The sequence below is a fragment of the Muntiacus reevesi genome, chromosome 11 (assembly GCF_963930625.1).
Source record: "Muntiacus reevesi chromosome 11, mMunRee1.1, whole genome shotgun sequence".
NCBI lineage: Eukaryota > Metazoa > Chordata > Mammalia > Artiodactyla > Cervidae > Muntiacus > Muntiacus reevesi.
In genome coordinates, this window is record NC_089259.1 from 71690641 (window position 1) to 71762729 (window position 72089).

The following is a 72089-nucleotide window of genomic DNA, read 5'->3' on the forward strand; positions in this document are numbered from 1 at the left end:
AATATCTGTTTCAGCTAATGTGACAACAGCATTCCTAAGTTATCTGGACTCCCTAACCTGAGTTAACATTGACTCTACACTTTCCAGCGCCAATCAGCCAACATATCCTGTAGATTATTCCTTAGGTAAAACCTGTCTCATCCGTCTTTTCATGTCTCCCTTTGCTCCTCCAACTATTTCAGACGTCCTCGTGGTTTTACTGAAATTTTCTTCTCATTCTCATTCCTTAATCCACCCGCTAAACAATAAGACTCTAAAATATTGCATTATTCATGCCATTTTCCCTGTTCAAACACTTCAAATAGAACCCTACTACCTAGAATAGCCCCAAATTATTTACAGGGGCATTTTCAACAATCTGACTCTAATTCCTAGTGTCATGTGCAATCCTTCTTTCCTTCCTTCCTCCCTCCTTTTTTTTTTCACTTCTTTCCTTCAATAAATATTTATGGAGCATCTAGTACGTGCCCAGCACTGTGCTAGCCAGAAGAGATTCAATAGTAAAGAAAGAAGACACAGACTTTCCCTTCAGGAGGCTTAGGGTCTAGTGGAGAAAGAGACTGTAATCAAATACTGACACAGCCATACAAATGTGTGTGTCATTCAAATGTATAGCAAGGGTTTTAAGCTAATTCGGAGGTGACTTCACACCACTCCAGAATGGAGTGTACCCAGAACGGAGTTGTGCCACGTGGCAGCCAAGGTCTGGACAATCAGACAACGCTTGAGTAAGGGACATTTGAGTTGTGACTCAAAAGATAGATGGGGATTGACCCAGCTCAGTATCCATGATCTAAGGGGAAGATCCTTCCAGGCCCAGAGAATAGTATGCGCAAGGCCTTGAGGCAAAAGGAGCTTGACCTGATCATGGACAGGAAGCCATGTGAATGCAGTGCAAAGAGCACATCCAGTCTGAGTCCCACTGAGCCAGTCACCTCACTGTCCCCATGTCACACCCTGGAAGCATCAGCCTCTATCGCTTTGCTCCCACATATTTTATTATCTCCCTCCTTCCTCTTAGAATTTAGTTTATAACTCAAAATGGATCACAGCCCTTGATGCAAAACTTAAATCTATAAAACTTCTAAAAGAAAACATAGGGAAAAGAATTTGTCATCTTGGGTTAGCCAAAGATCTTTTAGCTATGATACCAAAAGCTTGATCAATAGACAAAAACTTCCTAAATCAGACTTCAACAAAATTTAAAACCTTTTGTTCTTCAAAAAATATTATTAAAAGAATAAAATGATAAGTCACAGACTGGGAGGAAAATATATGCACATTACATATCAGATAAAGGGCTTGAATCTAGAATGTATAAAAAAACTTTTTGGACCAATAATGAAACAAACAACCCAATAAAAAGTGGACAAAAGATCTGAATACATACTTGACCAAAAAAGATATCCAGATTGAAATAAACACAAGAAAAAGTGCTCAGCATTATTAGTCATTAGGCAAATGCAAATTAAAGCCATAATTAGATACAACTACATATCTATTAGAATGGCTAAATTTAAAAAGACTGGCCATATCCAGCGTGGGTGTGGATGTGGAGCAAGTGGAATTCTCAAACAGTGCTGGTGGAGGTGCAAAATATTACCACCATTTTAGAGAAGGAAGATTTTGGAAAACAGTTTAATAATTTCTTAAACAGACACTGGGGCTTCCCTGGTGTTTCAGTCTGTAAAGAATCTGCCTGCATTGCAGAAGACCCAGGTTTGATCCCTGGGTTGGGAAGGTCCCCTGGAGAAGAAAATGGCAACCTACTCCAGGATTCTTGCCTGGGAAATCCCCTGAACAGAGGAGCCCATCAGTCCATGGGGTCACCAGAGACAGACAAAACTTAGTGACGAAGCCACCACTGAACAGGCACGACCGCCACATGGTAGTTACAGACTTCCCTGGGGGCTCAGACGGTAAAGTGTCTGCCTACAATGTGGGAGACCCAGGTTCGATCCCTGGGTCGGGAAGATCCTCTGGAGAAGAAAATGGCAACCCAATCCAGTACTCTTGCCTGGAAAATCCCACGGATGAAGGAGCCTAGTAGGCTGCAGTCCATGGGGTCGCAAAGAGTCAGACACGACTGAGCAACTAAACTTTCTACGATGGTTACCTAAGATAAATAAAAATATACATCTCCTCAGAAAACACAGTCCTTAAGAGAAAGCAGAGCATATGTACCCCTCCATAGACTTGTACATGAATATTCATAGCTTCTTTATTTGTACCAACCAAAAATTAGAAATAATTCAAAGGTCCATCAATAGACAGATGAATAAACAAACTGTGTATTCAACAAAAAAGAATGAACTATTGATAAATACAACTGAGAGGAATTGCAAAATAATTGTACTGTTTAAAAGAAGATGTGTGCTGTCTGCTTAGTCACTCAGTAGTATCCAACTCTTTGCAACCCCACGGACTGTAGCCTATCAGGCTCCTCTGTCCATGGGATTCTCCAGGCAAGAATCCTGGAGTGGGTTGCCTTGCCCTCCTCCAAGGGATCTTCCCGACCCAGAGATCAAACCCAGGTCTCCCGCATTACAGGCAGATTCTTTACCACCTGAGCCACCAGGGAAGCCCTAGAAGAAGAAAAGGCACAAATTTTTAGCAACACAAACCCTAGTGACAGAAAGTGACTGCCTGGAGATAGGAAGGTGTAAGTGGGAGGAACTCCAAAAGAGCACAAGGAAACTCTTGGAGGAGATGAATACATTTATTATTGTGACTTTGATGATGATTTCATGGCTGTATACCTATGCCAAAATAAATGAAATTTTATACTTTAAATATATATAAATGTAGTTTATTGATGCCATTCTAACCTAATACAGCTTCTAAAAATAAAAGCAATTTTCATAACATAGTTCATAATTCAAATCTTTTTAAAATTTTATTTATTTATATTTGTCTGCACTGGGTCTTCGTTGCTACACGTGCACTTTCTCTAGCTGTGCTAAGGAGGAGCTACTCTTTGTCGCATTGTACGGGCTCCTCATGGCGGCGGCTTCCCTTGCTTTGGAGCACGGGCTCTAGGGCCCTTGGGCTCAGTAGCTGTGACTCACAGGCTTAGCTGCTCCACAACATGTGGGATCTTCCCAGACCAGGGCTCGAACCCGTGTCCCCTGCACTAGCAGGGAGATTCTTAATCACTGGCTACACCAGGGAAGTCCCATAATTAAAATCTCTTAAAAGGTATCTCTGGCCCCTTTTTATTCACCTCCCTTGAGACACATGAGTATTTAATGCTTCTACTATTCATTTGACTCAACACCTGTTGTGTTACTGATTATCATTATGGGGGTATGTTTCTGAGTTACCACCTCATGAACAGAATTAAGGCGTCTTGTTTCTCCCTCACCCCCTGGACCAGTTCTTTGCCCACAGTAGGTCCTCAAAAAACGTTCCGTTGCAAGATTTCACCTTACACCTCTGGAGAAAAACATTTTGTGTTGCTTTTCAGAAGACAAATTATGGAACTTCCCCCGACATTTGATCAAGTTTATAGGAACAAATTCCTAATTTATACTTAAGCAGCGCATTGCCAAACACAGCAATTTCCAATGTGAAAGATATTTACTAATCTAAAAGCGCCATAAATCAAGTGTGACAAAAATCAGGGTGTTTTGGCCAAGGATCAGAGGATTCACATCATAAGCCACTCAATTAAGTGAGGCTGCCAAAGTAAATGTCTCAAAAGAAGCTAATTTGTAATTGTTCTTATTTGTTTCTTCATTTATTTATTTAGATCTCACATTATTCCAAAATGTGTGTGAGCAGAAAAAGGTGAAAAATGGTCCAAAAAATCATGCATTCCAGATCAATTTGGTATCTCAGCTTCAGAGCATCTAAGTTTTGTGTCAAGGCATTTATTTCATCCTATACGGTATCACTGAGTAATTGTTACACCAGACACCCCCATAGCAAAGGAGGTAGATTGCTGCAAATTCTGTATCTCTAGCTGAAACTTGAGTGTTGGCTGTGATAACCACCACTCCCTTTCCAAGATTCGGGGGAAACTACCATGAACCCTTGTTCCTGGTCAAAGTGTAATGCTCTTGCCAAGGTATTAGCAGATGTCAGAGGGGCTCAGAGTCTCCAGATTCACCTCTGGTCTGAGATCCCCTCACCTGTGAATTCATTCCACTTTGGAAATTCTTGACCCCTGTCCATGGTCTCTCTCTTCTGTACCATAAAGAACCAGCCATGGAATGCAGCACTTAGCTAGTTTTCAACAAAACCACCACCCCTAAGAAACAATTGTGTGCATGTGTTATGTTTAACAAAGCGTTAGGAAGACTCGCCATTACATCTCAACAATGCAACGAACTGCAAATAGAGCAAAAACACCAATTCTAAAAGATACGTGCACCTCAATGTTCAAAGCAGCATTTTCTACAATTGCCAAGGCATGGAAGCAAGCTGAGTGTCTATCAACAGATGAATGGATAAAGAAGGTGTGGTGTGCATATACAATGGAATACTACTCAGCCATAGAAAAGGGTGATATTTTGCCATCTGCACCAACATGGATGGACTTGTGCTGCATGAAATTAGTCAGACAAATACTGTTTGACAGCAAACTAATGAATAAAATGAAAAAAAAAAAAAAGCAGACTCACAAACAAAAGAGAGAACAAATAAGAGGTTACCAGTTGGGAGAAAGAAAGAGGGAGAGGCTACATAGGGATAAGGGATTTTAAAAAGGGGTTATTATGGGATGAAAGGAAATCATGTGTGTGAAGCTTTGGAAAACAGCAGTGCATTAGGTGGCACAGTGGTAAAGAATCCTCCTGCCAATGCAGGAGACACGGGTTCAATCCCTGGGTTGGAAAGATCCCCTGGAGTAGGAAATGGCAACCCACTCTAATAATTGCCTGGCAAATTCCACGGACAGAGGAGCCTTGCAGGCTACAGTCCACGGGGTCGCAAGAGTCAGACACAACTTAAGAACTGAACCAGCATCACCACCTTGTAGGATGTACACTAGTAGAGATAGACTGCTGTAACATGAAACTTACATAATGCTATAAATCAAAGTTAGCTCAGTAATACAAAGTGTTTAAAAATTGAAGGGAGTATTGAATAAAGAAATAAACAATACTCTAACAGGCCATATAACCATCTCAAAACAAAACAAAACAAAACATCACTGAGTGGCAAATCAGATACTTAGTCCCAGATAACCAATGTACAAATCCCTATGAAAGTGAAGTTGTAATGCCACAAGTTAGAAATGGTCTTTTGAACCCACATAAACAACAAAACCAAAGAGCTTTTCAGCCCAGAAAGGTATGCAGTGTACCTTTGATTGCTCAGCTGCTTCTGGAGCAGGCTTTCTGCAAGCCTTGGCTAGAAAGCCAAGCTCTCAGCAATTCTCTTCTAGCTGTGCGGCCTCTGGAATTCACAGAGCCCACATCACTTGGGATGACTCATGCTCACGATGTAACAAATTGGTTCCATTTTGATATCATTCGAGGGCCCTAGACAGAAAGACCATAACCCCGTTCTACCACAAAAGATGATTCCTCAGTAAAGAGTTTTCACCCGCCTCCTCTCTCAGCTAGTTTTGCCAAGAATAATTATAGAGCAAAAGTGTAAGCTCCCTGAAAATAAGAGCTGAGCCTAACCTTCCTGTATATGACATCATACATAAACCTGACCTTAGTAGGTATTCAGTACATGCTGAAACACACGGAAATAACTGTGAAGTAGATTCAGCACAATAGTGACTTTAACAAAATGTGTATGTGAATAGGTATGTATATATCTGTACATGCATGGTGCACATCCATACACATACACACACAGAGAGCCTGCATTGTAGACAGTAGTCAGTATTGGTGTTTGATCATTTATTGCTCTGTATATACCACACTATGCCATCTGTTTATGCATTCATTCCATCAATATTTACCAAGTTACGACATGCCAGAGAGAACTCTTAAGATGGGAGGAAACGATTTCTTGTCTCTTGACAGCTCTCTCTGATTTTTCTCTCTGTTGGAGCATAGTGGAGGAAGAGGAGATAGAAAGATAACACAGCCTCGCTTTTCAGCCCCATCACTGTTGGAGAATATAGATGAGGTTATTGAAGAGCAGAAGGCATAAACCCCAGGCAGGCCCCAGCACTGAGGAAGTGCCAAGTAAGGGCTGAGCAAACGTCAAATTCACGTGCTTCAAAAGAGGCGATCAGACACCTAATCTCAGTATGAGGAACATGTGACTAAGACAGGATCTGCAGAATCTGATTCAAAAAAAGAAAGGTAAGCACTGTATATGCATGGCAGGGGCTAACTGCACATTCAGGGGACAGTGATCAATATCTATTTCAGACGGAGGTGTTCATCAATCAAAACCTCGAGACCCATACTACTTCGGAGCCAAAAAGACCTTAAAATTCCTCTGGTCCAACACTTCCCAATCTTTTATGTGTCATGGCACACATAGAAAATGACGGTATTGGTAAAGCTTTCTGGAATAAGTGAAGGTGGATGCTCAGGGCAGGAGGATACTGGCTCAGTGACCCACCCAGCCTTCCCCAGGACTGCGGGAATCAGTGTCCTGAGACACCAGCTGGGAAATCGGCTTCAGGTCAGTTTCTTAACTTTCTGCTGTGTTAGTCGCTCAGTCGTGTCTGACTCTGTGCGACCCTAAGAACTGCAGCCCGCCAGGCTCCTCTGTCCCTGGGATTCTCCAGGTAAGAATACTGGAGTGGATTGTCAGGTCCTTCTTAACTTTACAGGTCAGGAAGTGACATCTTCACCCACGATCTTCCAGCAAGACAGTCACAGCAGAGCCAGGAAAGGAGCTCTCAGTGTCTATCTTTATTCAGATTTCTGTGACTCCAGTGGGCTTCCCAGGGGGCACTAGTGGTAAAGAACCCACTTGCCATCGCAGGAGACATAAGAGACATGGGTTCAAAGATCCCCTAGAGGAGGGCATGGCAACCCATTCCAGTATTCTTGCTGGAGAATCCCATGGACAGAGGAGCCTGGCGGGTTACCGTCTATGGGGTCGCAAAGAGTTGGACACTGAAGAGACCTAACACGCACACACACACACGACTCCTATAAGTACGGTCCCAGACCAGCAGCTTCAATGCCACCTGGGAACTCATTCAAATGCAGATCTTCAGGCCCAACCCTGGACCCACAGAATCAGACAATGGAGGGGTGACAGCAGGCACTCGGTGCTTTCAAAAGCCTTCCAGGTGATTCTCACACTCACTCAAGTTCGAGAATCACTGATGGGATCTATGCTAACTCTCAGCGCTTCTACAAGCTACGGGGTTAACATGCATGGTGTCTAACTCAGGGGCTGGCAAGGTTTTTCAGGAAAGGGCCTGATACTAAATATCTTGGGCTTTGTAGGCTGTCCAGTCTCTGTCACAGCTTCTTAACTCTGCCACTGTAGCATAAAAACAGTTATAGGTAATACTTACACGAATAGGCATGGCTGTGTTCTAATAAGACTTTGTTTATAAAAATAGGCACTGGGGTGGATGCAAGCCCAGGGGCCATGGTTTGCCAACCCCCTCGTATCAAATGACAGGAATAGATTCTTGAAACTCATAATTCAAATGCTTAGCCATACTGGTTAATATCAAAATCTGTTAGCAACTTATGGCATCTGTCAGTGTTGGTGTCAATATCTGTCTTTTCCCGTTCAATTAATATGTGTTAAATGCCTTATAAGTACCAGACTCTGGGCATACAGAGATGAAAAGATCCAATCCATGCCTCCAAGTATGAGAATTTCACGTAGCAGAGGAGCAAGACATCAAGTCAAATGACATTATCTTTGAACGTGGCCTGGTTGAGAGAAATGCCCATTTAAAAGTATGAATTTTGCTGCTAAATATGTTAAGATATTCCATTTATAAATGGACAAAAAGCATGATAATGCATACTCCAAATTCTATGCCAGTGGGAATGGCAATTGAACTGGCAACCTCTGTTTGATTATATTCACAGATTCTGTGGGTCAGGAATTTAGACAGGGCAAATTGGGGATGTACATCTGCTCCACGAAGTTTGGAGCCTTTATGGGGAAGGTTTGAGAGGCCAGACATGCCATATTGGAAACCTCTTCATTCACGTGTCCAGTATCTGGGCTGACATGTTAGTTGCTCAGTTGCATCCAACTCTGCAGTCCCATGGACTGTAGCCCGCCAGGCTCCTCTGTCCATGGGATTCTCCAGACAAGAATACTAGAGTGGATGCCCATTCCCTTCTCCAGGGGATCTGCCTGACTCAGGGATCAAACCCAGGACTCTTGCATTGCAGGCAGATTCTTGACAGCCTGAGCCACCAGGGAAGCCCCCCGGACGTGATTCAAAGACTGCACTAAACTGGGGTAGCTGGCCAGATGCTCTGTACATGGCCTTTCCACGTAACCTGGGCGCCCTGTCGGCATGGTGGCCTCTGAGTTGACAGACTTCTTACAGGGGAGCTCAGGGCTCCAAGACCATGTATTCTTGTGAGCAAGGGCAAAGCAGCATGGCCTTTCATGATGAAACTTCAGAAGCGCTCTCCATCATTTTGCCATGTCCTACTGATTAAAGCAACAATAGCTGGCCCAGATTCAAGAGAGGGAGGCATACTCTTCCTCTTAAGAAGAAGAGAGTCAAATAACTTTCATCCATGATTTAAAAGTGCAAAGAGTCAGAGAGGACTGAGCGACTGAAGAATGTTTTAAAACCACCAGTCACGGGAGCCAACAATGAGAAACACCCTATTCCAGAGTAACAGGGAATTTGTGGAATTTTCAAAACTACATATTATTTCAAAAATAATATGTTAAGTCAAAACCTACTCTGCTAAACATCCGAAATGGAAGTTAATTGGTTTGGTTGTACTCATTAAATAAATGATTCTCCAAAAGAGGAGTTTTGAAAATGTTTCTGTCTCTCCATAGAACAAAAGAAGACTACAGATGTTGCATAGATCTGAATGACCTATAGAATATTGCCCCATATATTAGACTGATATGACTGGCCACTTCCCTTGTGGCTCAGCTGGTAAAGAATCCGCCTGCAATGCGGGAGACCTGGGTTCAATCCCTGGACTGGGAAGATCCCCTGGAGAAGGGAAAGGATACCCACTCCAGTATTCTGGCCTGGAGAATTCCATGGACTGTATAGTCCATGGAGTCATGCGACTCCACGGTCGCGAAGAGTCGGACACGATTGAGTGACTTTCACTTTCACTTTTCACCTTCATACCAAGGCAGATGATTGCCTACCATCAAAGAATAGATGCTCACAGTCCTTTACCAAGCTGCCAGAACTTGAAAAAAAAAGAAGCAAGCTTGAATTTTCCTTCTCTTGTGTCGGTCCTTCATTTAAAATTGCTTACTTCTTGAGAATTCAGCACTAATTTAGAAATAACTTTCTAATCCTTTAATATAGGAAGTCAAATAAATGTTTTTCTTGGTGAAAAATGAGTTGTTTGTACATATGGTAGATCTTTTTCATCATCTGCATAAGAAGTAGTTGGGACAATAAATGATAACAATTTTCTTAAATTCTTCCAACTGAAGAATTTGTTTTGAAAGAAGTTTAGCTCAGAGAAATACTTTTTTCTAATTTGTCTGATTTTTGTGTCTAAAAATAAGGAGCTGTTTTTCTAGTAAAAGGAGTGAGACTATTCAATTTAGGACAATAAAGTGAGTGAGTGGAGATAATGCTAATCTACTTCCTTTAAAAGTAGAACTATGCTTCAAGGACAAGTTTGAATACTTAATCTGAAATCATGGCCATGTGGTTAGTCATAGCCTCTTAGATATTTACAGCTATAAAAGAGCCCTGAGGAATTGTCCAGTTTAATCCTATCATTTTGTAGACGAGGTGGCACAAAGGTGCCAAAAGTGGAAGAGACAGTTTCTGCTCACCGCGTATTTCAGAAGTTCTTTTCTATTTCCCAGTCTCTCCTGAAGCTAGGCTATGGCAAAGTCCTCAGTTCTGGCCCATGAACCACGAGCAGAAGTGACATGTCAGTTCAGTCACTCAATTGTGTCCGACTCTTTGTGACCCCATGGACTGCAGCATACCAGGCTTCCCTGCCCATCACCAATTCTTGGAGCTTACTCAAACACATGTCCATCGAGTCAGTGATGCCATCCATCTCATCTTCTGTCATACCCTTCTCCTCCTGCTTTCAATCTTTCCCAGTATCAGGGTCTTTTCCAATGAGTCAGTTCTTTGCATTGGTGGCCAAAGTATTGGAGCTTCAGCTTCAGTATCACTCCTTCCAATGAATATTCAGGACTGATTTCCTTTAGGATGAACTGGTTGGATCTCCTTGCAGTCCAAGAGACTCTCAAGAGTCTCTCCAACACCACAGTTCAAAAGCATCAATTCTTCCATGCTCAGCTTTCTTTATAGTCCAACTCTCACATCCATACATGACTATACTTCCTGGCTAAATTAGTGAAGAGCTAATATCCCCCCTGCATTTCTTTTTCCACTTGGTGGCCCTCATTTAATGATAGAACCTCCAAATAAAAAGCTGCCTGCATCTCTGAGTTATCCCTGAAAAAATACTGCCCTAGAGAGTTGCCCAATGCTCATCAGACTTTGTATAAGCAAGAAACCAGCTTTTGTGATGTAAAGCCACCAGGATTTCAGCATTTATTTGTTCCTGCAGCTTGGTTTACCTAGCTTAACTGAGGTACCAAGCAACTTGCTCAAGTTTGGTCAGCAAGTGAATAGCAGAGCTAAGATTAGAACCCAAGTCTCCTGAATTGCCAGGACCATACTTAACTATCACAGGAGAGTCAGTGTAGGCACCACCACACCAAGTCATTCAGAAAATGGACCAGTCAGTTGGAAACAGAGACAGATTATAGAATGGGCCAATAAAGATGTGGCACCCATGGACTGAAGTCCAGAACCAGAGAAGGTGCGGTCCAGAAAGACAGAAGTGTTCAGCTTTCACATGGGACCAGAGAAGATGTACTTGGAGGTACAGATAACCACAATTGTCCACAATGGTTCCTTTATGCCCAATTTGCACATATTTTCCAAGTTGATGACAACTGGCCCTAGACCCTGTAGCCCAGTAAATAACGTAAATACCCAAAAAGTGTTTCCACCCTTTTCTCTGTGTACATCAGCCATTAAATACAAACAGGAATCCTATGACTCAGACCCAGATTAATTCAATACGATGTAGAATTTTTAAAAACAACAAATTGGAGTGGTGGGGGGCGGGGGATGAAGTTTTGGTTGCTAGGCAACACCAGTACAAAGCTCTTCCCTTCAAGAGCATTCTCTCCATCTTCATGGACAAAAAGTCAAAGAGTCCTCAGCGACAGGCATATATTTGGTAGTGACATCAATACACAGCAAATTGAATTCTTCCTGAAAACAACACACTGCATTGCGTCAAGCACTTCAGGGTTCCAAATTACTCCCCTCAGTTCATAGGATAATGTTTCCTGTTCTGAAATACTCATTTTTCTCTGTACAAACAGGTCAGATGGCTACCTTTGGGCAGTATTCAAAACAGAAGCAGAGATTTTGCAAAGTCACGCTAGTCTCTTCTCTCCCAAGAACATAAGGGGCTTAGCTGGGAATCATTCTCTGTCTGCATGTCAGGCAGCATCTGTCAAAGGGAAGTCTCTCTCTCTTTCTCTCTCTCTCTCTCTCTCTCTCTCTCTCTCTCCCAGTTTCCTCCTGAGAAACGGATGCTTCACCCCTGCTCTGACCTCCTTAGATACATATACTCAAATGTGAACAGAAGGAAAGCTAGCCGTAAGCATGGTGACCACATCTCCGGGACAGTCTAGAACACTTCCCACCGACCCTCTGGGTTACACAGCTTCTTGCATTTCTTTGCTCCGTTCCTCCTTCCCCCACCCTTCCACTTTCAGCTTGGCTTCACCCTCTGGTCCTGACAGTTGCTTCAGCATCCTTTGCCCAACATCTATTTTAGACCCAGTTCCCAGGATGAAGCTTACCAACATCGTTGGAACTCATTTTTGCTAGGAGCCCTCAGCTCCAAACAGAAGGGGATGACATCCAAATGCAGTTGCCCTAGAGATGCCACCTGACCTGAAGAGAACCAGGGGTTAGGATGGTCCATAACAGTCCCCTCGCAGGCACAGAGAGTTTCTCCGAGGAACTCACTGGGTGTAAGGCACCGTGAGAAGTATAAAGAACGTAAAAGAAGAAGCGTCATGATTTTAGAGGAAGTAAGATCCAACCATCCATCCTAAAGGAGATCAGTCCTGGGTGTTCATTGGAAGGACTGATGTTGAAGCTGAAACTCCAATACTTTGGCCACTGATGAGAAGAGCTGACTCATTGGAAAAGACCCTGATGCTGGGAAAGATTGAGGGCAGGGGGAGAAGGGGACGACAGAGGATGAGATGGTTGGATGGCATCACCGACTCGATGGACATGGGTTTGGGTGGACTCCAGGACTTGGTGATGAACAGGGAGGCCTGGCGTGCTGTGGTTCATGGGGTTGCAAAGAGTCGGACACAACTGAGCGACTGAACTGAACTGAACTGAAGACCAACACAAAAGAATGCAGCCCTGACTACTCACATCACTCAATTGTGTTTTTACAAGAATTTTACAAGAGATAAGGAAGCCAGGGAAAAGGAGACAGATGATAATTTTAGAGATGGTGTTGGACTACTTGGGGTTATCAAATACTGCCTGGCTTGGCCTCTTTATTGATCCCTCCCACACCTGATCTCTGAATGGTCTGGGGAGATTGGGGTCTCACTCTCATTGCTCTACCTGTAGAATTTTCCCACTTCATTGCCAACACCCAATTCCCATCTTCTCTGATTTTCGCCTCTTCCACCCCATCAATCTGGACCAGCTGCCCACATTAGGTTCTTGAATTCAGCATATTCCCCCTCTGCCTGACTTCTGTCTTCCCTCTCCAAAGCCTACATTAGATACCACAGTGATAAGCACTGGGAACGCAAAATCAGGGGGGAAAATGTTGCCCTTATCTTTAATGGGCTTATCATCCACAATAGGTAACCCACACACACACAAAGTTACAAGTACCACGGAGGCTAACACCTGGACAATGTGGATGCTCTTGGTTGGAGCATCTACATGAATGGCAACAGTTAAGTTTTTCAGTTCATTTCAGCTGAATCTACTGCAAGCATAACCATCTATGCACGAAAAAAAAATTCCCATCAAGAAAGTTCAGTTCCTATCCTTCAGACAAGGATAATGCTTGAACTTCCCTGCCTAATCCAGTACTCTGAACACAGGGCATTTCTGGACACAGAAAACTTGCCCATTCGAGTTATAATATTGAAAGGTAATTCATTCAAAGGGACTTCTGGTCTTTTTCTGCTTCTGGTCTCCCTGCCCTCCCTTTTACACAGCCACCGACTGACCCCACAACATACACACACACACACACACACAAACACACACACACACACACAGACTGCTACAGCCATTTTTCATGCAATATGCTTTGCAAATTTCGAGGGTACTACACAAACACTAGATATTATCATTATATCCTATTTCTCTCCTATCCCTGTGGGAATAAGACACCCTGGGCATCACAGCCCAGCACATGTGTTTCAATCCATTTCCTTCACCTCCCCACACTGTCATGGAGGTGAAACCAGCATCAGGCAGAAATAAAGCCAGATGCCAGTGAAGGAGCTGTCTCTCCATCTTGGCTCTGCCCAACCTTGTGTGACCCTGAAGCAGCTTATTTTCCATTTCTTGATGAGTGTTCTAGTAAGCACAGACCTAAGATCTTTGTAAAGTCAAAGCAGATTACATCCTTGGCTTCCTCTCTATTGATTTGGCTTCCCACGATGTCCTTGAAAAAATGGAATTGGTCTGCCAGGATTTATACTTTATGAGGTCTCACATTATCACCCTGAAATCTGTTTTCCTCCAAGGGCTTTCAGACCCATACCAGTTTCTTCAACATTTTTTCAAGTAGAGAAGTGCATCTTTGAGGATCTTCTCATCCACAGTGAAATCTTGCAGAAATGAGAGCTCTGTGTGTGACAGATTTGATAGAATAAATTCATAGCATGAGAAAACTGCCTGCATTGCACAGAATGGTGATCAATGGAAGTCGTGACAAATAGCATCCTTCAGATATTGTAAAATGGCTTAACCAGTGCATCCAAACTCAGAATTCTAAAGTAGAAAATTAAAAAATAGAAAGTTTTTTGTATTATACTGTTGACTTGAAAAACAGTCACAGCCTAAAAATTGAGAGTTAAGTTTTATTTGATGGGAATTTTTATGACTTCAAGCCCGGGAGGCAGTATCTCAAGTGACACTGAGAGAACTGTTCCGAGGAGGTGGGGAGGGCGGGGGAGGAGTCGGGTTATATAGAAGTTTGCAAAAAGAAGCAGGTAGTCTGAACATAAAAATATTATTGTTAATTAAGGAAAACCAGATATCTCAAGTTAAGGAATTGAGTGCTTTTCTGTGTATGGGAGGATGAAAGGTCTGGGCTTACCGAAATCTTTCCTCTCGTATGCATCTCAATTATCCGGGGCCAGAATCCTGCATTCTTTCAGATTCCCCCACACCCCAGCTCGGTGCTCACTGTCGGGACTGGCTATGCTTGCCGGCTACCAGGTAGCAGGCACTGTTTTTCCTGGATGCCCCTCATTTCAGTTCAGTTCAGTCACTCAGTCGTGTACGACTCTTTGTGACCCCATGGACTGCAGCAGGCCAGGCTTCTCAGAAATTCTCATTTGGAGGGCCGGAATGGTTAGTGGCTGTGACATCCTTGTTTATTGATATGGCAAGGAATACTCCATTTCTCAAAACACAAGTTCAATTCCGAGGGCAAGAAGATCCTGAGGCAGTCCCAAGATGACTTTGATGATTCTAAGAGCCCTGTCGGTTGCACAACAAACTTCCGAAAGGCATGCCACTCAAGGAGCAACAAATATTATGCCCTTCTGTCTTTGGAATCCTAGAACCAAGTCCCTGTTTCCAACATGACCTAGCTCTGAGTGCTTGCATGCTAAGTCACTTCAGTCGTGTCCAACTCTGTGTGGCACTGTGGACTGCAGCCCGCCAGGCTCCTCTGTCCATGAGAGTCTCCAGGCAGGAATACTGGAGTGGGTTGCCATGCCCTCCCCCAGGGGATCATCTACCCCAGTTCTACTGGTGTTCTTTCCTAGAATGACTAAGCTCTAAATATTTTAGGAAGAGCACTTTCAGCAGGATAAAAACACTTAAAAAAAAAATTTTTTTTTTTTGCAATTATACTCAGCAAGGCAGTAGTGAGCAGTGATGTGAGCAGAGATCTTAATTCCCTACCCAGGAACTGAACCTGGGCAGCCTGGATAGTATCCAGGAATCTTAGCCACCAGACCAGCATGGGTTAAATGCTAGAAGCTACTTTTCTCTGGATCTTTGCACCCAATGAAAAATGTATCTGTCACAGAAGCAGAAACTGTAAATGCAGGCACAGAGTTTATTACTAGAGGCATAGCACAACAACAAGGGGAAGAACACATAAAGAAATGGTTTGTTTAATTAAGACAGAAGAAAGGCAGAGATACACACCTGGAGAGAAAGGCTGTGGGGGTCCCCTCTAGTGAGGAGGAGCTTAGTAAAGAGGCAGTTAAGTCATTCATATAGGTCAGTTCTTCTGGGTCTTTGTCTACCTGTAGCCAACTATCTGGTTCCTTTTTCCACACCTGACCTACCCTGGGACCCTCCCCTGGGTGTGCACGCTGCCCTTAGCCAAGATGGACCTAGAAGTGAAGGCTTCTGGGAGGTACAAGACTCATTATGGGCTGGCATTATCCCTGATTGTGACCCACAAAGAGCCTTTCTGCACATGTGTAGTGTCTCCCTTGTCCTAAGAGAGGGGGGAGTAGAGATCCCTTAATCCTTTACTCAAACAAGGTTTTGCCCCCTTTGTCTTTCCCATGACTATTACCTTACCGTGTTTACAAGAGATAAATACTGGCTATTTACTCTATCTCTGTTGGTACTTCCATTTTGGAGGGCAAACAGGAGGCTGGTTGTAAATGCCTTTACTGGAGCCCACCTATCTCATGTCTCAGAAAATGCTAACGGTTGTTAAGTATCCAGCCTGAAGCCCACTTCTTCGTGCCCCGTGAAATGTAAACAGGAGGCCAGTTGTAAATGTCTAACCTGGAGCCTATTTATCTCCTACATCACAATGACTGTCAGTATGAATAAATTCCTTTTTGAAGACCCTAAGCTAGTTTGGGGGTGGGGGGGAGTGTGATTAATCTCTAGACCTATCCACCAAAAATATAGGTATATGTTTACAGCTCAGGTATACCTATAGCTGTAAACATATACCTACATACATTCAAAATATTTTTGAAATGATTGGAATTCTAGCGTCCTAATATTTTCTGCAGGTACTGCTTTCCTACTGCCCTGCAACTTTTTCTATCTTAAAATATACTGTCTAAGCAGAAAAAAGCCCCTGTATTGATCAACCAGAATTTATAGAGAACTAGGCCTGCACTGTGAGATGAGGATGGGGAGGAAACTACAGAAGAATCATATGACGTGATATCTCTTCCTAACAAGATCACTGTCTACTCAGGAAAATCAACCCACGAACTTGCATAAGAATATTTAACATTTAAATTGTGTGGCACTATCCAGGCAGTATTAAGGGGTGAGGATGGACAACATGTTGAAAGGATCTGGGATGGACATGTGCTTATTTCAAGGATGTGCTCTGCATTTCGTTCAACCAGAGAGGACCCTGGTCCAACCTCAAAATCAAGGTCAATTCTCCCCTTTCAGTGAATCCTTCATCAGTCCCTTTGGGATTGCATTGTTTCCTTGGGACTGCATCAGTCCCCTTTGTCAGCATTAATTATTCCTTTTGCCAAACTCCTAAGTAGCACTTTGCTTGTACTTTTGTTAAAATCATTACTTAACTCTGTGTTAATTTATAATTAACTAGTAAATAACTATCTCTTCTAATAAGTGTCTTGAAGAAGTTTCCCAAGATTCTCTCCCAAATCAGCAACTTGCATTTTTTAAAAATTATATTGTCAATGTTCAATAAAGATTTGTTGATTTTATTTACTTTTGTCATGATACAGAGATTATACTTTCACAGAGTAATTCATGTGCCTTTTCATATTAGTGTCCTATTGACTATGGAGCCTCAGTTGAAATAAGATACGTAAAGTTCTAATGCGCTGGAGGAAGCACAAGTTGGAATCAAGATTGCCAGGAGAAATATCAATACCCTCAGATATGCAGATGACACCACCCTTATGGTGGAAAGTGAAGAACTAAAGAGCCTCTTGATGAAAGTGAAAGAAGAGAGTGAAAAAGTTAGTTTAAAGCTCAACTTTCAGAAAACTAAGATCATGGCATCCGGTCCCATCACTTCATGGCAGATAGATGGGGAAACAATGGAAACAATGGCTGACTTTATTTTTCTGGGCTTCAAAATCACTGCAGATGGTGACTGCAGCCATGAAATTAAAAGATGCTTATTCCTTGGAAGGAAAGTTATGACCAACCTAGATGCATATTAAAAAGCAGAGACATTACTTTGCCAACAAAGGTCCATCTAGTCAAGGCTATGGTTTTTCCAGTGGTCATGTATGGATGTGAGAGTTGGACTATAAAGAAAGCTGAGTGCCAAAGAATTGATGCTTTTGAACTGTGGTGTTGGAGAAGACTCTTGAGAGTCCCTTGAACTGCAAGGAGATCCAACCAGTCCATCCTAAAGGAGATCAGTCCTGGGTGTTCACTGGAAGGACTGATGTTGAAGCTGAAACTCCAATACTTTGGCCACCTGATGAGAAGAGCTGACTCATTGGAAAAGACCCTGATGCTGGGAAAGATTGAAGGCAGGAGGAGAAGGGGATGAGAGAGGATGAGATGGTTGGATGGCATCACCGACTAGATGGACATGAGTTTGGGTAAACTCCGGGAGTTGGTGATGGACAGGGAGGCCTGGCGTGCTGCAGTTCATAGGGTCTCAGAGTCAGACACGACTGAGCGACTGAACTGAACCAAACTGAATTCATGTTTTCAATAATGTATTACTTTCCTCTATACATTATACATCAGATATTTTCCCATAGAATAAAAATGAATTCAATCCAAAAAAGTATATAATATTATGCCAATAGCATGATAGTTATTTTTTCCTTCTTTAACATTCACATTTGGAAGTAAGAGCCTGGTTAAGTACAAGGAAGCTCTTAAATCACACACATTTAGAATATTCTGGGGGGAAAGTGTTTTTAAAAAAAGCAGTATTATGTCATATTAGTAATATCTAACATTTATGATACAGTTACTGGTTGCCAGGCAGTGTGCTAAGCCTTTTACATAAATTATCTCATTAATTTATCACAAAACTTCAGATTCTAACATTTTGTTGTTGTTATCACATGCTCTTCCACTGTCCTTGTGAGTTTGTCTTTTTAAAAATCTTTTCGTTTAGTTTTAGTGGAATTGCTGAAGGGAAAATATTTGATGTTTGTGTTTAATCTGCCTTCTTAGTCTGACGAGAATCCAGCATTTACTAAAATGAAGGCATTTTTAGGATAGTAATTAAGAGATCAGGCCTTGATGACAGACTGCTCGAGTTTGAATCCCTATTCTAAAAATTACTAACTATGAGACCCTTAGATATTATTCAGAGAGAAAAAAAGAACTTTAAAATATCTTTAAAACCCTCAGAGACAGAAGGTTTGCAGCCATGAAATACAGACAGAGTGCTTTTGTAAAACAAACAAGTAAATATTCAAGAAACCAAAAAAAATGGCTTCTTGAAATTAAAAAACACAATAGCACAAATTTAAAAATCTGTTGAAGTTGTGGAAGATAAAATTGAGGAAATCTCCTAGAAAGATAATAACATAGCAAATAAGAAAGAAAAGCAGGGAAAATCAGAAGACAAGTCTAAAAGTTGAACCTTAAATAAAGGAAATTTCAGAAAGAGAGAGTAAAGAAAATGGGTGGGGAGGAAATCATCAATGAAATAATGAGAAAATAACTAGAAAGAAAATAAGTAGAACTGAAGTGTGTGCATTTCTAGAATGCAGGGGCTCCCTTTAAAAACTTTTGCCTGAACACTATTTACAATAACTAGGACATGGAACCAACTTACATGTCCATTCACAGATGAATGTATAAAGAAGTTGTGTGAAGTAATTAGCCTCCAACTAATAAAATAAAATTTAAAAAAAAAAGAAGTTGTGCTACATACATACAATGAAATATTACTCAGCTATAAAAAGGAATACAACTGAGTCAGTTCTAATGAGGTGGATGAACCTACAACCTACTATACAGAGTGAAGTAAGTCAGAAAGAGAAGGACAAATATCGTACATTAATGCACAGATAAGGAATCTAGAAAGATAGCACTGACGATCCTACTTGCGGGGCAGCAAAGGAGACACAGACATTTCGGACACAGTGGGGGAAGGTGAGGTGGGATAATATGAGGGAATAGCATTGAAACACATGTATCACCATATCCGCCAGTGGGAGTTCGGAGCCTTCATCTGTCTGTGGTGCATCACTCCCTTCCTTACCCAGCCAGCTGTGCTCTCTGCTCAGGTTTTCAAACAATGTGTCACTAGGGATACACACTTGCATGATAAAACTCTGAAGAAAAGCAAGATCATTATTAACATGAAGCCCAGGGTTTGACTTACTTTCTGGGGGGAGGAGGGCAATGTACCCAGGGAGAAGCAAACAGGACAGTGGGGAGTGGGGGAGGGGAGTGTCTAAGGCCCAGGACTGCAAATGTTCCATATCTAAACCTGAGTGGTGGCTATAGAACATTCATTTCATCGTGATTCTTTAACTAGCACATGTTAAGTTCTATACATTCTTCTACATCTTGTTGGTGTTCAGTCACTCAGTTGTGTCCAGCTCTCTGGGATCCCATGGACTGCAGCACGCCAGGCTTCCCTGTCCTTAACCATCTCACACTCATGTCCATTGAGCTGAAGGTGCCATCCAACCATTCCATCCTCTGTCGTACCCTTCTCCTCCTGTCTTCAAGCTTTCCCAGTATCAGGGTCTTTTCTAATGAGTCGGCTCTTCTCATCAGGCAGCCAAAGTATTGGAGCTTCAGCTTCAGCATCAATCCTTCCAATGAATATTCAGGGTTGATTTCATTTAGGATTGCCTGGTTTGATCTCCTTGCTGTCCAAGGGACTCTCAAGAATCTTCCCCAACACCACAGTTCAGAAGCATTAATTTTTCCGCACTCAGCTTTTTTTATGGTCCAACACTCACATCCATACATGACTACTGGAAAAACCATAGCTTGACTATAGAGACTTTCAAAGGCAAAGTGATGTCTCTGCTTTTTAATATGCTGTCTAGGTTGGTCATAGCTTTTCTTTCAAGGAGCAAGCATCTTTTAATTTCAAGGCTGCAGTCACCGTCCACAGTGATTTTGGAGCCCAAGAAAATAAAGTCTCTCACTGTTTCCATTTTGTCCCCATTTATTTGCCATGAAGTGATGGAACCAGAGCCATGATCTTAGCATTTTTTTTTTCTTGGCTGTGCTGGGTCTTGTTGCTGCTCGCGGGCTGACTCTAGTTATGGCAAGTAGGGGCCACTCTGTAGTTATGGTGCTCAGGCTGCTCATCGCCATGGCTTCTCTTGTTTCGGAGCATGATCTCTAGGGCACATGGGCTTCAGCAGTTGCAGCTCATGGGCTACAGGGTGCAGACTCATTAGCTGTGGCACATGGACTCAGGTGCCCGGCAGCATGTGGGATCTTCCCAGACTAGGGATCGAACCGGTGTCCCTTGCATGGCAAAGTGGCTTCTTAACCACTGGACCACCAAGGAAGCCCTGATCTTAGTTTTTTGAACGCTGAGTTTTAAGCCAGCTTTTTCACAAAGGATACAACTCACAGTTCAAAAAAAATTAAAAATAAGATGACTGAACCTCAGGTCAGAATACATGAGGCTTGTCTCTACCTTTAATTGCTCAAATGACTTTAGACAATTTATGTGCCAGGTCTTAGCTGTGACATGTGGGATCTAGTTTCCTAACCAGAGATTGAACTCCAGGCCCCCTGCACTGGAAGCAAAGAGTATTAGCCACTGGACGATGAGGAAAGTTCTGACAATTCACTTCTTATGAGACCGTGTTTCCTCAACTGCCAAGAAAGATAATTCCTCTTCCACCCACTTCAACATGGATGCTGAAACAGGAAATATTATCATATATTTGAAAGTGCTCTCTAGTTTATACACTGCAAAATAATGTAAAAGTAGAGGTATTAATATTGTGATAAGACCCTTTGCCTGGGACAGCTGTAAATAAAGTAATGCCCACGTCAGGGCCAATGTATTCCATGCCTCCTGTGTATCCCAGAGATTGTTATCAGGCTCTTTGCTATTCTTGGATTCCCTTGGTTGTAGCACAAATATTTGTTCTCTCTTGGGAATAAATGGATGAAATAAAAGTTTTGCTGTTGACAGCTCTTTCTAGAGAGAAGGCACGAAATTTATACCCTTACGTGCACTACAGTTTAATAATAATCTTAGTTGTTGTGCTTGATCATTATGGAGAAAAATCTTCTAAGGACCTGAGAACAGGATGAGTCTTGTCCATAAAACAATGTACCTGGAAGAACTTGGAGCCATTTGGGTTATGTAACCATCACCAGCTGCTGCTTTCTTCCTGTGTGCACGAGGAGAAAAGCCCGAAGTGGAAATATTTTTTGTTAACAACTTGTACAGGCCCACACGCCGCAACTAGAAGCCTGTGCATCCTGGAGTCCACGCTCCACAAGAGAAGCCGCCACAAGGAGAAGCCCGAGACCCGCGTTGAGAGAGGAGCCCCCGATCTTCACAACTGAAGTCCACACAGTGACGAAGACCCAGCACAGCCAAAAACAAAGAAAGAAAAAGAACTTGTAATGGGTTGAATTTTGTACCCTCCCCAATTCATATGCCAACGTCCTAAACCCCAGCACCTCAAAATGTGCCCTTATGTGGAAATAGGGTCATTCAGGATGTAATTAGTTATGATGAGGCCATTAAAGTGAGTCCTAATCCAATATGACTGGTGTGTTTATTGTCAACTAAAAAAAAAAAAAAAGAAAAGAAAAATGCACAAGAGTTGTGAGTCAAGTTTAATCTGGGGCAAAATGAGGACTATAGCCCAGGAGGCAGCATTCAGATAGCTCCGAGGAACTGCTCCAAAGAGGTAGGAGGGAAAGTCAGTGTTATATATGATTGTGAAGTGAAGTCAAGGGGGGTATGTGCAATCAAGCACATTTTTTTGGCAGAGGCTTGCTGCTCGCATGAGGAGCAGATGTCACCAGTAATAATTTTAGTGCTTTTCTAGGTGTGGGGAGATGCAAGAATTGGGTTCATAAAATCTTCTCCTGAAAATACCTATCCGAAGACTTGCTCAGTGTTCCCCAGTGCACAAAGTACCTCATTCCTCCTCTCCACCCTGAACCCCCTTCAGGGGGTGATGAAGGTCTGCAGTGGCTCACGATTCAGTCCTTGTAGAGCTGGCTGGCAAGTGCCAGTTTGTAGTTGGCAGTACAAAAGGGGAAATCTGGACACGGAGATGGGTACAAAGAGAACCCAAGGAATGTCTGAGGCCACCCCAAGTTAGGAGAGAGGTCTGGGACACATGCTTCTGCACACCCCTTGGAGGAACCAACCCTGCTGACACCTTGACCTTGGACTTCCAGCGTCCACACTGGGACTTCCAGCATCCACACTGTGGGACAACACATTTCTGTGGCTGACAACCACCCAGTGTGGGGTATTTTGTTACAGCAGCCTTCAAGACTAACAGAGGTAAAGTGTGAAAGTGCTAGTGGCTCAGTCATGTCTGACCCTTTGCAACCCCGTGGACTGTAGCCCCCCAGGCTCCTCTGTCTGTGGGATTTTTCAGGCAAGAATACTGAGTGGGCTGCCATTCCCTTCTTCAGGGGATCTCCCGACCCAGGGACCAATCCGGGCTCTCCTGTATAGTAGGCAGATTCTTTACCATTGGAGCCGCCTGGGAAGCCCCAGTAGCAGTAAAAAGGGAGAGAAAAAGCATTTGTATGTTGTCTGTGTGGAACCGCATATTCCCCTGGTCAAGTTTCTCTATATTTTCCCTTTTCATTTGGCCTCCAGTGTCTTGTGGATCTCCCAGACCCTGAAGCTGACATGCGAGCCATCTGCAGGCAGAGAAGGTCATGCCTGCCAAGTATCCTGTCTGCCTTTCATTCCCATGATCCTGCAAAAACTGGCCTCTCCCATGCCTCAGACCTGGGCTATGAAAAATGAGCCACGCTCCTGGTCCCTGCTTCCTTGTCATTTATATCTGTTTGTGCTGAGGTCCAGGCAGTGCAACCCAAGCCCACAGGACCCTGACTGCAGCCTTCTCCCCGGCAGCACTCAGCCCCCAACCCAGAGAAGCAGCCCACTCCTCTGGACCAAGCCCCCTCAAGCCCCCGCCTCCTCAAGTCTGCTCCCCAGTCCTGCAGCTGCTTCCCTAAACAAGCTCCCCCAAACAGTCCTTGCTGCTTTTCTGCCTCCCTTTCCATCCACCAAAATAAATGTAAAGAACAGACGTGTCAACACAGGGTAGCAGGGGGGTGAACTGAGATCGGAATGGACATACATACACTACGGTATGTAGAACCGATAGCTGGGGGAAGCGGCTGCATAGCGCTTCTCAGCAGCGCAGGGCTCTGTGATGACCTGGAGGGCTGAGATGGGGGAGGAGGTGGGGAGGCCCAAGGGGAGGGGTATATGTACACTATAACTGACTCGCTTTGCTGTAACAGCAGAACTAACACAACACCATAAAGCAACTATGCACGTGTACTCAGTCGCTTCAGTCATGTCAGACTCTCTGCGATCCTATGGACTGGATAGCCTGCCAGGATCCTCTGTCCAGCGGATTCTCCAGGCAAGAATATTGGAGTGGGTAGCCATTCCTTTCTTCAGGGGATCTTCTCGACCCAGGGATCCAGTCCACATCTCTTGGGACTCCTACACTGCAGGAAGATTCTTTTACTGTTGAGCCACCGGGGAAGCTCAAAGTAACTAGACCCCATTTAAAAAAAAAGACTGGCTCTTTGCGGTTCTCCACACTGGCTGTATTTTAGTCTCTGTTGGGTGGTTTGTTGTTTTTTTTAATGCAGATGTCTGGGCCCACCTCAGACCATTTCAAGCAGAAGCTCTGGTTGGAGGCTGCGGTATAACATAAATATGTACCTGGTCTTTGCGCTCAGTTCTGAGCACAGATCCTAAAACCCCTGGAGTTTCCAGGGTGATAGAACTACCTTTATTACCCATAACTTATTTTGATGAGCTCCCTCAGGCTTTCTGAGTTTATGCTATGAGTTCATGAGGTGACTCAGGGTGGGGTCCTGGGTAGATAGATTCAGGATGGGGGCTGGTCACCAGAAAGACCAAACCTGGATGAGAAGGTTGGAACTTTTAGCCCCACCCCCAGTTTCTAGAGAGGGGAGGGCGGTTGGACATTTGAGTTAAAGCTCTTGAGATTCTGAGAGCCCCCAGGTGGGCAAAGACTTCAAGATGGGGGTTGGGTGCACCTGGAGAAGGCATGGGTGACCCCCTCCCTGGCACCTCACCTGGGCATCTATTCACGTGGCTCTTCCCATGTGTATCTTGTAATAAGGCTGTAACCACAAGTAGAGCTCTTCCCTGAGTCCTTTGAGTCTTTCTAGTGAATCATCAACCTGAAATGGGGGGTGAGGACCCCCAAATTTGTGGTCAGAAGAAGTGGGGGTCAGCTGGGGGCCCATCTTACAGCGGATGTGGGGGCACTCTGTTGTTTGGTTCCCCGGGCAACCAGAGCCCATCCTAAGCTATCCAGGGACGCACCCAGAGTCAGCTCATAGCGTACACTCAGGTACAGTTGAAAGGGGCTCATTACAAATAACAAGAAACGCTCCTCTCCCCGTCACTCAGGTAATTCCAAGAGTTTTAGAAGTCCTAGTGTCAGGAAGCTGAAACAAGGGCCAAATATTAAGTAAAACATGCCCCTATCACTCAAGAAATGATAAGAGTTTTAAAAGCCTTATGCCAGGAACTGAGGACAGACTAGATATTTCTTAATTATATCATAATATCACACAAATTCACAAGACTCAAATTTGATTTCTAATGAGTTCTGTTGAAATCAATAGAAAGAAAACCGACTTGCTCAAACACCCTGGCAAGAGAAAGTAGGAAGAGAAGGAGGGAGAGGGAGGGAGAGAGAGAGAGAGACTGTGTGTGTGTGTAACACTGCTTCCATAGCCTGCCATGCTATCAACACACATACTTTTGAAATGTAGAGATTTTTACATCAACTGTCTCCAGTAATTTCTGGCTTTCCTTTTAAAAAATGCATCACTAATTATAGGATAGTTATCCCAGCTGGGAGCCTTTTATCCTTGCTGGATACAGCCATTTCCCAGCAAGGCTAAAAACCAGATAAGTGCTATGCGTGGCATTTAAAAAGTCAAATATTACACAAGGTCACATACGAATCACTTTTTCCCCAAATGAATGTGTTATTTTGATGTTCCAGGAAACGTGTTCTAATACATATTTTCTTTTAGCTTCAATTATTAAGCAATTTAAAACGCAGGCCTACATCACATCCCACCAGACAGCCAATCTCTAAGATAGACAGCTTCACGTAAGTATAGCTAAGCAACTCTCTATAAATGTGGGACAAAGAGAGAAGAAAAAAGAAAACACGAATATTTTCTGAAGCACTTTTCATTTGAACTGTCATCTGAAGTTGGAAGAAGCATGGCCACAATAACTGTTTCATGCACAAGTTTTATTGCTTCTTTTGTTTTTTTACCATAGCAACATGTATAGAATATAAAATTGACCATTAACAACATCTAATCATTTTCAAAGCACATAGGCCTCTGGCATATTGTATGTTCACATTCTGTCCCCCCACACACACACAGTCACTCCTACACTCACAACGTGTGTGCACCCCTAACCTCACCAATAGACATGAGTTTTAGCAAACTCGGGGAGATGGTGAAGTTCATGCTGTAGTTCATGGGGTCGCAAAGAGTCATACATGACTTAGTGACTGAACAACAACCTTGCCTTGGGAATCCTGACACCTAATTAAAACATGACGACCATCAGGAGGTGAATGGACAAGAACCAGTGAGATGAAGCTTCTATAGAGGAAGAAGACTTGTAATTTGTCACTGTTGGGCAGAAAACAGATATCTGAAAATCTAAAACAATGAAAGGGGTTAATGTACATAGGACTGATTTGCATAGGCGAATACAATTGTTTCTTTAGCTGTCCATGGTTCCTTAGCATAAAAATAGGAATGAAAGTGGAATTTCAGAAACATGGAAGGAAATAACTGCCTCCCATTTGCCTCCTCCTCAAGCCATCTCCACATCTCCCGGTGCTTTTCATAAGCAAATATCTTCAATTCAGAGTCTATCCTCATCTCTCTTAAGTTCCTTGTATTCTCAACCCACTGCAATCTTCATTTCTGCCCTGACATAGCTCCTAATACTTAACTCCTAATGACCAGCCTAGTTGAAGCCTCTACAGCACTTGATATTATTAACAAATGGCCTTAACCCCCACTCCCTTAGATTCTAGAATACCCTTCTCTTGTGAGTCCTTCTTTGGCTGCTTCTCCTGCATGCCCTTAAATGTCTGGATCCCCAGCTTCTTTCCTGGCCTCCTTCTTGTACATATTCTACATCCTTTTCTTGGACAACCCCCTGCATTCTCTTGGCTTCTGCTTCTATCCTGAGAGTTCTCCAAACCCTCTCCTGACCTGTCTGTGGAGCCTTATCCCAAGGTCACAGGTGTGGAGCCCTGTACACCAAGGTCACAGGATAAAACTCTCTGGAACTGACCAAACCCCATAGCAACTGTTGCCTTGAGCCTCTGAGTTTAAACCAGTCAGTTCCCTGACCGCATATTACATAAAATACCCACCCTGTAGCATCCTAACCAATCGCCTAATGCCACCATTCCTGTAGGAATTTTCTTTGTCTTGAGGCTGTAAAAATTGGCTGTAAGCCTGTGAAAGAGTTTGGCTGTCCCTTGAGCTGGTCTGCTGTTCTAACAGCATCTCCCACTCTAATAAACTTAATTCTCCTCTCATTCTGCCTCATGTCTGGAAATTCTTTTCCAGTTCATGCACGGACCATCACACTGCTCCCCACTGGTCCTGGTCCATGTCCCCAGCTGCCCACTGGACATCTCTTCCTTTCTGCCTTATGAGCATCTCAAATGGAGCATGTCTAACACCAAACTAAAAATAAACAAACGCAACACCAAAAATCCCCTGTACTCGTTCTTTACCTGAGTTAAATGTACTTAAACATTAGTCATGGCACTTGGGCTGTGATGACAAAATGCCATAGACTGGGTGACTTAAAGCACAGATATTCATATCTCACAGCTCTGGAGGCAGGGAAGTCCAAGATCAAGGTGCCAGCAGGTTGTTTCTGGCAAGAGCTTTCTTCCTGGCTGGGAGATGGCCATTCACTCACTATGTGCTCACGTGAAGCGGGGATAGACAGACAGAGACAGAAAGGGACAAAGAGAACTCTCTTGTGTCTTCTAAGAACACTAATCCTATTAGATTAGGGCCCCATCCTTATGACTTTACACTTAATTATCTTTTAAAGGTCTTATTTCCAGATACAGTTACATTGGAGGTTAGGGTTTCAACATACAAATGGGGGCCGGGGGGGTGGACACAATTCAGTCCATAACACGTCCCACGTCCCAAGGCAGTGTGCATCGTTTACTCTTCCTCTCCCCCACAGCCATCGGGACACCCCAGTTCATGAGCTGTTGGCCCCAAATTTCTCTTTAACCCATTCCTTCACTCCACCTCTACCGTTACACTTCCAGATCAGGGTCCCTTGTGCTTGCCTGGGCCACTCCTTGTGGTTAAACGGCTGTTCCTCCTCTGCAGCCCTTCCGCTGTGATGCTGCTAGGCCGGCATCCCAAGTAACAGACCTGGTCGGGACGTCCATGAACTGTTCAAGCCACAATGTCCCCTGATCTAGCCCTCATCTAACCACGCGGTGGTTATAGTCACGCTGGAGATGGTCTCATTTCCAGTCCTGGTCCCCATGCTTCATGTTCTGACCACACTCAGCTTCTGGCTGTCCCACCATGTGCCACCCACTTCACACCTCCTTCCTTCCTCCCTTCCTTCAGCCAGGATTTCCCACTACTTGGAATGAGCCTCCCTTCCTCCTTCACGTGGCGAGTTCATCCCCACCTTTCAGGCCCCAGTTTAGCACCATCTCCAAGGAGCATTTCTCAGCCCCCTGGACTCGGCTGTCTCGGCACCCCATTCACATCCCCGTCGCGGCACCTGCCAGGTTTATCCATCCGTCGCCTCACCAGACCTGCGGTTCCTCATGAGTAGTGACGGATTCTCCCTTGACCTTGAACACCTGCGCTCCACCCAGACTATCTGATCAATGCAAACAGAAACAAGTATGTTTTAGGGAACCCAGCCTGGTGCTCTGTGACAAGTTAGAGGGGTGGGATGGGGAGTAGGAGGGAGACTCAAGAGGGACGGGCTATATATGCACATACGGCTGATTCAAGTTGTTGCACAGCAGAAATTAACACAACATTGTAAAGCAATTACCCTCCAAGTAAAAAATAATAAATAAATAAGAAATGAGTGTGCTGCAGGAATGTCAGGAGCAGACATGCTATTCAAACTTTGCCCTTAACTTTCCTCATTTAAAAAAGTAACTCTTAAAATGTTTTTTCTTATTAAAATATATTAAAGTCTTAAAAATAACTTTAAAATCTTTAAATATTTTCAATTATGTATTTAACAGACCATTTAATTCCTCTGAATACAGAAATATTAGACTTTAAATATGGATGCATTATTTCTTTTACGTTTACATACATAAAATTATTTTTTTTAATTAAGAAGATCAAGTCTTCCATTTTCAAAAAAAAAAATGTATGCTACTTACAACCAGATACTTCATGTAGGATTCAAATATGATTTTAAGTCAATTATATAAAGGTAAGGACCATTATATTTTGGTGTCACTCAGTTTTAATATTTATTTAAGGTTTAATTTTAAAGAAACCTAAAAGAAAAAGGTTAAAAATGTCCTGAATTTAAAGCTCCTCTTGGGATGAATGGTCTGACCTCTGGTCTAGAGCACCAGGATTTTTAAAGATCGTATAAAAGGTGGGTTGACATTAAAACAAAAGTCTTCTTAATTAGCCAGGATAAATCTCTGTGCATTGCTGGCCATATGCTCCCAGAACAGCATCTCTTCTCACAAGAATCCTTTGAAATGAAATATCTACCAGAGGTGGAAATGGAGACAAAACCACACAGAATCATGTGAGGAGAACAGAGCCGGAAACATCGGGTGGTCTTTACAGGAATCGCTTCTCACCTATTAAACCAGATTTTATAAAATCAAGCCGCTGAGGGAAAGCTTTTCTGTGAGCAGGAATCCTACCGTGAGGAGATTCAAAGACACAGAAATGTTCAGGAGTCAGGGCGTTTCTATGACCTTAGACGATGCTTCAATATTCCCTCTAATTAACATCATCTGGGAGCTTTTGCTTAACGATAAAGGGAAGGAAGTCTATCTCTGAAATCAGAGAAATCTTGGGCAGAACAGAGCTAGGCCTCCCAGTACCAAGACCGGGTCCTGAGCTGTCCAGAAACACGGTACCTCTCTCGCGGTTGGATAAAGATGAATCGCCATCAAGGCTCCGATTTCATGAAACTAAGAGGTCGCGCTACCAGGGCTCAGCAGTGCTGGGCGACGGGACGGGGGCAGGGGGTTGGGTGTTTGTTCCCCGGGGGTTTCCAGCCTGGGACGCCCGTGAGTGCGGCACCCTTAACAGGTGCGGGAACACATCTGCTATGTCTTTACGTGTTGGTGTGCAGCCCACGCCCTGTGCTGGCCAGATCCGGGGGGTAGATTTCTCTCTTCCTACTTCCTGCTTCCAAAACAGCTCCCCACATCACCAATGCCTACTGCCTAGCTGTTTCTCATCCCAGCATTTGCCTCCTGCCACCTCATTGCCTCCAATGCCATTCTGACATCCCACTCCACCCCCCTCACCTGACAACTCGCTGTTCAGTTCTTACAGTTCAGCTCTGTCACCTCCTCCAGGAAGCCTTCCCTGACCCTTCCCTCCCAAAGCTGAGTTAGGGTCCTTCTACAGGCGGTGAGGAAGACTGTTCTGGGCCTCTCTCCTAGCTTCTGCTGGCTTTCTGGCAATCTCAGGTGTCCGCTGGCATACAGAAGCATTGCCCCGGTCTCTGCCTTTACCGTCACATGGCATTCACCCTGTGTGCCTGTGTGTTTCTCATGTTCTCCTTTTTACCAGTCATACTGGCATAGGACTCACTCTAAAGACTTCATTTTAAATTGATTACCTCACTAAAGACCCTCTCTCCAAATACTTTCTGAGGTCCTGGGTATTAGAGATTCTGGGATATGAATCTGGGGACCAGGAACATAACAGACCCCATTACCTGTATTTCCTTAAAGCCCTCAATTATCCCTGTCACTACTTTATAACGGTACACGCAAAGGACTGCTTCCTTCACTGGACTGTGAGAGCCTTTGCAGAAGGTCCTGTATTCTCTGATCTTTATGTATCCAGTGCCCAATATAAGAGCCAAATGACTGAATGAATGAAAGTGAAATTGTTAGTTGCTCAGCTGTGTCTGAATTTCTGTGACCCCCCCCCCCCCCACCATGGACTTGAGGCCGCCAGGTTCCTATATCCATGGAGTTCTCCAGGCAGGAATATTGGAGGGTGTAGCCATTCCCTTCTCCAGGGGATCTTCCTGACCCAGGGATCAAACCCAGGTCTCCTGCATTACAGGCAGATTTCTTTACTACTGAGACAGCAGGGAAGCCCTCGCAAATGAATGAATGAGTGAATAAGGCCTTGGAGAAGAGCCAGAATGAATGAACTGTGAACAGATTCACTTCAAAGCCACCTTAAACATGCATTTTTGTGTTTGGTTTTGTGTACCAGATTATACACAGATGACACATTACACACACGCTATGTAGGTATGATAAGAATGGTTTAATCCCCAATCATTTCCTCCTCAATTGAGTATTTGTCAACTTTTTGCCAGCTCAGAACCAGATCCCTTCCTTTCTTTTCTTCTGTCTGGTTTTATCACCAAGAGGGGGCTTCTTCTGAATCTTTTCTCTTTCCCAGCCCAGTAAGTAGTTTCTCCGAGTCAGAGCCTTTGGGTGAATGCAAAGACAGTCCTGGGGCTCCTGGTGCACAACCCTGTTTCCATTGCTATTTTTGCTCCTGTCGTCTTTGCACAACTCCAAGGCACTGAACTTGCCCTTTCCCAGGCACGGCCCTCTGGCACTTCTTGCCCTGCTAGTTCTTCCCCCAGGGGAGGTTTGGGCAGGAAGGGAAGGCTTCTCGGGCAGAATTCTGCCCGGAAGGCTATCCCACTCCCACATTACTTGGAAATTGTTGGTTCCATAATTATTTCCCAGTTCTCACTGCAAATATTCTCATAGCAAATCCAGAGACCTCAGACCCAGCCACTCTAGGGAAACGGCAGCTAAGCTTGTCCCTGGATGCAGATAAACTCTTCAGCTCTTCTGTTCCCACGACATTCGGGTTACAAGTGCTCAGAATGTTTTCAAAAGCTCTGAGACATCTCCACATTTGAGTTTGCTCTGGTTCATTCTTAGTTATTCTTAGTGTCCTCATCTCTGTTATTTCCACCTCTGGGAGTTTTACTCACTGACCATTAGAAGGACCTGGCACCCCAACACAACACAGTCAGATGCAGAAAAGAACATACACAAGCATGTGTGTATGTGTGTGTGTGTGTGTGTGTGTGTGTGTGTGTGTGTGTTTTAAACTGTGTACTGGCCTGATTTGCACAAGTATTTTTAATAAATACAGTTATATTAAAATATATAGAACTGTGTCCTGAGTGTCAATGTGGCTCTGAGTTTCTAGGATTGAATGGAACCGGCTCTTAGCTTATAAAAGGGCTAGTTGAGTTAAACTTTAAATTTTACCTTTGTATGCTCAGTCATGTCCGACTCTTTGTGACCCCATGGACTGTAGTCCACCAGGCTCCTCTGCCCATGGGACTTTCCAGGCAAGAATAGTGGAGTGGGGTGCCATTTCCTACTCCAGGGGATCTTCCCAACCCAAGAGTCGAACCTGCCGCTCTTGTGTCTCCTGCATTAGCGGGAGGATTCTTTACCACTAGCGCCACCTGGGAAGCCCAAGTTAAACCTTACAGTGACTTAACCACGGGCTGCCTCCAGAGGTCATGCTGAGAAGCTTTGAAGTCTACCCTTTCCTCTACTGCTTCCTAGCAGTTGGACCTGGGGCTACCTACTACAGTTCTATTTCTCTTCTGCAGAGTGGCCACATGAATAGCAGTTCATGCACAGGATTCTGATCATTAAACAAGAGAATACACCACATTTAAAGCTTCAGTCAGTTCAGTCACTCAGTCATGTCCGACTCTTTGCAACCCCATGGGCCGCAGCACACCAGGCCTCCCTGTCCATCCCCAACTCCCGCAGTCCACCCAAACTCATGTCCATCGAGTCAGTGATGCCATCCAACCATCTCATCCCCTGTTGTCCCCTTCTCCTCCTGCCCTCAATCTCTCCCAGCATCAGGGTCTTTTCCAATGAGTCAGCTCTTCACGTCAGGTAGCCAAAGTACTGGAGTTTCAGCTTCAACATCAGTCCTTCCAATGAACACTCAGGACTGATCTCCTTTAGGATGGACTGGTTGGATCTCCTTGCAGTCCAAGGGACTCTCAAGAGTCTTCTCCAACACCACAGTTCAAAAGCATCAATTTTTACTTGGTGTCTAATGGCACCTGACGTGCCCTGAACAGATATTAGTTAATGTTACTAATGTGTATATGTCTGTCTGGTTCAGTGTCATACTCTTGAAAATATCTAAGAAATTTTTCTGTAGGTTTTCTTTTTTTGCATTTTCTCTTTTTCATGGTTAGGGATGATCAAAGTTCCTTATATGTGTATGTGCATGCTAAGTCACTTCAGTTGTGTCCGACTCTTTGCAACCCTATGAACTATAGCCCGCCAGACTCCTCTATCCATGGGATTCTCCAGGCAAGAATACTGGAGGGGGTTGTCATGCACTCCTCCAGGGGATCTTCCCAACCCAGGGATCAAACTCACGTCTCTTACATTTCCTGCATTGGCAGGTGGGTTCTTTACCACTGGCACCACCTGGGAAGCCCTTATACTGTGGTAGAAAATAGCAAATACAGACAAACAAGTAGTTTCCAACAGAGACAAGTGCTTGAAATAATAAAAGACGGTGTTAAGAGACAGTATGATACAGGAGGCCTTTTAGAATGGATCATCAGGGAAAGTTCTCCTGCAATAGTGACATTTAACTGAAGCCTAAAGGATTAAGGATGGATGGGAGACCATTTGATGAAAATAAGCAAGATATTCCCAGAATTAGGGGGACCCAAAACCAAACTGTAAAAAGATATCCTGACCCACAACTCTGGGACCCCACTGGCGGTCCCTTTAAATGACCCACCATGTTAAATCAACAAGAAATCTCATTGACTTTTCCTTCTCCATCTTCAGCCTGAAGCTTTCCTAGACCGTTCATGCTGTTTTGCTCATGATTTCAAAAAGAAGAACAAGAGCAGTCAGGAAGCATCTGACTGCAAGGTGTTCGGTCAGCATTGCGATAGTCCAAACGACCACAATTCCCACTGCAAAGGTGGTTTTCTTTCACTTGACCCTAGTCAATCACATTTCAAACTCAGATGGACTGAGGTTTTGAGACCTGAACCGCTCATGTCCCATTGTCTGAGCCCAGGGTTTAGATGGACAGTGGTCCACATGCTGACAGCGTGGTCACCTGGTGACCTGACAGGTAGAGGTCACCACGTGCTGTACCTCAGGGGGCAAAGCATGGCGGTGGGGTCCACCCCTCCCCACTCTTTACGCTACTCTGATCATGCCCCCAACGCCTTCCACATTCCGGCCGTGGGGGGAGGAGCAATAAAAGATAGAATTGGGAGTCAGGGAGGCGGCATAGAGGAAAGCAATGAGAAAGGAAAGCGTATCGGGACAGAAGGGGATAAGAAATGCCCAGAGATGGGAATATTCCATAGGAAACTGGACCTACTCACGCAGGGAGAGAAACATCGAAAACAACAGACATGTACACTATTGACACCACGCGTAGAACAGACAGCTGACGGGAACCCACCGAATAGCACAGGGAGCTCTACTTAATTCTTGGCGTCCATGCTAGGTCACTTCAGTCGTGTCCGACGCTCTGTGACCCCGTGGACTGCAGCCTGCCAGGCTCCTCTGTCCGTGTGATTTCCCAGGCAAGAATGCCGGAGTGGCTGCCATTTCATCCTCCAGAGAATCTTTCCAACCCAAGGGCTGCACTCGCTTGTCTTATGTCTCCTGCATTGGTAGGCAGGTTTTGGTTTTTAGTTTTTTACCACTAGAACCACCTGGGAAGCCCACTTAATTCTCTGTGGTGACCTAAATGAGAGAGAAATATTAAAGTGGGGGGATATATGTATTTGTATGGCTGACTCATCTTGCTACACAGTAGAAGCTAACACAACATTGCAAAAAAAAAATACTGCAATAAAAAATTGAGAAAAAAATAAAGCATCTGTGGATAGCTACAAAAAATAAAATAATTTTTAAAAAGACAGGTTTATCACATTCCTTCATGCCTGCCCCCAAGTACACATAGGTACACCTGGGCCCAAAAATACACAAATTTCTATTTTACAAGTGCCTATAAGAAGATTCTCTACATTCTGCCCAAATGCCAAAACAGAACACCGAGCCTGTGATCCAGGTTGGACTATGCATCTGTGTTTATTAATATGTTTGTTTTGCTTTTTTTCAGTAACACAAGCCTCAAGACATCACACCTCATGGGTTCCCTCATAAATGCCCTGGCCTAGTCTGCCTTTCCAGTGTTCTGAGGAAGAAACTGCTAGGCTCACATTGCTCCCCAACAGAGGAGGTGCCAATATTTTCTTCATGAGGATCTGCTTTGATGTCTTCCTTGCAAGGGGGAGGGAGACAGAAGAAGGAGGAAGTGGGTAGGGAGATCAGCTCCAACCAGGAGGCTGAAGGCACACATTGGAGTTGAGGATGACGTGTGACCGGCTATGATTTTGACATCAATCAATAGATTGTCACTGGCCTCTTGGTGACAGCTGCTCTATTCACTCTGAACCTCCCCCCCAGACCCACACAGGACACAGTGTGGGGCTCTGAATGGCGGTTCATTAACTGAGCACCCCCAGGCTCTGCACTCAATGAGATACTGTTCCAGCTCCTACGAGTCCATCCTCTGAAGGGGAAGAGAAATGGACATTGACGACCACCTAAAAAAATACCACACAGTTCTATTGACCAGATAAATATAAATCTGAACACATTCAGACACTCACTTTTCTGCCCCAGCTTCCATTTCCCACTACTGGGGAATTAGAAAACCATGTCCATCCCTTTGGGCAGAGGAGCCCCGAGCCCCACAGGCCTGGGGTTCTGCTCATTACAGCTATCCAGAGAGGCCTAGTTCACTGTACACGTTTTACATCTAGAATCCAAGGGAAGAGGATCTGGGGTTTATTCTAGATTCCAAAGAGTATTACGTAGCATCTCTGGATATTTTGATAATGTACTAAAAAAAAAAAGGAGGGATAAAAACTGAATATCCCTTTGTATTTTTTTTCAGGACACCAACTGAAGCTTCCAAATGTTAAAAAAAATTTTCATTAATGCTTTTGATATCTGTCTAGGCACCTGCATATGCTAATGGATATTTCTACTTAATCCACAGCCCTCATAAAGAAAAGTTCCTCTGCTGTGGTTCTCCGTTTTACTAATTCAGAAACCTGACATTTCTGGAGGTGTTGCGACAAGTAATTTCACGATGATAAATTTTCTGAGACAAAATACTCGCTCTACAGAACTCAAGAGTAATTTAAAAGGAAGATAAACAGTTCCGACATTTAATGAGTAAACAAATGTGGCAGGATAATTTATTGAGATATTAATTTGTGATTCTTTTCTTGTTCCTAGAGGAGCTTGGAAAGATGGAAAGGGATTGTTCTCCTCCCAGGCGAGAAGGTAGGCGTGTTCTAAATGTGGATGCCTTTGCCTCTGTTACTGGTAAGAGACTTATCCTGAGATCTATGATCAAGACTGCAGAACACACATCCATGAAAAGAACTACACATACAGACACCAGAAGACCCACAGCGGCTGGGCTTGGGGGACGGAAGGAGAGGTCCCCCGGGTTATGGGAAGGGAGGGGGTCGTGGTCATTCTGTAGAGGGACCAGGAGGATCTGGAGTAGATGGTCTCGGGGTTTCCCTAAACAGCTTCATTTGAACTTCTCTGGTTACAGGTAATCATTCCCAGTGCTATCCTCAGTTGTGAGAATTCTGAACTAAACTGGGCCAGTGGTACGTTCACTCCCCAGTGGTATATGTTCTGCTAAGCAACCTTAGGTTAAATTACAAAGACTGGTCACCAATTTTTTGCATCTCTGCCCATTAAGACGTGGAGTCTGTGTTTCTCCATCCTCTGAATCAGGCCTCGGCCATGTGACTTGCTTTGGCCAACAGAACAAAAGAGGTAATTTGAAAAGGAACTGCTCGTTTGGAATTGTCTTCTCTTGCCTTTTCTGGAATAGTCCCCAGGTGCAGAAGCTGGAGACTGCCTGCTCAAGGCTGGGCAAACATGTTCCAGCAGCCCACATTCTCAGAGCCCACCAGCAGACACAAGGAAGGCCGCCGGGACCACACCCCCGAGGCGACCCAGCTGCGCAGCTGCAAGAGTGAAGTCGTTAAAGACCACTGGGAGAATAACTCGGCTAAACTCAGGCCATGCTGGCAACCTATGGAAGCAGCAGATATGGTGTGGGGAGGTTTGTGCTGAAGCGATAACTGACACCAGGTTTTAACAAGACTCAGGCAGTAAAGAATCTGCCTGCAATGCAGGAAACCCGGATTCAATCCCTGGGTCAGGAAGATCCCCTGGAAAAGGGAATGGCAACTCACTCCAGCATTCTTGCCTGGAGAATCCCATGGACAGAAGAGCTTGGCGGGCTACAGTCCATGGGGTCGAAAAGAGTCGGACACGACTATGCGACTAACACTTTAACAGGGTGGCGTTCTAGGTACCCTTCTACTCCAGTAGCATCACACAAGTCATGCTAAGCCTCGCCCATAATGACTAGCACAGGAGCCAGGCAAAAGTCCAGGCCCCAAATTAGTCAGGGATTTCCCACAAGTTGACAGCATTTTCAAGCTACAGTATCCCCGGGCACAGTTTTTCTCTCCAGAAAGTCAGGATACAGCCTGTGTTAGTGCTTCCGGCTCACACTGTGACCACCGGCCACTGTCCCTCTTCCCCACCATGGACTGTCCTCACCTGCCCATTCCTCCCTGAGAGGAACTGTAACTCCACTGCCGTGGCCTGACCTCACCATGGACTGTCCTCACCTGCCCATTCCTCCCTGAGAGGAACTGTAACTCCACTGCCGTGGCCTGACCTCACCATGGACTGTCCTCACCTGCCCAATCCTCCCTGAGAGGAACTGTAACTTCACTGCCGTGGCCTGACCTCACCATGAACTGTCCTCACCTGCCCATTCCTCCCTGAGAGGAACTGTAACTTCACTGCCGTGGCCTGACCTCACCATGGACTGTCCTCACCTGCCCAATCCTCCCTGAGAGGAACTGTAACTCCACTGCCGTGGCCTGACCTCACCATGGACTGTCCTCACCTGCCCTTTCCTCCCTGAGAGGAACTGTAACTCCACTGCCGTGGCCTGACCTCACCATGAACTGTCCTCACCTGCCCATTCCTCCCTGAGAGGAACTGTAACTTCACTGCCGTGGCCTGACCTCACCATGGACTGTCCTCACCTGCCCTTTCCTCCCTGAGAGGAACTGTAACTCCACTGCCGTGGCCTGACCTCACCATGGACTGTCCTCACCTGCCCAATCCTCCCTGAGAGGAACTGTAACTCCACTGCCGTGGCCTGACCTCACCATGGACTGTCCTCACCTGCCCATTCCTCCCTGAGAGGAACTGTAACTCCACTGCCGTGGCCTGACCTCACCATGGACTGTCCTCACCTGCCCAATCCTCCCTGAGAGGAACTGTAACTCCACTGCCGTGGCCTGACCTGGAAGCAGGCCTTGAGCAGAGGCCCTGTGGCCGACTGATAGCTTTCTCTTAACTCAGGGTCTCCAGATGTTACTGGTGGACTTGCGTCCTCCCCACACCTCAAGTTCATATGCTGAAGTCCCAACCCCAGCACCTCACAATGTGACCTGATCGCAAAACAGGTTCTTGGGAGATGTAATTAGTTAAGGTGAGATTATACTGGAGTGATGTGGGCCCCTAAACCTCATAAAAGGCGGAAATGTGAGTCTCCCTTATGAGGTAGAAGGTTTCCTGATACCCTAGTGTTCAACAAGTGTTCTGTAACCCCATGCCAAGGAGGACCACCCGATTTAAAATGTCAACACTTGCCACCACCACTGTACCATCACCAGCTTTTGCCCCATATGATTTTTTTCATAACACATCACTTTCCACTCTAAAGAATGATTTTATCATGTATGTGTGTATCATTGGTCTGTCCTGTTGAATGTCAGCTCCTTGAGGGCAGGGTTTTTTTCTATTTTGTTCACTATCATAACCTCAGTACTTAACTCATGGTAACCACTTAGTCAGTATTAGCTGACTGAATGAATCAACCGGATGAAAGGTTGAACTCTGTGACGTCTAAGGCCCCCGACAAAGCTAAAATAAAGTGTGTGTGCTCGTGTATTTGGGGGATTCTCCCACCTCCGTTTCTCACCTCCACCTAAGAAAATCATTGACCCAGTTCTCACCTTCCATAAGTCTTGGGATAAGCGTCCTTGACCACATACCTCAGGCAAGCACGGCGCATCGAGCACTAACCTTGGCCAGCCCACTGTATGCTGGCAAGGAGCTCTCCAGCCATGAATGGCGATTAAATCTTAATCACAGCCTTCTCCTGCAATCAAGAGCCTTGATTAACTCTATTCACAGTCCTGCAAGGTCAAAAATGAGGAGGTGGAAAGAGCAGAGAAATCAGAGGGTAACGATCACAATCCAGTCCTGCAACTTGTCCCGAGCGACAATTTCATTTTCTGCCAGCCCCTAAGTGATGACATCCCAGGATTGTCAGTCTCCTGTCCTACGCTTTCCCTCTCAGGGGATTTTCTGCTCTGAGCCCCGCTGCCAATCACTGTTCTACGAGGAGAAGCTATCACCAAGAGAGGACTGGATATGAAAAAGGAAGCCAGGCCAAGAATATACCTGGTCAGGCAGGAAGGACTCCTTGTCTAACACCTGAGTGATGAAAGAGCGGAAAATCAGCAGTTTCAGAGACCACCACCCACGACCTTGAGTGTTCCTTACAGGGGCACAGTTCCCCCTAAAATTCAAGCATTCCTTGGTTTTCAGATTCCTTAGTAGAATTTTGACTGTTCTTGGAAGCAGCTGTCTGACCCCATCGTGATGATGAGGTCAAGGTTAAAGCTCTTGAATCCCTCTCTGTTTCTCTTCTGTGAGTCCAACCATCCAGGATATTTTTTTGTTTTGAACCTCACCTTACATTGTAAGGGCTTCCCTTCCCTGGTGGCTCAGATGGTAAAGACTCTTTTTGCAATCTCAGAGACCTGGGTCCAATCCCTGAGTCATGAAGACCCCTGGAAAAGGAAATGGCAACCCACTCCAGTATTCTTGTCTGGAGAACCCCATGGATGGAGGAGCCTGGTGGGCTACAGTTCATAGGATGGCAAAGAGTAGGCACAAGTGAGCAACTAAGACTTTATACTGAAAAGACTTTCCATGTTTGGCTGCTATTTCAAGAGTTTTCTGTGATCTAAACAGTCTTCATTAGATCAGATCCTCCACAAAGCACTTTGAGGACAGCATGTCTTGAAAGAAATCTACAACCTTGGGCAAAGCAGAGCTTCAAACAAGGTCCCCCCACCCCCGAAAAAAAAAAAGATCATGGGCTTAATTGTGGTTGAATCTCATCTTATGGGAATCCAGAAAGTCCTCGTGGGGGGCGGGGGGGATAAGCTTTAGAGATAGGCCTAAAAGGAGGAGAACTATTTCAACAGGTGGAGATGGGGTGTGGATATAAAATATTCATGTAAGCTTCTCAAACATTCACACCTTTAAATTTTCCCCTGAAATGTGCTGGGCTTAACTAAACCCCTCATTTGCCTCTTCTCTCTCTGCTTAAGATACAGCGAAATGGGAACACCGTGTTCCTGCTTCCTCCCACTGGCTCCTGGAAGCAGGATGCTCGGGAACAGAGCGAAGGTACTGACAGGGTGAGTCAAAGACTCTGTCTATTCGTACCTCGTGGCCCTGGCTGTGGAACTGCAGCTCATCAGACTCAGAAAGAAAGCACTCCACAAGTGTGATGTTTTTGCACCGAAAATAGGTTTAAGCCAAGTAAGTTTTGTGAGCTTGCTCAGGCAGGACACTCCTATTTAGATGAGTCCAAAAGGCATCATTTAGTGGCTGCAGCTCATGGTGCCTTAACCACAGGTCACAGACAGCAGCTGGGTTGAGGCACCTCTTACTCTGTATTCAGTTTCCCAGCAGGATCAGCACGGGGCCTGACACAGACAACAGAGCCCGCACTGGAGCTGCCCGGGAGACCCGTCCTTCCGCCCTGACCCTGGTTCCTTTCATCTGGATGACGCCAGGAGAGGCGCAACAATGCCAGTGTTTTCTATGTGCGCATTAATTAACTATGCAATTAAGACACTGTCGTCAACAATCGAACAGATGCCAAGGGCCCTTCTTGTTTCCTTTGAAATCAAGATAACTTTGGAACATCATGTCTAGAACATACCACCAGGGCTACGAACACGTTCACTATGCACCGTCTCCTCTAACGGCACCGTAAGGACACCCAAGGATTTTGAAAACATATTTTTCAGGGAGCTGTGAGCGCTCTGATTTTTTTTTTGTAGTATGTTATCATTTCAATGCTTATATCAATGTAAATATCTCCTCTGGGTAATGACTGTGTAAACAATTATCTCCCCAGATGTTATTGTTCATGCTTGTATTTATATTTAGAGTTATGTTGGAGACAAGGAGAGCCATCCCAATGAGAACAGCCTGATATTAAAGTGACCCACTAGACAAATGAAGATGCATCACGGCTTATACAGAAAAAACGGGCTGGGGTAATTGATTGATCACACGGCCCATGGGAGTGTAAGCACAGGTAACTTACTATTTACTTGCATTCGCTATATATACTTGATTTTAATCAATCATTTAACAGAGCTTACAAATAAATTTTTAGAAACTTAAGTTAACAACACTAATTGGATATGTTATTCCCTGAGTTTGGCTAAACTAAACTGCTGTTACCTGAATATGGTAATAAGTGCTTAGTTTTATGTCTGCATATGTCTAGGCAAAATTACAAAAATATTTAAATGATTTCAGTCAAAACTACAACTTTCCAAAAAAAATTGTTATCCTTTTGCTCAAATATGAGGAATAATGAAATATGCCTAATCCTTTCCATTTGCCTAAAATGTAATGGGCCATCCTTTTAAACTATTCTAATTAAAAGAGCAGAGCTTAGTATAATGAAAGACAAAAGTGGTCAAAGAGCTAAGAATTCAAATCCCAACTATGCCATAGAAAGGCTGAGAGTCCTTGAACAAGTCATTACAGCCTCTCTGGACCTTGATTTTATCATTCGTGAAATAAGATCTTAGTTGATTTTTATTTTCAGGTTCCTTCCAACTCTGAAATTTTATGGTTCTGTCTGTCCTTTAAGTCTGCAGATGGTGAAATTGAAAAGTGAAAGTATCAGCAGCTCAGTCGTGTCCGACTCTTTGTGACCCCAGGGACTGTAGCCAGCCAGGGTCCTCTGTCCGTGGGATTCTCCAGGCAAGAATACTGAAGTGGGTTGCCAATTTCTTCTCCAGGGGATCTTCCTGACCCAGCGACTGAACCTGGGTCTCCTGCATTGCAGGCAGATTACCCTCTGAGCCACCAGGGAAGCCCCCTCAGCTTGCAAACGCCTGCCCTCTGCTGGTCATAACCTATTGTTGCAATCCTGACACCAGCCAAGTAGGACTGGGGGTAAATAAAGGTGACTAAACAGGTCTCACCTGCATCTCTTTCCCTTCCTCTTTCTCCTACTTCCTCCCTTCTCACATTCTGCTATTGAGGACAAGTGAATACTACCTGGCTGGTCTCATCTCTACCCTGTTATCAGAAAAGAACTACAGTAAGTAGGCTTATCCCACAAGCCCCCCCCCCACCACCACCTTACTACCACTGAGAGCAGGTCGTTTTGAGACAATTCAGCAACTGCGGAGTGACCTAAAGTGGTGTGGGAGCCCACTTCCAGGACATCCCCAGGGAAGCCCCCTTCCTGACATCGTGTCCTGGTGTTATTCCTCCCACACCAACCCGGGTGGACCTGTTTAAACAATGGGATGTTACAGCAACGGCAGTGTGTGATTTCCGAGGCTAGGTCGTTAAAGAGAGCTGCTTCTGTCTTGCTCACTCTTGGATCACTCCCCCTGGGGGACGGGGGCCAGTCGCTGCGTCTCGGGGACACTCAGCCTGGGGAGGGTCCAACATCGTGAGGAACTCGAGCCTCCTGCCAACAGCCGTAGGAGTGAGCCATCTTGGAGGAAGATCCTCGGGCGTGGTCAAGTCTTAAGATGACTGTGGCTCTGATCAGTGTCTTGACTACATCCTCATGAGCCAGAAACACCCTTGAATTTCTCCCTTGAATCAACAGGAGCTGAGAGATCACAAAGGTCTATTGCTTGAAACCACTAAGTTATGGGGTAATTATTTATACAGCAACATATCTAATATGGGACTTCCCTGGGGGCTCAGCAGTAAAGAATCCACCTGCGATGCAGGAGATGTGGATTCAGTCCTTAGGTTGGGAAAATCTCCTGGAGCAAGTCATGGCAACCCACTCCAGTATTCTTACGTGGAGAATCCCATGGACAGAGGAGCCTGGTGGGCTACAGTCCATATGGTCGCAAAGAGTCAGACACGACTGAAGAGACTTAGCATGCATGCGCGCATATCTCTAATACAAGAGATAAAGCTCTAAGGGCATCTTTCATGGAAGCCAGGGGAATTTCCATCTTTTACGGAAACTCGGAGCCTCCGATGTTCTGTTCTCCTGCGGTCAGCCTTACCTGGGTGTCCTAAGAAAGAGGGTCTAGAAGTTCTCACAGGATCGCTACAAATAGCTATGTATAGAGGCAAATCTCTGGCCAGTTGGGCAGGTAAACATAATAGAATTATGGCATAAGAAATTAGTCAGAGAATACACAAAATTTAAATCCACTACGTGGCAATTTTGGCAATGAGATTTATTAAGACAAAAATAACAGAGCTAGAAAGAACAGGCTTGTGTTCATGAATGCCTTCAGAGGTCGGGGGATGTACATGTATGTTGGGATATAAGGGAAGGATGAATACAAAAACGAAGACTGATAAAGATGGGACTGGGGAAATGGCCGACACTGTAGGGCCAGTCCCTGCATAAGGTAATTGAAAAGTCCTATCTGTTGTGTCCAAAAGAGCATGGCCAATCTGCTTGCTTGGGGAAGATATCAACATCCAGGGAGGTTTTATCTGAATGATGAGCCATCAGCATAGAGAGCTATAATCACTATTTTATAATAATCTAAAAGGAAGAAGAATCTGAAAAAGAATAGATGCATGTGTATAACTGAATCACTTTGCTGCACATCTAAAAGTAACACCACATTGTAAATCAACTCCAATGAAAAAACTTCTTAAGTAAAAAAACTTTTTAATTGCATACAAGTCTGAAAATAAATAATTAATTAACTAAAAATGGACGGTGAGACATCACAGCTATTCAGGTCTTGGGCAAACAGGCCTTGAAATAACAAGAAAGCAGAACATAGCCGGGAAAGGCATCAAGACTCCCTTCCTCAATAGAAATGGGGTTTGGAGGACTGCCCTGGCAGTCCAGTGGTTAAGACTCTTGGTGGTCCAGGGGTTAAGACTCTGCACTTCTATGGAAGGGGGTGTGGGGTGTGGGTTCGATTCCTGGTCAGGGAACTAAGATCCCACATGCCAAGCTGTGTGGCCTAAAAATGAAAAAAAAAAAAAAAAATGTAAAAAAAAAAAGAAAAAAGAAGTGGGCTTTGGATCAAGACTTCTGGCTCAGGAGAGAAATTGAGGCAGTGGATAGGTTGGATCATCATCCCTACTAAAATAAAGGGAAGGCTAGGACTCAACAGATACATGCATGTCCTTGGTTTAGCCAAACACAGTAGGTGGCAAGACTCATCTAATTCCTGATCCCCGGAGCTTCAGGGATGATTCCAAAACTGGGTGAGGCTGGGAACACAAGCATTGACAGACGACCTGGATGGTGCTGGTGACTACTGCTCCACCGGGGCTGCTGGGGACAAACCAACTTTGCAGAATATTTATGGGTGTTGATGAACTGTACACAGTGGCGGGGGAGGGTTTCACGTGAAGATTTCTGGAAAGTTGTTCTTGTTGTGGCCACTCTGTAGAATCGTATGGACCCTCACGCAAAAGCTGGTCCAGATGTCAAGACTGATGATGCCGTATGCACACCTAGAGAGTATGAAGGACTTGTTACTCGTATCACGAGGCTTCTGGGGGAAAAGCAGGATAGGATTCCCAAGCTGGTTCACACCTGGCCTCGAAGAGCAGGGAAAGGAGACTGGGCTTCTGCTGTGGTTAGAGGGTGGCGCTGGATCAGGGTTACCAGTTTGAGCCTCCTGCCAGCTCCACAGGAGGAAGCACCTGGGCTTTCTGGTCAACCTGCATAGTTATGAAACACGGGGGAAGAAGGAGGTTAACGCTTAAAAGCTGCCAGCCATTGAACATCAAGACAAAGGGTCAGACTCTATTACAATTCTTAACTATACTTTGTGTATTACATTTTACACTTTTCAAAGCAAGTTCATCTCTTTTGCAGTTCAGTTCAGTTCAGTCACACAGTCATGTTCGACTGTTTGCGACCCCATGGTCTATATAGCATGGCAGATTTCCCTGTCCATCACCAACTCCCGGAGTTTACTCAAACTCATGTCCATTGAGTCGGTGATGCCATCCAACCATCTCATCCTCTGTCATCCCCTTCTGCTCCTACCCTCAATCTTTGCCGGTATCAGGGTCTTTTCAAGTGAGTCAGTTCTTCACATCAGGTGGTCAAAGTACTGGAGTTGCAGCTTCAGCATCAGTCCTTCGGTTTGATTTAAATGAAGTCAATTTAAATGACTAATCAGGAAGACCCAATCAAATTTTCCTATAAATATGAATTTTCTTGGTATGACCTTAGTATATATTTTTTAAAAATATAAATATTGTATATAATTTTCTGCTAGATGTCACAAAAATCATAAAATCACAGAGGTACACACTACACCATGAGTCTGATATTTTATGATTAATTTTCTAGTCATCAAGAAAACTAAACAGTTACATGATTATTTTGTCAAAATCAATGTAGACAGATGCTGGATTAGTCACAGAATGATGAAGCATTGCTGACCCAAGAGGTGAGTCAAAAATATGTGGGGGATATTATTTTTATGCTCTACCAGGAAAACAGCCACCATCAAAGCCATAATCAAACATAAGGATCAACATTTGAATTGTGCTTTATAGCTTAAAACCCGATTTGCATTTTATTTATTGTCTGTCTCCCCACATTAGAATATAAACTCTATGAGAACAGACTTTACTTCTGCTCATCTTTAAATATTACAATATAACATAATGCTTTACCCTATATATAACAAGTACTCACTGATACTGGTTGATGATGTTGAAAATATGCTTCCAATGGCCACCCATGCCAGATTTGCCTTAACTCCTATGCTATTATTTATCCACATATTCATATTTATTGAAATATACACTTACATTTTCCATAAAATAAATGTGTGTAAATATTTACACTCATTTTAGAATTCTGTATCTCATACTAATAACTCTTATTGGCATGATTTCTAAAACTTGCACAAACTTTTCTAAAAAAACAGAAAATAACAAGTGTTGGCAAGTACGTGGGGAAATTGGAACACTGTATACTGTTGGTGAGCACGTAAAATGATACAGTCATTATGGAAAACAGTATGGAAGTTCCTCAAGAAATTTAAAATATTGATAGAATATCAAAAATAGAATTACCGTATGATCCAGTAATCCCACTTCTGGGAACATACCCAAGGGATTGAAAACAGAGCCTCAACGAGGTATCTGTATACTCTTGTTCACAGCAACACTATTTACAATAGCCAAGAGGTGGAAGTAACCCAGTGTCCATCAAGAGATGAATAGATGAACAAAATTTAGTGGAACATATATAATGAAATATTCTTCAGCCTTTCAGGAAGGAAAACCTATTACATACTACAACATGGATGAACCTTGAGGATATTACGTTAAGTGAAATAAGCCAGTCATGAAAAGGCAAACATGTATGATTCCACTAATATGAAATATCTGAAGAAATCAAATTCATAGAAACAGAAAGAAGAATGGTGATTTCTGGAGCTGGGGGAAGGATGAAAGGAGAGGGGCTGTCTAACAGGGTTTCAGTTTGGCAAGATGAAAATGTCCCGAAGATGTTTCACAACAATGTACATATACTTACCACTACTGAGCTATACACTTAAAACTGTTAAAATGGTACATGTTTGACTATGTAGTTTTTACAATTAAAAATAAACAAACAAAACTTAGAAACCAGCACAAACTGTACTTTGTACTCATAACAATCTTTTCAGCCAACTATTAAGCCCATTTCACAGGCAACAAAGCTGAGGCTTTGTTGAAAACATGGAAAGATTCCAACTAGGATGCATCAGTCAATTTGTTGCCTAGGCCTTATTGATTTGTTGTTGTTTAGTTGCTCAGTCGTGTCAGATTCTTTCGGACCCCTTGGACTGTAGACCTCCAGGCTCCTCTGTCCACGGGATTTTCCAGGCGAGAATACTGGATTCGGTTGCCTTTCCCTCCTCCAGGGGATCTCAGGGATTAAACCCGCGTCTCATGTCTCCTGCATTAACAGGCAGGCTCTTTCCCATTGGGACCACCAGGAGAGCCCATAGGCCTTATTGATTGGGCTCAACTCTGGCAGACAGTAGAAACGGTGCCAGTCAACTTGGATTTCCAGTTATGTATTAACTGGTGAACTATAAATTGGTCCCACTCCCATCAAATTAAACAGCATTTCTAAATGAGAATCAAAACAAACTCTTCTTACTAGCTCTAGCCTGTCTCTGTTTGGTACTTCTGACATGTACAACTGCAGACACCTGGATATCCAAAGCAGTGCTTAGCGCTGTGCTTGTTATTGAGAACTGCGCTGCGCTGCGCTTAATCGCTCAGTCGTGTCTGGTCCTTTGTGACCCCGTGGACTGTGGCCCGCCAGGCTCCTCTGTCCATGGGGATTCTCCAGGCCAGAACACTAGAGTGGGTTGCCATGCCCTCCTCCAGGGGATTGTCCCAACCCAGGAATCAAACCCAGGTCTCCCGCATTGCAGGCAGACTCTTTACCATCTGAGGCATCAGGGAAGTCCATGAATACTGGAGTGGGTTGCCATGCCCTCCTCCAGGGGATCGTCCCAACCCAGGAATCGAACCAGGGTCTCCTGCATTGCAGGCGGATTCCTTACCAGCTGAGCTGACAGGGAAGCCCTGTTGAGAATTAGTCACATATTTTATTATCTAAAGTCTAAATGCTTTTATCTACCTTGCAGAAAGTTGTTTTGTTTAGAAAATTGCAGAAGATATTCAAACAAGATCTAAAAAAAAAAAAAAACCTACAGAAAAAGTGTAAAACATTTTCTCCACTTGGGCCAATGGAAATGAACCAGCCCATCAATCTGGTTTTGTAAATAACTTCATTAAGACGACATCTGTGTCTCTGGGGCTTCACTGAGACATGCTTGAGTAAATTCTTAAAAGATATCAGTGTAAAAGAAAGACAACTTTTGACTCCTTCAGAGCACCAACTTCTGCCACCTTGGGCTTTCAACCCTTGGCCACAGGACACTCTCAATCCTTATGCACCTCTGTCACCACGCTTACCTTTAATTTTTATGATAATGACCTATAATTATCTATTTCCTCCACTAAACTGAGCTCCATGAAGGTGGTACAGTTTTCATCTTTGCATCCCTGGGTTTCAGTAACCAGCCCAGTACCTGAAGAACAGGAGTGCCCATAAATAGTTATTAACAATTGAATAGGGCTTCTCATATGGTTCAGTGGTAAAGAACCCGCCTGCCAATGCAGGAGGCACAGGAGACTCAGGTTTGTTCCCTGAGTTGGGAAGGTCCTCTGGAGGAGAGCGTGGCAACACACTCCAGTATTCTTGCCTGGAGAATCCCATGGACAGATGAGCCTGGCAGGCTACAGTCCATGGGGTCGCAAAGAGTTGGACACGACTGAGCATGCATGTTCATAAAACAACTGAATAAATGAAAAAAAAAATGCAAGTCAGTGTTTGAAACCTGTGGCTAACCCTCATTCTCTTGGGAAGACTATTATAAAGTCCTAGTTCAATGCTAAGCAACTCAGCAGAAACTGGAGTTCACCAACAGGAATCTGATCTTGTGAAGTGGTTTAATTAACTGAGATTTATGTTTCCCTAGCACCTTTATGTGTTATAGGCTTCCCTCATAGCTCAGTTGGTAAAGAATTCACCTGCAATGCAGGAGACCTCAGTTCAATTCCTCGGTCAGGAAGATCCTCTGGAGAAGGGATAGGCTACGCATTCCAGTATTCTTGGGTTTCCCTTGTGGCTCAGCTGGTAAAGAATCTGCCTGCCAAGCAGGAGACACAGGTACAATCCCTGGGTCAGGAAGATCCACTGGAGAAGGAAATGGCAACCCACTCCAGTATTCTTGCCTGGGAAATCCCATGGACAGAGGAGTCTGCAGGGCTTACAGTCCACGAGGTTGCAAAGGAGTCAGACACAATTTAGGGACTAAACATCAATGATCCTCTTTCCCTCCTCGGGATCCCTACGTTTGATCTCTATATCTGTGTCATGGAGCTTTTGAAAGAAAAAAATGTGTTGAGGTGGTGAGAATACAGCTTTATATCAGGTGGTGAAGGGAGACCTCAATGAGCAGACGGCATTCCAGTGAATTAAGACGGGAATGAGTCTAAGCAGTAGCTGGAGCAATAAAATTCCACGTAGCAATGGAATCCCAACCTGCACTCCAGCTAATGCCAACCTTCTAAGACGGGAGGGAGCCTGGTGAGGTTGAAGCCAAGTCAAGCAGGAGGAGAACAGTGGGAGAGGTGTCAGAAGAGAGGCAGAAGCCAGGCATGACACACGCCCACCCTTCAGCCTAGCTCATCCTGTGTTCTCCTCTATAGGGTATCGCAATTGGAAGAACCAGGGCTTTAGACTCCAAAAGACCTGCGTGGGAATTCCTCCTTCACCTTTCACCAGCTCTAGAACTCTGGGATATGGTTCCGTCTGACCTGTGAAATAAGCACTTTTTGCCAGTCCTCTCAATTAATCCTTTGAAGTGCTCCCTGAGGGTTAGAGGCTTTAGAGAGGATTCAATAATTTACTTGGGAGTTGTCAGCCTCAGAAATGACAGAAACAGGATGCGAATTCCAGCGATCAGATTCACGCAGAGCTTGTGTCCTTCCTGGCACACACATGCTGTGGTGGGTGTGTCAGGGACACGTGTGCGTGTGCTCGGCTGCTTCATTCGTGTCTCTTCGTGACCACATAGATTGCAGCCCGTCAGGCTCCTCCGTCCATGGGCTTCTCTAGGCAAGAATCCTGCAGTGGGTTGCCATGCCCTCCTCCAGGAGATCTTCCCAACCCAGGGATCGAACACACGTCTTTTGTATCTCCTGCTGGCAGACAGGTTCTTTACCACTAGCACCACCTGGGAAGCTCATCAGGTACATCAGGTACCCAATAAATGTAATTCGTTTCTCTGTCATCACCTTGACGTGGTTCCCTGAGGTTGTCTGCCTTCTTGGAAGGGTGCAGCACCTCTGGGTGCTGTCTGCTCCTAGGATCCTTATTTTCACATGAGGACCCTCTTTTTCCCAACACAAACCCTACCCACAATGCTAAATGCCAGTCCAGTATCACCGGCCATATGGCCTGGGGCAACAAACATCCTCTCTAGTAATCTGGGTTTGATGATGCTTGCTCTGATGGTGGACACACAAGAGGGAATCCCCGGAAGGCATGTCTCACCGAGGCTTCCAACCTCTAAGAGGCATCCACCACTAGTTGTTACTATCATCGTGCCTTCTGGGACTTGCTTTTGACCTTCCTGGCTGGTCTCTCACCAGCGGTTGACCGTGCCAGCCCCACTCCAAAGGTGGACAGAATTGTGTGTTCTCACCCCTTGTAGTCTGCTTAGAAATCCTTCGCATCATTGGCCCTGGCACCGGATATGACAAATACATCTGATTTTTTGAGCAAGCGTGTATATTCTAATACTTTTAATGTTTTAGATACGGATGTGGGGGAAGGGGGGAAAGGGCATCTAACTCCACCGGGGCCAATTTAGCCTGTTTATGTACTTAGAATTTTCCTAGAATTCACATGCTGGAAGTAAAAGTCTGCTAATCATTACAATTTAGGACATGTTCCCTATTTAGAAAGATTAATACAAACAGGGCTGCGGTCCTGCACAGCACCAGGAGGTAATGTTCATGTGGCACTGGGTGTGGAGCTTGGAACTGGGTGACTCTAGGTGCAGAGAAGGCCTGGCTGTGTGTCGACCCACGGCTGCTGTGTCTCTGCTGGGTGCCAGCTGTCACCTCCTCCGGAGAACTGTCCTCACCAAAGGGAGCCTCCGCCAGGCCCACAAGGCCCATGGGAGGATGAAACAGTTCACGTGCAGAAACATTCAGCAAATGTTGTCTGTTCTCTCTGTTCCTGGTGCCAGGGGTGTTTCACAACTGGCTGACCTGGGACGGTAAACCACGACTCCTCATCCTAACTCAGGCCGCTTCCACTGGGTGACACTCTCCACGGAACCCAGCTCACTCTCACATCTATGGTTTTGATCCACCCACTCTCTAAATCAAAATTCAGACCTATCTCCCCAAGTTGGCGTTTTCGAGGTTGAACAAAAGTTATGAGTCATGGAGAAGGGAGGCCAAGAAGAGGCTCAGATTTCCAGCTCTAAACCTCAGAGAAACAGCAGCAAAATGTTTTCTTTGGAGAACCCAAATCCCTGCCCTGAAAAAGCAAAAATCTCTATTGCCAGCACTCAAAGCAGAACCTATCAAAATAGCTAGGTTGGACTGAGTGTATTGAAGCTGTGATATTTACCATCAGTTTAAACAATGTAGATCTTAATGTTTGTCAGTAACTCTGAAGACAGAACAGCACTGTTCTGATATGTACCCGTTTGTGTATCAATATGTCATGCTTCCTTAAAAGAAGGCTCTAGAAAGAATTTAATTCAGAACTCCTTGAACTGATTTAATTCAGCTACTTAGATGCTTCAGTTTTTAGCTAACTGACCACTTTCTTTAAAAGTCACCTTACAGTATTAAAAGATATTAAACAGTGATGATGTTTATTGAGACATAACCCTATCTCAGGCAAATTCTCTTGGATGTTAATATTAGAAATATATTTTCTTTCTCTAAAGAAAACAGTCAGTGCTTGGAATTTTCAGCCACAGAACCAAAAGAATATTACAGCCCCATCTGGTGGATCTGATACTTATTCAGGAGACAAAATGAAATTTTTCACCAAGCCTTTACTGAGCGCTATGCTATTATTGCTTTCAGAACATGGCAGTTAATCTCTGTCTCTTCGTTTTATATGTGGTGTTTATTTCCTTTTATCTGAATGAATGGAGTTCTTTCTCCCTCCTGAATCTGGCTCAATCCCTTTCTATTCAAAGAAATAGCCTTCAACTTGTGCGTGATTAGCACAGTTCTCTACATATTGAACATTATATACGGAATAACATTTCAAAAGGGTGTATGTAACAAAGATTATACAACTTAAGCACATAAATATATCACAACATAAACATTATCGTATATGTGATGTGTGCATCATAAATAATTGAATTTTATCATGTAAAATATATATATTAAACTTCATGCTGTACTGTACTTAGTCATGTCTGACTCTTTGCAACCCCCTGGACTGTAGCCCACCAGGCTCCTCTGTCCATGGGGATTCTGCAGGGAAGAATACTGGGGCAGGTGGCCACGCCCTTCTCCAGGGGATCTTCCCGACCCAGGGATCAAACCCAGGTCTCCCGCATTGCTGGCTGACTCTTTACTGTTTGAGCTACCTACGCTGTCTCTGAAGGTATGTTAAATTAAGATTTTATCTTGGTGCAATATTATCACTTCTTTTTAGTGAAAAGCAGGACACATGAGCAAAGAAAGACTGTCTGCATCCTCTACTGTCTCCTCTAATCACCCCTCGGTGTCCACAGGAACCTGGTTCCAGGACACCGGCCCCCCAAGCCCACCCTGCGAACCCCAAAATCTGCAGGTGCTCAATCCCTTACAGGCAGACAGCCCGCGCTTTATTGCCCTTTGCTATCCTGTGTTATGCAAATATTGAGGTTTTCTTCACAAATTGAAGCAAGTGGCAAGCCCACATCAAGCTAGTCTCTTCAAGTCATTTCTCCAACAGCATTATTTTCTATATATGTAATTTTATTTACTTATTTATTCTTGGCTGTGCTGGGTCTTTGTTGCCACGTGGCTTTTCTCTAGTTGTAGTGAGCGGTGCGCAGGCCTCTCGTTGCAGCGGCTTCTCTTGCCGCCGAGCATGGGCTCCAGGGTCCGAGGGCTCCAAGAGTTGCAGCTTCCAGGCTTAGAGCACAGGCTCAGTAGTTGTGGTGCGCAGGCTTAGTTGCCCCACAGTATGTGGAATCATCCCTGCTCGGGGATGGAACACGTGTTCCATCAGATTCTCAACCACTGAGCCACCAGGGAAGAGAGAAGCCCCCAGCAGCATTAGTTTTAAATTGAGGTATGTACACTGGTTTTTTGAGACATAAACGCCACTGCATACTTAGTAGACTGCAGAATAGTGTAACGGTCACTTTTCTATGTGCCAGGAAACCAAAAAAATTCACGTGCCTCACTTTATTGCTAAATTCATTTTATTTTGGTGGTCTGCAACCAAACCCATAATATCTCCAAAGTAAGCCTGAATAAAATGGCATAGTTCAGTTGGTAAAGAATCTGCTTGCAATGCAGGAGACCCCAGCTCAATTCCTGGGTCAGGAAGATCTGCTGGAGAAGGGAGAGGCTACCCACTCCAGTATTCTTGGGCTTCCCTTGTGGCTCAGCTGGTAAAGAATCCACCTGCAATGCAGGAGACCCCAGTTCGATTCCTGGGTTGGGAAGATTCTCTGGAGAAGGGAAAGGTTACCCAACTCCAGTATTCTGGCCTGGCAAATTTCATGGACTGTATAGTCCATGGGGGTCACAAAGAGTCGGACACAGCTGAGCAACTTTCACTTTCTTTCAGTATTTTGCACATAAGCTACACACATTTTCCCATATACTTTACATCATTATAATACTTAACACAAGGTAAATGCTATGTAAATAGCTGTAAATACAATATAGATGTTATGCTTATAGTTGCAGTGTACAGCAAATTCAAGTTTTGCTTTTTGGGAACTTTCTGGAATTTTTTTTTTTTTTTTTTTTTTTTTGATCTATGGATGCCTAACTGGCAGATAGAGAGGGCTGGCTGTATTTTCCCAGCAAGGTTTTATACGATGAAAGTTGTGCCAAAAAAAAAAAAACTTGCGCCAGTCTCTAATTTGTTGCCCCTCATCTCCAAGTGCACCTTGCTTTGGTTTGTTACTGTCGCATGAAACACTTTTCCTATTATTGTTTGGCCTTATTGTTGAATGCATGTGGTTCCCTAATTTTCTCACAACATACCTGTTCTGCTCAGTAATGTAAAGTCTGCCATAGCTGGCATTTTGTTTTAAACGTCTCTATATCCCCAGCACCCAGAAAAATAAGTCATGCATAACACAAACAGACATGCCTAGAATGAATGGCAATGGAAACGTCACAACTAGAATAAAGTATACTAAGACCATAACTATTATAAACTCCCAGACTTAAAAAGGTTAATGCAAAAAAAAAAAAAAAAAAAGGTTAATGCATGTAGTTTTTTCTAGAAGATACATAAATATGAGGACTTCCCTGGTGGCTCAGACAGTAAAGCATCTGCCTACAATGCAGGAGACCCAAGTTCAATCCCTGGATTGGGGATTGCAGGGGTCGGGAAGATCCCCTGGAGAAGGAAATGGCAACCCACTCCAGTATTCTTGCCTGGAAAATCCCATGGATAGAAGAGCCTGGCAGGCTACAATCTGTGGTGTTGTCAGAGTTGGACATGACTGATCGACTTCACTTTCACTTTCATAAATATGGTATGAAGCTTCAGTAATTAAAACAGGGTGTTATTGGTTTTAATTACCTAAATCAATCAAACAGATATAAGGGCTCAGAAACTACAAAGTACAAATGGGATTTTGTTATATGAAAAAGGCAGCATGTTAGATGGACTTGGAAATTAGATACCTCTCAAAATATAATGATGAGGAAATTTACGTGTCTGACCATGTATTTAGAAGAAAAGTTAGACTCCTGCTTCTTTACTCAGTATCCCCAAATTGATTCCAAATAGAGTAAGATTTAAATGGCTTTGAAATTTTATTTTCTGGTATTGGTGAGTTAGGTTAGTCAAACTCTCCCACAGGAAACAGCTAAGTATGCCAGATAAAATATTTTAAGATATTAACTGCATCAAGGAGCAACAGATAGAACGGAATTACTGAGTTAAAGGCAAATAAAATTGCATACCCAGAGAGCTACACTGACATGGAAGCTACTTATGCTCTAAAAGTACTTGCCAATCCAGGCAAACTTGAACTTTTGTTTGAGTAGACTCAGGGAGGAGAGTGGAATAGAGGAACTATTTGAAATTATAAAGACTGAGACATTTTCAGACATGACTCCAACAGCAATCAACCACCCAACAGAACCCCAAGTTGAATAAATTTCAAAAAAATTTTTTAATTAGATATATCATTGTGAAACTGCAGAAGACCAAATGCAGAAAAATCTTAAAAACAGATGAAGAAAAAAAAAAATCAGAGGCAAATTTCCTACCATCACAAAAAAACCATCATGAGTCTGACAGAGGACTTCTTTAGAAACAGTGGAAGCAAAATGAAGCCTTTCTCTCAAGTTACTCTATAGATCTTTGCCTTCAGCCTATATTTTCTGTTCCAGTATGTCTCTATCTCCCTTAAAGGGAAAGATTCAGAAATTTCAGTATTCCTCACCATAAAGCCATCTTGGAGCACCCTCTCATTAGAGTTTAAAATAATTGAGGGAGAGACCACTTTCTCTCCTAGAAATTCATCAAAAAAATAACTGAACGCAGAGCAAACTTCACAAAACAACTTCTGATCGCTAGCTGAGGTCATCAGGCACCCAGAAAAGCAGCCCATTGTCTTCGAAAGGAGGTAGGACAAAATATAAAAGATAAAAAGCGAAACAAAAGAGCTAAGGACGGAGATCCGTCCCGGGAAGGGACTTAATAGAGGACGTTCCCAGACACTGGGAAACCCTCGCACTGGCGGGCCTGGGGGAAGTGTTGGAATCTCAAGAGTTTGAATCTGACTGGGAGGGATAGAATAAATAAAACCCACAGATTACGAGCCTAAAAGCAACTCCCAGCAGAAAAGTACCCCAGACGCCCGCATCCGCCACCAGCAAGTGGGGGCGGAACGGAGAGGAGCGGGCGGCATTACTTGGGGCAGGGTCCGGGCCTGAGCGCCCTGAGGACAATCGGAGGGAGCTTTTGTGAGTTGCCAGCTTGAACTGTGGGATTGCAAAAGAGAGAGAAAATTAACCGGCCAGAACACACTGCCGGCCGTTCGCAGAACAAAGGGACCGAGATTCTGGGCGGCCGAAGTCCGCCGGGAGGGTCGCGGCGAGACGGAGGGCGCGGGCGGGAACTGGGGCTGGGGACGCGGAGGGCAGAGGGCGCGCACGCCCGACTGGCGTCGGCGGGGACTGAGACTCGGACCGCGCAGGGCAGAAGACGCGCCGCACCCGGGGAGAGAGCGCCCGTCAGGCGCCTGGCTGCCTGGGCCGCTCGGGCGGCGTGGGGCCGGAGCGCGGGCCCAGCTTTGTGTGCCGCGCTTTTGTGAATCGCCCGAGGGCTGGAGCCGCGCGCACCGTGGCGCGCGCTTCAGACAGAGCAGCCCGGAGCCTGAGCAGCGCAGACCGAGAAAAGAGCGCAAGCCTCTCCCTGGAGCGCCGGCCCCTCCCCGCACAGCCCCTCCCCGCACAGCCCCTCCCCGCACGGCCCCTCCCCGCACAGCCCCTCCCCGCAGCGCGACGGAACTAGCTACCTGAATAAGAATCCACCTCCGCCCCCTGTGTCAGGGCGGAAATTAGGCGCGGAAGAGACCGGCAACAGAACCCAAATAAACAAAGGGAACCGCTTCAGAAGGGACCGGTGCAACAGATTAAAATCCCTGAAGAAACCACCGACTGACTACACCGGAAGGGCCTGTAGATATCGAGAAGTGTAAGCTGGAACGAGGAGCTATCTGAAGCTGAGCCGAACCCACACTGACCGCAACAGCTCCAGAGAAATTCCTAGATATATTTTTTCTTTTTCTTTTCTTTTTTTTTTTTTCTTTTTTTTTTTTAAGTAAGGAAAAAAAAAAATTTTTTTTTCTTTTTTCTTGGTTCTCTTTTATTTTCCTTTAAAAATTCCTTATTACTCCCCCATTACTCCTTAACTTTCATAGATTTTTACGATTTTTTTTAATTAGGCAAAACAATTTTTTTTCTCTTTCTTTTTTCTTTTTTTCTTTTTCTTCTTTTTCTTCTTTTTTTTCTGTTCTTTTTTCTTCTTCTCTTCTATTTTCTTTTTCTTTTTCTCTTATTTCTTTTAAAGCCCTCTAGCACTCCTTTTACTACGCCTTAATTTTCATTTTCAATCCACTATAACCTTACAGAAGAAAGGGAAAAAAAAAAAAAAAAAAAGAAGAGAAGCCCTATTTTTATACCAAACTTCATATATATTTCTAAAATTTCTTTTGTGTGTTTTGGTTTTTGTTTTTAATATAGTATTTTTAAGAGTCTAACCTCTACTCTAGATTTTTAATTTTTGTTTTTCATTGTATGATATAAATTGTGAACATTTAAGAATCCAATATTCAGCTCCCATTTTTATTCACGAGTGTGTTGATTATTCTCTCCCAATCTTGACTCTGTTTTCTACCTCAGAACACCTCTATTTCCTCCTTTCCCCTTCTCTTCCCAATCCAATTCTGTGAATCTTTGTGGGTGTCTGGGCTACGGAGAACACTCTGGGATCAGACAACTTCGTAGATCTATCTCTCTCCTCTTGAGTCCCCCTCTTTCTCCTCCTGCCCATCTCTATCTCCCTCCTCCCTCTCCTCTTCTCCATGTAACTCGGTGAACCTCTCTGGGCATCCCTAACGGGGGAGAAACTTTCCACCATTAACATAGAAGTTTTATTATCAGTGCTGTATAGTTGGAGAAGTCCTGAGACTACAGGAAGAATAAAACTGAAATCCAGAAGCAGGAGACTTAAGCCCAAAACCTGAGAACACCAGAAAACTCCTGACTACATGGATCTTTAAGTAATAAGTGACCGTACAAAAGCCTCCATACCTGCACCGAAACCAACCACCACCCAAGAGCCAATAAGTTTTAGAGCACGACATACCACGCAAATTCTCCAGCAACGCAGGAACATTGCCCTGAACGTCAACATACAGACAGCCCAAGGTCACACCTAACACATAGACCCATCTCAAAACTCATTACTGGGCACTCCATTGCTATCCAAAGAGAAGAAATCAAGATCCGCATACCAGAACACTGACGCAAGCTTCGCTAATCAGGAAACCTTGACAAGCCAATCGTCCAACCCCACCCACTGGGTAAAACCTCCACAATAAAAAGGAAACACAGACCTGCAGAATACAGAAAGCCCACTCCAGACACAGCAATCTAAACAAGATGAAAAGGCAGAGAAATACCCAACAGGTAAAGGAACATGAAAAAAGCCCACCAAGTCAAACAAAAGAGGAGGAGATAGGAAATCTACCTGAAAAAGAATTTAGAATAATGATAATAAAAATGATCCAAAATCTTGAAAGCAAAATGGAGGTACAGATAAATAGCCTGGAGACAAAGATTGAAAAGATGCAAGAAATGTTTAATAAAGATCTAGAAGAAATAAAAAAGAGTCAATTAAAAATGAATAATGCAATGAATGAGATCAAAAACACTCTGGAGGGAACCAAGAGTAGAATAACGGAGACAGAAGATAGGATAAGTGAGGTAGAAGATAAAATGGTGGAAATAAATGAAGCAGAGAGGAAAAAAGAAAAAAGGATCAAAAGAAATGAGGACAACCTCAGGGACCTCTGGGACAATGTGAAACGCCCCAACATTCGAATCATAGGAGTCCCAGAAGAAGAAGACAAAAAGAAAGGCCATGAGAAAATACTCGAGGAGATAATAGCTGAGAACTTCCCTAAAATGGGGAAGGAAATAGCCACCCAAGTCCAAGAAACCCAGAGAGTCCCAAACAGGATAAACCCAAGGCGAAACACCCCAAGACACATATTAATCAAATTAACAAAGATCAAACACAAAGAACAAATACTAAAAGCAGCAATGGAGAAACAACAAATAACACACAAAGGGATTCCTATAAGGATAACAGCTGATCTATCAATAGAAACCCTTCAGGCCAGAAGGGAATGGCAGGACATACTGAAAGTAATGAAAGAGAATAACCTACAACCTAGATTACTGTACCCAGCAAGGATCTCATTCAGATATGAAGGAGAATTCAAAAGCTTTACAGACAAGCAAAAGCTGAGAGAATTCAGCACCACCAAACCAGCTCTTCAACAAATGCTAAAGGATCTTCTCTAGACAGGAAATGCAGAAAGGTTGTATAAACGTGAACCCAAAACAACAAAGTAAATGACAACGGGACCACACCTATCAATAATTACCTTAAATGTAAATGGGTTGAATGCCCCAACCAAAAGACAAAGATTGGCTGAATGGATACAAAAACAAGACCCCTATATATGCTGTCTACAAGAGACCCACCTCAAAACAAGGGACACATACAGACTGAAAGTGAAGGGCTGGAAAAAAATATTTCACGCAAACGGAGACCAAAAGAAAGCAGGAGTCGCAATACTCATATCAGATAAAATAGACTTCCAAATAAAGGATGTGAAAAGAGACAAAGAAGGACACTACATAATGATCAAAGGATCAGTCCAAGAAGAAGATATAACAATTATAAATATATATGCACCCAACATAGGAGCACCGCAATATGTACGGCAAACACTAACGAGTATGAAAGAGGAAATTAATAGTAACACAATAATAGTGGGAGACTTTAATACCCCACTCACAACCATGGATAGATCAACTAAACAGAAAATCAACAAGGAAACACAAACCTTAAATGATACAATGGACCAGCTAGACCTAATTGATATCTATAGGACATTTCACCCCAAAACAATCAACTTCACCTTTTTCTCAAGTGCACACGGAACCTTCTCCAGAATAGATCACATCCTGGGCCATAAATCTGGTCTTGGAAAATTCAAAAAAATTGACATCATTCCAGTCATCTTTTCTGACCACAGTGCAGTAAGATTAGATCTCAATTACAGGAAAAAAATTGTTAAAAATTCCAACATATGGAGGCTAAATAACACGCTTCTGAATAACCAACAAATCATAGAAGAAATCAAAAAAGAAATCAAAGTATGTATAGAAATAAATGAAAATGAAAACACAACAACCCAAAACCTATGGGACACTGTAAAAGCAGTGCTAAGGGGAAGGTTCATAGCATTACAGGCACACATCAAGAAACAAGAAAAAAGCCAAATAAATAACCTAACTCTACACCTAAAGCAATTAGAGAAGGAAGAAATGAAGAACCCCAGGGTTAGCAGAAGGAAAGAAATCTTAAAAATTAGGGCAGAAATAAATGCGAAAGAAACTAAAGAGACCATAGCAAAAATCAACAAAGCTAAAAGCTGGTTTTTTGAAAAAATAAACAAAATTGACAAACCATTAGCAAGACTCATTAAGAAACAAAGAGAGAAGAACCAAATTAACAAAATAAGAAATGAAAAGGGTGAGATCACAACAGACAACACTGAAATCCAAAGGATCATAAGAGACTACTACCAGCAGCTCTATGCCAATAAAATGGACAACTTGGATGAAATGGACAAATTCTTAGAAAAGTATAACTTTCCAAAACTGAACCAGGAAGAAATAGAAGATCTTAACAGAGTCATCACAAGCAAGGAAATCGAAACTGTAATCAGAAATCTTCCAGCAAACAAAAGCCCAGGACCAGATGGCTTCACAGCTGAATTCTACCAAAAATTTAGAGAAGAGCTAACACCTATCTTACTCAAACTCTTCCAGAAAATTGCAGAAGAAGGTAAACTTCCAAACTCATTCTATGAGGCCACCATCACCCTAATTCCAAAACCAGACAAAGATGCCACAAAAAAAGAAAACTACAGGCCAATATCACTGATGAACATAGATGCAAAAATCCTTAACAAAATTCTAGCAAACAGAATCCAACAACATATTAAAAAAATCATACACCATGACCAAGTGGGCTTTATCCCAGGAATGCAAGGATTCTTTAATATCCGCAAATCAATCAACGTAATACACCACATTAACAAATTGAAAGATAAAAACCATATGATTATCTCAATAGATGCAGAGAAAGCCTTTGACAAAATTCAACACTCATTTATGATTAAAACTCTCCAGAAAGCAGGAATAGAAGGAACATACCTCAACATAATAAAAGCTATATATGACAAACCCACAGCAAGCATCACCCTCAATGGTGAAAAATTGAAAGCATTTCCTCTGAAATCAGGAACAAGACAAGGATGCCCACTCTCACCACTACTATTCAACATAGTGTTGGAAGTTTTGGCCACAGCAATCAGAGCAGAAAAAGACATAAAAGGAATCCATATAGGAAAAGAAGAAGTGAAACTCTCGCTGTTTGCAGATGACATGATCCTCTACATAGAAAACCCTAAAGACTCTTCCAGAAAATTACTAGAGCTAATCAATGAATATAGTAAAGTTGCAGGATATAAAATTAACACACAGAAATCCCTTGCATTCCTATACACTAACAATGAAAAAACAGAAAGAGGAATTAAGGAAACAATACCATTCACCATTGCAACAAAAAGAATAAAATACTTAGGAGTATATCTACCTAAAGAAACAAAAGACCTATACATAGAAAACTATAAAACACTGATGAAAGAAATCAAAGAGGACACAAACAGATGGAGAAACATACCGTGCTCATGGATTGGAAGAATCAATATTATCAAAATGGCTATTCTACCCAAAGCAATCTATAGATTCAATGCAATCCCTATCAAGTTACCAACGGTATTTTTCACAGAACTAGAACAAATAATTTCACAATTTGTATGGAAATACAAAAAACCTCGAATAGCCAAAGTAATCTTGAGAAAGAAGAATGGAACTGGAGGAATCAACCTACCTGACTTCAGACTCTACTACAAAGCCACAGTCATCAAGACAGTATGGTACTGGCACAAAGACAGAAATATAGATCAATGGAATAGAATAGAAAGCCCAGAGATAAATCCACGAACCTATGGACACCTCATCTTTGACAAAGGAGGCAAGGATATACAATGGAAAAAAGACAATCTCTTTAACAAGTGGTGCTGGGAAAACTGGTCAACCACTTGTAAAAGAATGAAACTCGAACACTTTCTAACACCATACACAAAAATAAACTCAAAATGGATTAAAGATCTAAATGTAAGACCAGAAACTATAAAACTCCTAGAGGAGAACATAGGCAAAACACTCTCCGACATAAATCACAGCAAGATCTTCTATGACCCACCTCCCAGAATATTGGAAATAAAAGCAAAAATAAACAAATGGGACCTAATGAAAATTAAAAGCTTTTGCACAACAAAGGAAACTATAAGTAAGGTGAAAAGACAGCCCTCAGATTGGGAGAAAATAATAACAAATGAGGAAACAGACAAAGGATTAATCTCAAAAATATACAAGCAACTCCTGAAGCTCAATTCCAGAAAAATAAACGACCCAATCAAAAAATGGGCCAAAGAACTAAACAGACATTTCTCCAAAGAAGACATACAGATGGCTAACAAACACATGAAAAGATGCTCAACATCACTCATCATCAGAGAAATGCAAATCAAAACCACAATGAGGTACCATTACACGCCAGTCAGGATGGCTGCTATCCAAAAGTCTACAAGCAATAAATGCTGGAGAGGGTGTGGAGAAAAGGGAACCCTCTTACACTGTTGGTGGGAATGCAAACTAGTACAGCCACTATGGAAAACAGTGTGGAGATTTCTTAAAAAACTGGAAATAGAACTGCCATATGACCCAGCAATACCACTTCTAGGCATACACACTGAGGAATCCAGATCTGAAAGAGACACGTGCACCCCAATGTTCATTGCAGCACTGTTTATAATAGCCAGGACATGGAAGCAACCCAGATGCCCATCAGCAGATGAATGGATAGGGAAGCTGTGGTACATATACACCATGGAATATTACTCAGCCGTTAAAAAGAATTCATTTGAATCAGTTCTAATGAGATGGATGAAACTGGAGCCCATTATACAGAGTGAAGTAAGCCAGAAAGATAAAGAACATTACAGTATACTAACACATATATACGGAATTTAGATAGATGGTGGCGATAACCCTATATGCAAAACAGAAAAAGAGACACAGAAGTACAGAAAAGACTTTTGAACTCTGTGGGAGAACGTGAGGGTGGGATGTTTTGAAAGAACAGCATGTATATTATCTATGGTGAAACGGACCACCAGCCCAGGTGGGATACATGAGTCAGGTGCTCGGGCCAGGTGCACTGGGAGGACCCTGAGGAGTCGGGTGGGGAGGGAGGTGGGAGGGGGGATCGGGATGGGGAATACGTGTAACTATATGGCTGATTCATGTCAATGTATGACAAAACCCACTGAAATGTTGTAAAGTGATTGGCCTCCAACTAATAAAATAATATTTAAAAAAAATAAAATAAAATAAAATAAAATAATTGAGAACAAAGCTCTCTGGACAACTGCAGTGCTGCAAATACACTGCCCTGATTTAAGGTGAATCTACTTTATCGCAGAATCTATTTGCCATTTTCTTCAGGAATGTGAATCTCGTTTATGAGAATGGCACCTTTTATCGGTGGCCACTATTATTAGGCATTGCATTAGGTTCTTGATATATACTATTTAATTCAATATTCACAAGAAAGCTCTGAAGAATGTTTTAATCTCCTCTTGTCAGATGAAAAAGTGAGGCTTAGAGAGATTTAATGTGTTTGATGATTGCACAGCAAATGCGGGCAGAGTCAGAAATCTAACAGGTTCTCTGCCCTCAAGTTGTGTATGTTTTCCACTCCTGCTATCTCCCCAAAGAACCCACAAGTCAAAGACATGACATAAATCACATTGTAATACCAAGTTGTCTGCGTCTGTCTAAATCCTAACAATTCTGCATACTGCATCAAACACACACACACAAAAGCATCATGATATGAACAATGCAAAAAATTATTCTCAATTCCAGATGCTTGTACCTAGGGAATAACAACCATTTTCCCCTATTGAGATGTCAGATTTAAACAGGACAGAACACTGAGAAATTTCCACAATGGGCCACTTGCTGGGGATTATTTCTGCACGTAGATTTCCCAATAAAGCAATATCTGTCTAAATACTATATAATAAATTTTTTATTTAATAACAAGGCTGTTTCTTTTAACAGAAAATAATTCTCAGTACACACCAAAGCCTCCTGTTTGTTTCATGTGACAAAGAAGTATTTTACTGCCAAACGAGAGAACTTTTTTACAATGTACTGGATTTCTTAATTTTTATGACTCAATTTCAGATTCTTCTTTTATGGATAAGAAGAACTTAGAAGAAAGTACCTTTATTTTTTCCCCAACTGATTCATAATTTAGTGTTATTTAACAAAACACTTGGAAGGGTATGAAAATCAGGCTTATTGTTGTTCAATTGCTAAGTCACATCCATCTTTCTGTGACCCCATGGACTGCAGCACTCCAGGCATCCCTGTCCTTCACCATCCCCTGGAGTTTGCTCAAAGCAGGCTGGATTCACTGATTTCAACATAAGTAATGATCTCTTGATTCTTCACTGCCCAGTGTAGTAGCCACTAGCCCCATGTCTACTGAGTGCTTCAGTTCAGTTCAGTCGCCCAGTCATGTCCGACTCTTTACGACCCCATGAATCACAGCACGCCAGGCCTCCCTGTCCATCACCAACTGCCCGAGTCTACCCAAACTCATGTCCATCGAGTCGGTGATGCCATCCAGCCATCTCATCCTCTCTCGTCCCCTTCTCCTCCTGCCCGCAATCCCTCCCAGCATCAGAGTCTTTTCCAATGAGTCAACTCTTCGCATCAGGTGGCCAAAGTATTGGAGTTTCAGCTTCAACATCAGTCCCTCCAAAGAACATCCAGGACTGATCTCCATTAGGATGGACTGGTTGGATCTCCTTGCACTTCAAGGAACTCTCAAGAGTCTTCTCCAACACCACAGTTCAAAAGAATCAATTCTTTGATGCTCAGCTTTCTTTATTGTACAACTCTCACATCCATACATGACCACTGGAAAAACCATAGCCTTGACTAGACAGATCTTTGTTGGCAAAGTAATGTCTCTGCTTTTTAATATGTTGTCTAGGTTGGTCATAAAATGTAGCTAATGTATTAGAATTGGGATGCACTCTAGGTATAAATTCTGGAAGAGAGCATGGCAACCCACTCCAGTATTCTTACCTGCAGAATCCTATAGACAGAGGAGCCTGGTGGGCTATAGTCCATGGGGTCGCAAAGAGTTGAACACGACTGAAGTGACTTAGCATGCACATTAGCTATAAAATGTGCATTGGTTTTTGAAAACTTCATATGAAAAAGAAATGTAAAATATCTCAATAGTAATTGTTTTATATTGATTAGAAATAGAAATGACTGTATTTTGAAATATTGGGTTACTCAAAATATATTGTTAAAAATCATTTTACCTGGGACTTCCCTGGTGGTCCAGTGGCTAAGACTCCATGCTTCCAATGCAGGGGGCCTGGGTTCCATCCTTGGTTGGGGAACTAGATTTCACATGCCACAACTGAGAGTTCACATGCCACAACTAAAAAATCCAACACCCCAAAACCAAAGGTCCAGCATGGGCAAGGAAGATCCTGGGGGCCGCAACTAAGACTCAGCACAGTCAAATAAATAAATAAATATTTTCTTAAAAAATAATTTTACTGGTTTCTTTTTATCTATTCTACTGGGACTACCAGAAAATTCTGAATTACTTATGTGGATTGATTTGTAGCTCACACTGTGTGTTGTTTTGTTTTTGTTTTCGTTTTCATTTATTTTTATTAGTTGGAGGCTAATTAGTTTACAATGTTGTAGTGGTTTTTGTCATACATTGACATGAATTTTATTGCACAGCGTCATCTTACAGAAAGGCATCGGCCCCCTAACTGGTGTACCTGCTTCCACCGAAGACACCTCCTTAGTCCATTGACAACAGAACAGTTCAGCTAAACCCTATAGAACAGGAGTCAGATCACGTCACTCCTCTCTGAAAACCCTCTGTCAAAGTGGTTCCCGTCTGAGCCAGAGTCTTTACAGCAGTCCCGTGGGCACTCTGCTTGATCCCCGTCCTTTCTACGGCCTCCTTTCCCCCAACTCTGCCCCCACTCATTCGGCCCAACCACGTCACTGTTCCTTATAAACCCTCCAGTACTCTCACCTCGGGGCCTTACCACTGGCTCCTCTCTTTGTCTGCAACACTCTTGCCCTAGTTATCCTCATGGCGGACTCCTTTAGCTTCTTCAAAACTGCTTAAAACTCACTTTCCCCATGAGACTTAACTCTCCTCTCATTTAAAGCTGCAACACTTGGGGGCTTCCATGGTGGTCCAGTGGTTAAGACCTCACACTCCCAATGCATGGGGCCTGGGGAATGGGTTAGGGTTCAATCCCCAGTCGGGGGATTGAACTAAGATTGTCACGTGCAGCACGGCCAAAAAAATAAAAGAAACTTTTTAAATAAACAAATAAAAATAAAGCTGCAACTTCCCCAAACTGGCACACCGCTTTCCTCTGCCTTACCTTTTTCTTTTTTTTTTATAGTCTTTATCATCTTTAAAACCTACCAAATAATTTACTTATTATGTTATTACCTACATTTCACTGCCTTTCAATAATTGTTGCATGGATGCGCAGAGGGCCATTATTACATAGTGTACAAATTCTTAGCACTTTCAAGAGATCCTTGGCAGTAAAAGCAGAAGAATTGTTACACATAGAAGAAGGAGGTTGGCGGGCGGGGGGGGGGGGGGGGTGTAGAAGAGTGGGGGAAAAAATCAACAGACAGAACTTCAGTATCATTACTCAAGACACATAGACAGTATCTTCAAGACAAGAACTGTGTCTTAATCAAACAGCTATCTCTTAGACCTAGCATAAAACCTATAGTATGTTGATTATTCACTCTCCCATAGTAAAATTATGCATTCCCACTCTTGTCATGGGAGAAGCAAATCGAGTATATTTCCCCATTCATTGACTTCAAACTTGGCCATGTAACTTGCTTTGGCCAGTGAGAGATTAGCAGGCATAATATAAGCGGAGGTTTAAAACGTGTGTGCATAGATTGCCTTGACCTTCTTGTGCTTCCAAAATCCTTTGTGAGAACACACTCCAGGTAGCCACTGATCATCCAGTCTGAGTCCCAGAGTGAGATACACAGAGCTAACCTGAACATGACCCACAGGCCCAAACCCAGGAACAAAGAATAAATGATTATTACATGCCACAGAAATTTTGTGGTTATTTGTTATGCAGCAAATGCTGACTAATACGGCACCTGCCACATAATGCTACTACTATAAATAAAGTATTTACAGAAAGTTTTCAAATATCAAATGAGAAGAAGTTATATCAACTGTCTGTCTTTCATATCTGATGTCTGATCTTCTGTATGGATGTTCAGAGCTTCAGTAACATTGCTGAATGTATCAATGTTTAGTATCAGTGTTTACTATTTGTTGCTCCTGACTCTTGATTGCACCTTTGGTTTCTGCTCTTTGCTTTGTGTCTAATGGAATGAACTGACCTACTTGGCCCCTGACTACTACTGACACATAACTCACTCATCATCTTGTTCCCAAAGCTTGACACTTGACTAACCCAGGCCTGGCCTCCTACCATCTCTAAACTCTGCCACAGACCATTGCCCAACCCTAAGTAACAGAAGGTCTGTCCAAAGAAGTAAAGAGCAGATAAACTTGAATAAGAGGGAATAGGACACTGGGATACATGGTTAAGAAGGAAAAGAAATTTAGAGTATGTAGAGAAAACAAACTTCCAATAATCATCCGAAAAACCCAGCCAGATATGTACAATAAATTCTGCAGAAATCCAGCTCTCAATGAGTCTGACATTTTCACCCAGCAGGAGGTAGAATTTATTTCACATTTTTTCTTTGTGCTCTCTTCTCAAAGGCCTCCCAAGAAGCCCTTGTCTACTACCTTGAGAAATCATCACACCTTCCCCAAAGTCCATCAGATGAAAGAAGTCACCTCACAAAATGGAAAACATCCTCCAGAAAAGATGACCTTCCCCATGCCCCTGCTATGGGACTCTTAACAAAACAATCCACTTTCATCTTCAATACCACTGCCATGCAAACGCTGAGGCATGGCTTTGGCGTCAACTAAAATCTCCCTAGTGTGAAGTTTTCATAACTGCTTCTTTTGAATTCATTTGTATAAATGCTTATTACTTGGCTTCAAAAGGACAGAGCTTGTAGAGACAATTCTCAAGCCATCATAGGTTCTCCCCCTTTTCTGATAGTCTTCCTCTGGATCATATTTATCAGTGAAGTCCATTTCCTTCATCAGATCACCAAATCAATTCACAGTAAGGTACAGGGCCAATGTTTTTGATGATAAATCCAAACTATTGAATGCATTTTACCCTGAGTCATCTTCTTTCTCTAATGATAATAATTTGTGGGCATTTTCTTCATGTGTGTCTTGAAACATGAAGAGGGACCATTTTTAACAACTTTTCACTGAAGTGCAACATACATCCCAAAAAAGGGACTGATCAAATATCTTGAAGACTTTTCACAAAGTAAATACACCAATGTATTCAGGACTTAGATCAAAACACCAGACCTTAGCAGCCCCCTAGAACACCTACTACCCACGCTCCCTCACACATCCAAAGGCAAACCACTATCTTGACTTCTAACACCATAAATTAGTTTTACCTGGCTTTGAACTTCACATATTGCAATCATACAGCATGTAAGCTTTTGCATCTGTCTTCCTCCATTCAGGATTATATCATCTTTATTCATCTGCATTATGTAGTCATATTTCAATCATCCTCATTGCCATGTAGTATTCCACTGTAGAAGAGTACATTTGTTTTATCCATTTTACTGTTGATGGACACTGGGATTGCTTTTAGGTTATTACACACAGTGATATGAAAATACTCTTTGATATATCATTTGATGAGCATACATGGACATATATGGAGCTCATTGGGTAAAGACCCCACATGCAATGCAGCAGATGTGGGTTTGATCCCTGGGACGGGAAGATCTCCCGGAGGAAGGCATGGCAACCCACTCCAATATTCTTGCCTGGAGGATCCCATGCACAGAGGAGCCTGGCAGGCTACAGTCTCAGTTCAGTTCAGTCGCTCAGTCATGTCCAACTCTTTGCGACCCCATGAACCACAGTATTCGAGGCCTCCCTGTCCATCACCAACTCCCAAAGTCCACCCAAACCCATGTCCATTGAGTCAGTGATGCCATCCAACCATCTCATCCCCTGTCGTCCTCTTCTCCTCCTGCCCACAATCTTTCCCAGCATCAGGGTCTTTTCAAATGAGTCAGCTCTTCGCATCAGGTGGCCAAAGTATTGGAGTTTCAGCTTTAACATCAGCCCCTCCAGTGAACACCCAGGACTGATCTCCTTTAGGATGGACTGGTTGGATCTCCTCACAGTCCAAGGAACTCTTAAGAGTCTTCTCCAACACCACAGTTCAAAAGCATCAATTTTTCAGTGCTCAGCTTTCTTTATAGTCCAACTCTCACATTCATACATAACCACTGGAAAAACCATAGCCTTGTGGGGCTGCAAAAGAGTCAGACATGACTTCGTGACTAAACAACAACAATATGAACATATATTTGACAAACATGTACGTTTCTGTTGGGATTATACCTAGTAAAAATCATTTTAATTTAGATATTCTACCTGTAAAATCATTCTGAATATTCTTGAAGAGACTAGTACTTTTACATTCTAAGTTCCAGATCCAAACTCCCAGGAAGGGTCCTTTACATATTTTCTTGTCTGGAAAGGAAACAGATCTCTGTGGAAGAAAGGGCCCCCAACACTGAAATGTATCCAAGTATTAATAACATAAGAAATGTAGTTGAAAAGAATACTAATACTTAAGTAATTTATACCTTAGGTTCAGCATTTTGAGTTTCATTTTGGGGAGCATTCAAAATTTTAATTTCCTTAATATGCTTTAATCTCTAAGGAAAATGAATTCTGGCAGCCAGAACCCAAAGCCAAGCAGGTTTTGCTCTGTTCAGTCCAGCTTCACTCTCCAGAGGGCTGGCTGACTGAAGCGTGCACTAAAGGAGCATAAAAAGAAGATCCTGCCAGTTGTCAGTGATCCATCTGCAACTTTGTCTCCCCAGGACACATCAGCTAAGAGCAAGGACAGTCAAGGGACGTGGGTGACAGCAATAATGCATCAGAAATAATCGTTCGAAATGCAAAATGGTACAGCCACTCTGGAAGACAGTTTGGTTGTTTCTTACAGAGCTAAACAGAATCTCACCATACGCTCCAGTAATGGTGCTCCTTGGTATTAACCCAAATGAGCTGACAATGTTTGTCCACACCAACACCTGCACGCAAACATTTAGGGCAGCCTCGCTCATAAGTGCCAAAACCTGGAAGCAACCAAGATGTCCTTCAATAGGTGAATGAATACACAAACTGTGAGACACCTACACAACGGAGTATCATTCAGGAAAAAGAAATAAAAAGAAATGAGCTGTCGACCACAATGAGATACAACCTCTCATCCATGAGGATGGCTACTAGTAAATAAACAAATAAATAAATGATAAAAGAAAATAACAGCTATTTGTAAGAATGTGGAGAAATCAGAAACTTTGTGTACTGTTGTTAGGAGTGTAAAGTGAGGTAAAACTAAATCATCATACTACAACAGTATGATGATTCCTGAAAAAAAACAGAATTACAATTTTTTTAGATTCAAAAATAATAACATTTTCTCCACACTATGTAATATATATACACATACATACATACATATATATATACATATATGGGGTTCCCTCCTAGCTCAGTTGGTAAAGAATCCACCTACAATGGCTGAGACCCCGGTTCAATTCCTAGGTCAGGCAGATCCCCTGGAGAAGGGGTGGGCTACCCACTCCAGTATTCTTGGGCTTCACTTGTGGCTTAACTGGTAAAGAATCCTCCTGTAATGTGAGAGACCTGAGTATGATCCCTGGGTTGGGAAGATCCCCTGGAGAAGGGAAAGGCTACCCACTCCAGTGGAGAATTCCATGGACTATAGTCTACGGAGTCGCAAAGAGTCAGAGACAACTGGGCAGCTTTCACTTTCAGTTTCACACACACACACACACACACACACACACACAAACACACACACACACATATATATACACACATACACATGGGCTTCCCAGGTGGCACAGTGGTAAGGAATCTGCCTGCCGACGCAGGAGATGCAGGAGACTCGGGTTCAATCCCTGGGTCAGGAAGATCCCCTGGTGAAGGAAATTGCAACCCACTCCAGTATTCGTGCCTGGAGAATCCCACGGACAGAGGAGCCTGGTGGGCTACAGTGCATGGGGTCGTGAAGAATCAGACACGACTGAGTGACTAAGCACACACACACACACACACATATTCAGAATTACTGTGTGACTCAGCACGAGGGTCTCAAAGAGATACCTGCACAGTCATACTCACAGAAGCATTATTTTTCATAGCCAAAAGAGGGCAGAAACCCAAGTCCATTCAGAGGAATGGATAAACAAAGCATGCTATTATCCATACGACGTTCACTGATGAACACTGAAGACCTTAGGCTAAGTGCAATAAGCCAAACAAGCATTAGTCACTCAGTCGTGTCCAACTCTCCAAGACCCCATGGACTGTAGCCCACCAGGTTCCTCTGTCCATGGGATTCTCCAGGTAAGAATACTAGAGCGGGTTGCTATTCCTTTCTCAGGGGATCTTCCCAACCCGGGGATCGAACCCAGGTCTCTTGCATTGCAGGCAGATTCTTTACTGTCTGAGACACCAGGGGAATCCCTAGTCTAAGTGAAATGAGCCAGACAAAAGGCAAATACTATATGGCTCCACCCACATGCAGTACCTAGAGTAGTCAAATGCACAGAGACAGAAGGTAGAATGGTGGTCGCCAGGGGCCGAGGAGAAGGCGGGAATGGGGAGCTGGACTTCAACGGCTACAGATTTTCAGTTTTACAAGACAAAGGTAGTACTGGAAAGGGATGGTGGGGATGGTTGCACAACAATGTCAAAGTTCTTAATATCACTAAACTGTACACTTCAAAATAGTCATAATAGAAACTTCTCTGGTATAGATATGTTACTGTTACTGTTTAGTTTGTGACCACATGGACTGTAG